General features: G+C 40.6%; 1 protein-coding gene and 1 long non-coding RNA gene across 2 annotated transcripts; one reads left to right on the forward strand and one right to left on the reverse strand.

Annotated features, from left to right (window-relative positions):
* Nucleotides 1-18,248: 18,248 nt before the first annotated feature.
* Nucleotides 18,249-42,628, forward strand: LOC109261219 (uncharacterized). Its single transcript, XR_008424694.1, has 2 exons — nt 18,249-18,350; nt 41,637-42,628. It is a non-coding gene; the product is annotated as an uncharacterized LOC109261219 (long non-coding RNA).
* A 233-nt stretch (nt 42,629-42,861) lies between these two features.
* On the reverse strand, nt 42,862-44,631 carry LOC128778890 (BCL-6 corepressor-like protein 1). Its single transcript, XM_053909496.1, has 3 exons — nt 44,507-44,631; nt 42,980-43,557; nt 42,862-42,883 (listed from the first exon to the last, which is right to left on the reverse strand). Exons 1-3 carry the CDS (start codon nt 44,552-44,554, stop codon nt 42,862-42,864), a joined length of 648 nt encoding a protein of 215 aa, XP_053765471.1. The 5' UTR covers nt 44,555-44,631.
* Between the last annotated feature and the right edge of the window lie 16,599 nt (nt 44,632-61,230).

A 61,230-nucleotide genomic window follows, 5' to 3' on the forward strand; every position in this document is an offset into this window, starting at 1 on the left:
TCCCTTCACAAGTAACTCTTAAGTGCCTGTTAGCTACTAAGTGTTATCTTGTTGTTGTAGAATACAAACGTTCAAAAACCGGTCTCTGCACCCCAGGAGTTGTTGTTAGCACTGTCATTTGTATTATTTACTCTATTTAGTGCTTACTAGGTGCCAGAGTCTCATAGAGCTTATAATTATCATTGTTATTTTGTATTGGCATTTGTTCCAGTTATTGTAAGTTCCTGGTGAGGAATCCGAGTTTTCAAAGACTGGGTAGAATCTACGGTAAGCGTGCAGAGTGAGTAGTTCAGTTTGCCAGGTAGAGAGGCAGAAGGACCAACATTTGTATGTTTGACAATGTTAGTAAACTGTCACTATTACGTGTTTGGGGGAGTACACAGCAGTGCAGAAGCGAAGGTGTATGAGTGAACTTAGCAGGATTTAAGAGCAGCTAGGTTTTGCTGGTAGAAAACGTGTGCTATGGCAATGGTTGGGAATGAGGTGAATACCTAGGTTAAGACAAGCTTATAGAAGTTTGTTACTGCTTTCGAAAGGAGTAGATCTTACCTGATAGGCCTTGGGAAATTTCTTTGGTAGAATGCTTTTAGCAGCAAATAATAGGTGACTTCTAATGGTGACTAAAACAGTAGGAACCAGAAATGTTTTGATGGTTCAGTGATGTCATCAGGATCCCAGTCGTCTCTTGTTCAGTTTTGGAGTTGCTGGTATTTTTATTTCTCCTTTCCAGGGTGGCTAATTAGCAACAGCTCCAGGTATCATATTCTCACATGGCAACATCCAGTGGGTGGGAAGGACTGCTTTTCTTTGGGTGTTTCTTTTCACTAGCAAGAGGCTTGTAATAGACTTCCTCTAACATTTTAAAGACTAGGTTATGTCACATACTCATTCCTAAACTGGTCCCTGGTAAATCAGGTACTGTGATTAGCTTAGAATAATCCTTTCTCTTTTTGAAGCCAGGGTGAGGCCACCTTCTTTGTGTATGGAGACAATAAATATCCCAATAAAGTTGTGATTCTCTAGCAAGAATGAAGAATATGGAATGGCTCTTAGGGAGGGAGCCAGCAGTATGTGATGCAGGGATTTTGGAGAATTTGAAGCAGAAGGCTAATAAGATTAGATCTGAGTTAGGACACTCTGGTTGATGCATAAAATACAGATCACCAAGCCTTTTTCCTAAAGAGCCAGTGAATATTTTAGGTGATATGGTCTCTCAGCTCTGCCCTTGTAGTGTGAAAGCAGCCATAGTAATATGTAAGTGAAGACATGGGACTATGCCCCAATAAAACATTATTTATAGAACCAGATGGCAGGTTGGATTTGGCCTGTGTCCATAGTTTGCTGAACCCTCATATGGAGGATAGGTTATAGGAAACCACATAAAGAGACTGGGAGGCAAAGGAAGCTCTTGTTTTCTTAGCCTAGTATTAGTCCATTGTGAAACTTTCAGCTGTGTAGATTGAAAACGTCAGGGGTTCAATTTATTCCATTATTTTTTTTTCTTGGCCTTGTGTCTTTATCATTTGTTTTGCTTAAAATTTTTTTATTCATTTAAGAAATAACAATAATATTTGGTGGCTTTTTTTCCCTGTGAAAATCATCAGTTAAGAACTCATGTTTGACTAGGGCAGTGGTAGGGGAAAGATAAAGCAGAGACAGAAACAGTATAGTTAATACGAATTTGTGATTCCTGAATATAAAAATTAGGGGGAGAGAGAGAACTCTCAGAAGATTCAGAGGTTTCCAGGTTGTGTATCAGCATTTAAATTGGACATGAAAAATGTGTAGGACTTTATCAGATGAACAGAGGAGAGCAGCAGGAATGAGGACACAGTAATTATGACTTTTGATTATTTTGGCAATAACTGCCTTTAATAGGTGAACTATATTTTCAATTATCTAAGGAATTAGGGAAAAGAAACAAAGAAACAAAACACTATAATCAGTAGTATGTTGTTATACTGGGTCTGATAGTTCTGTTTTTCTAGATCAATCCCTGTTACTTCTTTTGGTTCCTATCTTGCAGAAAAATGAACTAAGTCTTAGTTAGTTGGAGAAAATTAACTCATTTTTCATATTTGAGAGGAACTTGTATATGGTAGAACATAGTGGCAAACACAAGGATTCTCTTTTTTTTCTGAGTAAAATAGGATTGTTGCTTGTTTCACACTTTCTGACATCATGATTTCATCTATTCCTTTTAAACCTTTTTTCAAATGGATATATAGGAATGTAAGAATTTTCAAGGCAAATACCAAGAAAAAGAGTTTCCAGGAAAGGTATTCTCTGACATAACCTTCTGACTGTAACCACGTGTAAGACATCAACCCAAATAATATAAATTTCATACAACGCAGTTGGTAGAGGCACCCCAATGACACCCAGATTTGATTATTGACTAGAAGAGCTCCCAGACCTCAGCATATAGTTGTACTCATGCCTGTGGTTTGGTTTGGGGACAGGCTAGAAAGGCCAATCAGCACAGAGAAAATGTGCATGGGGTGAAGGCCAGAGGAGACTAAGCACACGCTTCGAGGGTTCCTTTTTCTATGGAGTTAGCAGGATGTGCTTAATTCCTTCAACATCAAATTAGGACAGCACAAGTGACATGTTGTCTGCCAGTACGAAGCTTATGAATACTCAGTGCCCGAGGTTTCATCAAATGCTAATCACATAGGCATCTTCTCCTTAGCATGTCCCAAAATTCCAGGTTTTCAAAAGGAAATAAAGTGTACGGCCTTAAGCACATTGATTGTACCAGCACTTAGGCAGAGTGAGCCACTCTTAACCAGCTAGGGAATTGTGGGAACCCTCCTTAAATCCAAGATCCCAGGGAACAACCAAGGGCCAGTCATTCAAGTAGGATGTTCTGAGGGTAGCCATCTTTGGCCTGCTGGATGAAACCTGTTCTGCATAAGAATTATAGTTCTGATGTCATTTTTGTTGATGTCTTAAAATTTTATTTTACTAGCTACTAATATGATGGTTACCATGGTACTGGTTTCAGTTTCATCATCCATATGAAGTAGGTATTTGTACAAAAATTACTATGGCAATAGTAGGTCATTATAATCTTTTTTTAAGTGACTAAACTTTCATTATGATTCTTAGATATGATATGCATAATGATTTTTGATTTCAAATTAGAATAAAATCTCTTCATTATATGGAAACCCAGGTTTGATTCCTATAGTGCTGAATCCATGTTTATAGTTATTAGATATTTAATCATATTCACCAATTGTTTTCTTGCCTACGTATATGAATAACTTTTGTATTTTTGTATTTTGCTTCATGTATTTTCATATACTTGCATATGGGAGACAGTTCCCTTATTTTGTTCCTTTGATTTCTATCTTAATTTTCAAGGTGACTGTATCACACGTTAATATATGGTAAGGGTAGCTTCAGTGGATACCGTGTTTTTTTGTTGTTTTTGTATTTTACATTTAATGAGCCTTATTTTTTACAACAGTTTTAAGTTCACAGCAAAATATAATAGAAAGTACAGAGAGTCTTTATATACCATACCATGCTCCTGTACACAGCTAACCTCCCCTGTTGTCATATCTTGCACGACAGTGGTACAATTTAGTAATATATTTTTTTCAGTTCCTTTGTTTAGTTTTGAGCGAGAGTACATGCATGTGTGTGAGCAGCAAAGGGGCAGGGAGAGAGGGGAGAAAGGATTCTGTGCTGTCAGCACACAGCCTGATGCAGGACTTGATCCCGTGAACTGTGAGATCATGACCTGAGCTCAGATCCAGAGTTGGACGCTGAACCAACTGAGCTACCCACGCACCCTGACAACAGTGGTGCATTTTATTTGGACACTAACTTATTTTCAGGCAAAGTCTCTAATTTTCATTAGTGTTCGGCCTTGGTGTTATACATTCTATGAGTTTTAACAAATGTGTAATGATGCAAATCCGCCTTTGTGGTATCGTGTGAAAGAGTTTCACTGTCTTAAAAGTCCTCTGTGCTGTGCCCTTTTATCCCTATATTCACCCCAACCCTTACCTTCATAGTCTTGCTCTTTCCAGAGTGTCATATAGTAAGAATCATACAGTGGATATCTTTGAATGTTTAGAAAATTAAAATTCCCTCGTAATTGAATGTGCGCATTCAAGATATTCTTTGCCCTTTGTTTTGTTTTGTTGCTCATCAGTAGAGGATCTGATGATATATGCCTTCCATGAAAAAAAGCATGATTTCTCTAGATGTGTGTCACCTAATGGGTAGGGTTGAGAAAAATGACATCATGAACCACTACATAGCACATAGGGATCATCCTCCTCTGTGATATACGGTGGGTCTAGATAGACTCTCTAGCAATGGAAGGAAACAGTCTCAGGAGGTTAGAACTTTATCAAACTGGAATGCCAAATCCTTCTTACTTGCCATTGGAAATAAGGCCAGGGAGAGTCTGTTTGCTATGGTTTGGCCGTGCTGCAAAGTACAATAGGTATAGACCACACTTTTTGAGGGGGTGTTTCATCTTAAACGGAACAGTCTCTTCTGAAGGGCTGGGGAAGTTCTGCTCTGTGACAGCAAAATAAACATACTCTCTTTTAACTCCTCTCATAGTGGAAGTCCAGAAAAATCATGCTAGTTTCAGTTTGACATAGTCAGCTTATGATCATCATTCTCCTAACGATACCATTTTACTCCAGTGTCATAGAGGCCGTCAGTGATGGTCATTGTAAACATCAGTTCACCTGTAGGTGTCAAATTCTGATAAAACCTATTCTTGCTTTTTGTCAATAAAGAGGAGAAAGTAAGATTTCTTAGTGTTTTAAACCTACCAATCATATAATTCCCATTCAGTGTAGTGTGGTTTCCAGGTGTGGTCCCAAAGCAATAATTTTTAACAAATCATAAGCTGTACACTTGTAATTTCCTCTATTTTTCAATTGTTGATTTAACATGTATTTTGCTTTCTTTTTTAGGAGCAGATAAGAATGCTGACGAAGACTCTATAACCAGGTAGGATTTGTATGGATTTGTAAAAATGACATTTGTTGGGGCACCTGGGGGGCTCAGTCGGTTAAGGGCGTGACTCTAGATTTCAACTCAGGTTTGTGAGTTTAAGCCCCACGTTGGGTTTTGCACTGACAGCCTCCTTGAGATATCTTTCCCTCTTTCTGTGTGCACTCACTCTCAAAGTATAAATGAATGAAATGAAGTGAAATGGGAAATGAAAGGAAAGGAAAGGAAATGAATGAACTGAAAATGATGTGTTTCCTAAGGGAACGCAGAGAACAAAAGCAGTTGTTGCGTGTTCTACCCTGGACTAGACACTATATCCTATTTGTAACATCTGTTAAGTTATATAGTCATTGCATAGCTTTGCAAAGTAGCTGTGTTATTGTAGCCTACTTTTTATTACTTTGGCAACTGTGGTTCAGGGAGGTTGAATACCCGCCCCATGATTCCATAGTTAATGAGTAGCTGACCTGGGGGTTTGCCCGTCAGCTTGTGTAGCTTCCACATCCATTCTCTGGTTCCTCAGCAGCACTGAGATCAAGATACAGATCCTAGGGCAGATCAACTCAGAATGTCAAAGGTAATGATGTTAGAACTCTAAAAACCCAGGTTAGTCCAAGCATTTGCCCTTATATATTTGACCAGTAGTGCTAACAAAAGTAATTAGTGCAGTGGTAACTAATCCCTTGTTTTTACCATCCGAGATTTTAGGGTTGATGTCAGCTATGGCCATGGTGTCACGGCTTTTACATAATAAGCAAGATCTAGTCAGGCACTTCCTTAGATGTGGTGATATCCCCTCTTCTTGAGACAAATGAGTTTTCTGTAAGGGAAGGATATCTAGTTGTACACCATGTTACGTTAATTAAATTCAGCTGGTATTTCGAGGATATTGCTATATGATACTCTGTTGCCTAAGTTCCCAGTCTGGTTTCCCTTTGGGCTAGTACGCTTGACTAATTCTAGGAAGATTTTTCTTTTTTTGGAGATTTTTTTCCCATGACTTTTCTGTACTGAGTTTTTGTCTTTTTACTTTCTTCTCTGGTTTTCTTGGTATTTCTTTTTTTTCCATTAATTTTTCCACTTCTGCCAGCTGAGGACTCTCCATTTTTCCAGAAGCCAAATCAAAAGCACTTAGAATCTCATGATTTGGGGAACCTCAGAGATTAATTCATCAAAATACCCTCTCGTACTTCAACCTTTGTTTAACTTCCTTGTCCAATGGTTGTTTCATGGAGAATTTGAATCTCAAGAGATTGAAGTGACCTATTTGGATATGATAAGTGACAGAAATGAGATTAAAATTCGGGTCTTTCTTTCTTTCTTTCTTTCTTTTCTTTCTTTGTTTTTTTGTCTTCATCTTGCGGGAAAATGTTTTAATAATAGAAAGTTGGGGAGTGGGGAGGTTCTGGAAGATGGCGTCGTAGGAGGACGCTGGGCTCACCGCGCATCCTGCTGATCACTTAGATTCCACCTACACCGGCCTAAAGAACCCAGAAAACCGCCAGAGGATTAGCAGAACGAGTCTCCGGAGCCAAGCGCAGACGAGAGGCCCACGGAAGAGGGTAGGAAGGGCGGCGAGGCGGTGCGTGCTCCACGGACTGGCGGGAGGGAGCCGGGGCAGAGGGGCGGCTCGCCGGCCAAGCAGAGCCCCCGAGTCTGGCTGGCAAAAGCGGAGGGGCCGGACGGACTGTGTTCCAACAGCAAGCGCGACTTAGCGTCTGGGAGGTCATAAGTTAATAGCTCTGCTCAGAAAGCGGGAAGGCTGGAGGACAAAGGGAGGGAGAGCTGCTGAGCCCCCGGACGGCAGAGCTCAGCTTGGCGAGGAACAAAGGCACTCACCAGCGCCATCTCCCCCGCCCATCCCCCAGCCAAAATCCCAAAGGGAACCAGTTCCTGTCAGGGAACTTGCTCTCGCAGCACAAACACCCAACTCTGTGCTTCTGCGGAGCCAAACCTCCGGCAGCGGATCTGACTCCCTCCCGCTGCCACAGGGCTCCTCCTGAAGTGGATCACCTAAGGAGAAGCGAGCTAAGCCTGCCCCTCCAGCCCCCGTGCACCTTGCCTACCCACCCCAGCTAATACGCCAGATCCCCAGCAACACAAGCCTGGCAGTGTGCAAGTAGCCCAGATGGGCCACGCCACCCCAAAGTGAATCCCGCCCCTAGGAGAGGGGAAGAGAAGGCACACACCAGTCTGACTGTGGCCCCAGCGGTGGGCTGGGGGCAGACATCAGGTCTGACTTCGGCCCCGCCCACCAACTCCAGTTATACACCACAGCACAGGGGAAGTGCCCTGCAGGTCCTCACCACTCCAGGGACTATCCAAAATGACCAAAAGGAAGAATTCCCCTCAGAAAAATCTCCAGGAAATAACAACAGCTAATGAACTGATCAAAAAGGATTTAAATAATATAACAGAAAGTGAATTTAGAATAATAGTCATAAAATTAATTGCTGGGCTTGAAAACAGTATAGAGGACAGCAGACAATCTCTTGCCACAGAGATCAAGGGACTAAGGACCAGTCACGAGGAGCTGAAAAACGCTTTAAACGAAATGCAAAACAAAATGGAATCCACGATGGCTCGGCTTGAAGAGGCAGAGGAGAGAATAGGTGAACTAGAAGATAAAGTTATGGAGAAAGAGGAAGCTGAAAGAAAGAGAGATAAAAAAATCCAGGAGTATGAGGGGAAAATTAGAGAACTAAGTGATACACTAAAAAGAAATAATATACGCATAATTCGTATCCCAGAGGAGGAAGAGAGAGGGAAGGGTGCTGAAGGGGTACTTGAAGAAATTTTAGCTGAGAACTTCCCTGAACTGGGGAAGGAAAAAGGCATTGAAATCCAAGAGGCACAGGGAACTCCCTCCAGACGTAACTTGAATCGATCTTCTGCACGACATATCATAGTGAAACTGGCAAAATACAAGGATAAAGAGAAAATTCTGAAAGCAGTAAGGGATAAACGTGCCCTCACATATAAAGGGAGACCTATAAGACTCGTGACTGATCTCTCCTTTGAAACTTGGCAGGCCAGAAAGGCTTGGCACGATATCTACAGTGTGCTAAACAGAAAAAATATGCAGCCGAGAATCCTTTATCCAGCAAGTCTGTCATTTAGAATAGAAGGAGAGATAAAGGTCTTCCCAAACAAACAAAAACTGAAGGAATTTGTCACCACGAAACCAGCCCTACAAGAGATCCTAAGGGGGATCCTGTGAGACAAAGTACCAGAGACATCACTACAAGCATAAAACATACAGACATCACAATGACTCTAAACCCGTATCTTTCTATAATAACACTGAATGTAAATGGATTAAATGTGCCAACTAAAAGACATAGGGTATCAGAATGGATAAAAAAGCAAGACCCATCTATTTGCTGTCTACAAGAGACTCATTTTAGATCTGAGGACACCTTTAGATTGAGAGTGAGGGGATGGAGAACTATTTATCATGCTACTGGAAGCCAAAAGAAAGCTGGAGTAGCCATACTTATATCAGACAAACTGGACTTTAAATTAAAGGCTGTAACAAGAGATGAAGAAGGGCATTATATAATAATCACAGGGTCTATCCATCAGGAAGAGCTAACTATTATACATGTCTATGCGCCAAATACCGGAGCCCCCAGATATATAAAACAATTACTCATAAACATAAGCAACCTTATTGACAAGAATGTGGTCATTGCAGGGGACTTTAACACCCCACTTACAGAAATGGATAGATCATCTAGACACACAGTCAAAGAAACAAGGGCCCTGAATGATACATTGGATCAGATGGACTTGACAGATATATTTAGAACTCTGCATCCCAAAGCAACAGAATATACTTTCTTCTCGAGTGCACATGGAACATTCTCCAAGATAGATCATATACTGGGTCACAAAACAGCCCTTCATAAGTTCACAAGAATTGAAATTATACCATGCATACTTTCAGACCACAATGCTATGAAGCTTGAAATCAACCACAGGAAAAAGTCTGGAAAACCTCCAAAAGCATGGAGGTTAAAGAACACCCTACTAACGAATGAGTGGGTCAACCAGGCAATTAGAGAAGAAATTAAAAAATATATGGAAACAAACAAAAATGAAAATACAACAATCCAAACGCTTTGGGACGCAGCGAAGGCAGTCCTGAGAGGAAAATACATTGCAATCCAAGCCTATCTCAAGAAACAAGAAAAATCCTAAATACAAAATCTAACAGCACACCTAAAGGAAATAGAAGCAGAACAGCAAAGGCAGCCTAAACCCAGCAGAAGAAGAGAAATCATAAAGATCAGAGCAGAAATAAACAATATAGAATCTAAAAAAACTGTAGAGCAGATCAACGAAACCAAGAGTTGGTTTTTTGAAAAAATAAACAAAATTGACAAACCTCTAGCCAGGCTTCTCCAAAAGAAAAGGGAGATGACCCAAATAGATAAAATCATGAATGAAAATGGAATGATTACAACCAATCCCTCAGAGATACAAACAATTATCAGGGAATACTATGAAAAATTATATGCCAGCAAATTGGACAACCTGCAAGAAATGGACAAATTCCTAAACACCCACACTCTTCCAAAACTCAATCAGGAGGAAATAGAAAGCTTGAACAGACCCATAACCAGCAAAGAAATTGAATCGGTTATCAAAAATCTCCCAACAAATAAGAGTCCAGGACCAGATGGCTTCCCAGGGGAGTTCTACCAGACGTTTAAAGCAGAGATAATACCTATCCTTCTCAAGCTATTCCAAGAAATAAAAAGGGAAGGAAAACTTCCAGACTCATTCTATGAAGCCAGTATTACTTTGATTCCTAAACCAGACAGAGACCCAGTAAAAAAAGAGAACTACAGGCCAATATCTCTGATGAATATGGATGCAAAAATTCTCAATAAGATACTAGCAAATCGAATTCAACAGCATATAAAAAGAATTATTCACCATGATCAAGTGGGATTCATTCCTGGGATGCAGGGCTGGTTCAACATTCGCAAATCGATCAACGTGATACATCACATTAACAAAAAAAAAGAGAAGAACCATATGATCCTGTCAATCGATGCAGAAAAGGCCTTTGACAAAATCCAGCACCCTTTCTTAATAAAAACCCTTGAGAAAGTCGGGATAGAAGGAACATACTTAAAGATCATAAAGGCCATTTATGAAAAGCCCACAGCTAACATCATCCTCAATGGGGAAAAACTGAGAGCTTTTTCCCTGAGATCAGGAACACGACAGGGATGCCCACTCTCACCGCTGTTGTTTAATATAGTGCTGGAAGTTCTAGCATCAGCAAGCAGACAACAAAAGGAAATCAAAGGCATCAAAATTGGCAAAGATGAAGTCAAGCTTTCGCTTTTTGCAGATGACATGATATTATACATGGAAAATCCGATAGACTCCACCAAAAGTCTGCTAGAACTGATACATGAATTCAGCAAAGTTGCAGGATACAAAATCAATGTGCAGAAGTCAGTTGCATTCTTATACACTAACAATGAAGCAACAGAAAGACAAATGAAGAAACTGATCCCATTCACAATTGCACCAAGAAGCATAAAATACCTAGGAATAAATCTAACCAAAGATGTAAAAGATCTGTATGCTGAAAACTATAGAAAGCTTATGCAGGTAATTGAAGAAGATATAAAGAAATGGAAAGACATTCCCTGCTCATGGATTGGAAGAATAAATATTGTCAAAATGTCAATACTACCCAAAGCTATCTACACATTCAATGCAATCCCAATCAAAATTGCACCAGCATTCTTCTCGAAACTAGAACAAGCAATCCTAAAATTCATATGGAACCACAAAAGGCCCCGAATAGCCAAAGTAATTTTGAAGAAGAAGACCAAAGCAGGAGGCATCACAATCCCAGACTTTAGCCTCTACTACAAAGCTGTCATCATCAAGACAGCATGGTATTGGCATAAAAACAGACACATAGACCAATGGAATAGAATAGAAACCCCAGAACTAGACCCACAAACGTATGGCCAACTCATCTTTGACAAAGCAGGAAAGAACATCCAATGGAAAAAAGACAGTCTCTTTAACAAATGGTGCTGGGAGAACTGGACAGCAACATGCAGAAGGTTGAAACTAGACCACTTTCTCACACCATTCACAAAAATAAACTCAAAATGGATAAAGGACCTGAATGTGAGACAGGAAACCATCAAAACCTTAGAGGAGAAAGCAGGAAAAGACCTCTCTGGCCTCAGCCGTAGCAATCTCTTACTCGGCACATCCCCAAAGGCAAGGGAATTAAAAGCAAAAATGAATTACTGGGACCTTATGAAGATAAAAAGCTTCTGCACAGCAAAGGAAACAACCAACAAAACTAAAAGGCAACCAACGGAATGGGAAAAGATATTTGCAAATAACACATCGGACAAAGGGCTAGTATCCAAAATCTATAAAGAGCTCATCAAACTCCACACCCGAAAAACAAATAACCCAGTGAAGAAATGGGCAGAAAACATGAATAGACACTTCTCTAAAGAAGACATCCGGATGGCCAACAGGCACATGAAAAGATATTCAACGTCGCTCCTTATCAGGGAAATACAAATCAAAACCACACTCAGATACCACTTCACGCCAGTCAGAGTGGCCAAAATGAAGAAATCAGGAGACTATAGATGCTGGAGAGGATGTGGAGAAACAGGAACCCTCTTGCACTGTTGGTGGGAATGCAAATTGGTGCAGCCGCTCTGGAAAGCAGTGTGGAGGTTCCTCAGAAAATTAAAAATAGACCTACCCTATGACCCAGCAATAGCACTGCTAAGAATTTATCCAAGGGATACAGGAGTACTGATGCATAGGGGCACTTGTACCCCAATGTTTATAGCAGCACTCTCAACAATAGCCAAATTATGGAAAGAGCCTAAATGTCCATCAACTGATGAATGGATAAAGAAATTGTGGTTTATATACACAATGGAATACTACGTGGCAATGAGAAAAAATGAAATATGGCCTTTCGTAGCAACAAGGATGGAACTGGAGAGTGTGATGCTAAGTGAAATAAGCCATACAGAGAAAGACAGATACCATATGGTTTCACTCTTATGTGGATCCTGAGAAACGTAACAGAAACCCATGGGGGAGGGGAAGGAAAAAAAAAAAAAAAAGAGGTTAGAGTGGGAGAGAGCCAAAGCATAAGAGACTGTTAAAAACTGAGAACAAACTGAGGGTTGATGGGGGGTGGGAGGGAGGGCAGGGTGGATGATGGGTATTGAGGAGGGCACCTTTTGGGATGAGCACTGGGTGTTGTATGGAAACCAATTTGACAGTAAATTTCATATATTAAAAAATAAAAAAAAATAATAAAATATAATAATAAAAAAAAAGAAAGCTGGGGAGTGGGTCTAATGAATACAATGAAGGAGGGTAAGAATCGAATTAGCAGAGGAGACCAGGTTTCAAGAAGAACACCACTGAGTTGGATAGGAATAAGATTTTTAGAAAAGATGTCAGAATATGGGGGTTTATGCCAAGTGAGATCAAGGTGAATGACAGGAATGAAAGACCCAGGATTAGGGGAATTGTTTAGAAAGGCATATTCAAATAGAGAGTTCAAGAGGGTCCTGACCAGGTTTCTGCTTTTGTGTGTGTTGGTTTCATTGAAGGTGCGAGCATACCTCAGATTTTCTGAAGAGAGATTAAAAATCATTTGAGCTTCTGGGAAGAGTCTGTTACAGCAAATAGAAATATGATATCATCTACTTCCTTCCGAACTTGGGGAGGATGACTTAGATCCTCTCAAGGAATTGGGGGTGGGGGGTGGATTCTGAACAACACAGATGTATGGCCCAAGACAAGCTGTCTCCTCACCCCACCTCTTTTCCTAAATCTGTGATACCCTTCCCATGTACCTGTAGGGCTGGGCAGGGGTAGGACTGACTTGTCAAACCAGCAAGGGAGCTTCATCTGGATAGGTGATAATATGCCTATGTTGAGATGACTGTGTGGATAACTGAGACTCCCAATTAGCTTGTTCTCCAAGAGCAAGACATGGCTTCTACCCTCGCTCATTTGAGCCCATCCTTGTTGTAGGAGTCTGTGCCTTTACAGGCTAAAGATTGAAAGGTTGGGAATGCCACAGAACTGTGCCGAAGAGTGATGTAGGAGTGGGAGCTCATAGGGAAGAAAATATTCAGGCAGGGTATAGAGAAATAGAGGCACAACTACCAGGACCATTGTGATCGCACCCTCTCTCCTTGGGTAGCTGAATGCCCCTGAAGGCTTGGAAAGTCTTCTGGTTATTACGGACCTAAATAAGGCAAGACCAGTGTAGGAACAAAGTTGGCCTTGGGAACTTTTAATCTTTTAATCTCTAGTTAGTACTTCCACTCATAACATAGAAACCTTTGGTATATTTACTTAAACGGAGGTCTATCTGACACACAATGTAATATGTGATGCAATAACTGTGGATGGTCCACCATGATCGCCATAAGTGTAGCTCCCATCTGGTAATGTATAATTCTGTTATGATACCACTGACTAGATTCCCTATGCTGTACCTTTGAGCCTTGTGATTCATTCATTCTATAACTGGAACCCTGAACTTCCCTCTCCCCTTCCCCCATTTTGTCCATCCCCCCACCTCCCCTCCCTTCTGGCAAGAGTCAAATCTCTGCATTTATGGGTCTGTTTCTGCTTTTTCACTGTTTGTTCATTTGTTCCCCTTTTTTATATTCTACATAGAAGTGAAATCATATAGGATTTGTCTTTCTCTGTCTGACTTATTTCACTTAGCCTCATACCGTCTAGGTATATCCATGATGTTGCAGATGGCAAGATCTCATTCTGTTTTATAGCTGCGTAATATTCCATTGTGTGTGTGTGTGTGTGTGTGTGTGTGTGTGTATGTGCATGTGTGTGTGTGGTCCGTTCATGTATTGGTGGACACTTGGGTTGCTTCCATATCTTGTCTATTGTAAATAATGCTATCATAAAGATAAGGGTGCATATATCTTTTCAAATTAGTATTTCCATTTCCCTTGGGTAAATAAATACCCAGTAGTGGAATCACTGGATCCTATGGTATTTTTTTTTAATTTGTTGAAGCCCCTCCATACTGGCTTTCATTGTGGCGATACCAATTTACATCCTATGACCAGTGCACACGGGTTTTTTCCTCTACACCCTGAGCAACCCTTGTTGTTTCCTGTGTGTTGAAACTGAGTCATTCTGACAGATGTGAGGTGAGAAGTCATTGTGGTAACGTTTATAGATATAATTTTCAACCATTTTAGAGAATTTCCTGCCTGTCACACTTGGTTATGGAAACTCAGACTGGGTCTTTCCTGGAGATTTCACAGGTTAGGAGATGTGGAGGCAAAATAGAGAACTGAAAGTTTTTTTTTCAATATATGAAGTTTGTTGTCATATTGGTTTCCATCCAACACCCAGTGCTCATCCCCAAAGGTGCCCTTCTCAATACTCATCACCCACCCTCCCTTCCCTCCCACCCCCCATCTACGCTCAGTTTGTTCTCAGTTTTTAAGAGTCTCTTATGCTTTGGCTATCTTCCACTCTAACCTCTTTTTTTTCCTTCCCCTCCCCCATGGGTTTCTGTTAAGTTTCTCAGGATCCACATAAGAGTGAAACCGTATGGTATCTGTCTTTCTCTGTATGGTTTATTTCAGTTAGCATAACACTCTCCAGTTCCATCCATGTTGCTACAAAGGGCCATATTTCATCTTTCTCATTGCCACATAGTACTCCATTGTGTATATAAACCACAATTTCTTTAACAGGGTCCAAATATTGAAAGACCTATGCTCTGAAAACCGTAAAACACTTATGAAAGAAATTGAAGGTGACGGAAAGAGAAAGACATACGATGCTCGTAGATGGGAAGAATACATATTTTTAAAGTGTCTACACTACCCAAAGCCATCTACAGATGTAATGCAATCCCTGTCAACATACCAACAGCATTTGTCACAGAGCTAGACAAACAACCCTAAAGGTTGTATAAAACCACAAAAGACCTTGAATGGCCAAAGCAATATTGAAAAAGAGGAAACATGGAGGTATCACAATCTCAGATTTCAAGTTGTATTTCAAAGTTGTAGTGTTCCAAACAGTATGGTAGGTACTGGCGTAAAAAATAGGCACATAGCTCAATGGAATAGAACCGAAAACCCAGACATAAATCCACCACTGTATGGTCAGTTCATCTTCCCCAAACAGGAAAGACTATCCAGTGGGGAAAAGGCAGTCTCTTCACCAAATGGTGTTGGGAAAACCGGACAACCCACATGCCAATGAATGAACCTGGACCAATTTATTTACCATACACAGAAATAAACTCAAAATGAATTAAAGACCTAAGTGTGAGACCTGGAACCATAAAAAATCCTTGAAGAGAGCACAGGCCGTCATTTCTCTGACTTTGGCTGTAGCAACATTTTACTAGTTATGTCTCCTGAGCCAAGGGAAATAAAGCAAGAATAAACTATGGGGACTACATGAACCCACAAAGCTTTTGCACAGTGAAGGAAACCGTCAAAACTAAAAGGCAAGCTCTGGGACAGGAGAACAATTTTGCAAATGTTTTGAAAATCCAGTAAAGGTTTAGTATCCACAATGTCTAAAAAATTGATACAAGTCAACATCCCCCCCCGCCAAAAAAGCCCAGTTGAAAAATGAGCAGTGGACATAACCAGACACTTTTCCAAAGACAGCATACAGATGTTCAACAGACACATGAAAAGATGCTCCCCAAAACTACAACGAGATACCACGTCACACATGTCCAAATGGCTAAACTCCAAGACACAAGAAGCAAGTGTTTGCGAGGAGTGGAGATAAAGGAACCCTCTTGCAGTGTTGGTGGAAATGCAAATGGGTGTGGCCCCTGTGGAAAACAGTATGGAGGTTCCTCAAAAAATTAAAAACATAACTCTCCTATGATCCAGTTATTGCGCTACTGGACACTACCCAAAAGAATACAAAAACACGAATTCCATGGGACACACGCACCCCTGTGTTTATTGCAGCATTATTTCCCATACTCAGCACAAGCGTCCACTGACAAATGAGTGAACGAAGAAGTCCTATATGTATGTATGTGTGTGTGTATACGTAATCCACACACACACACACACACACACACACACACTGGAATATTACTCAACCATGAAACAATGAAATCTTGCCATTTGCAATGACCTGGATGGAGCCCGAGAGTAGTATGGTAAGCAAATTCAGGGAAAGAGAAATACCATATTATTTTACTCATGTAGCACTTAAGAAACAACAATTGAGCAAAGGGAAAAAAAAGGGAGAGACAAACCAAAAAATAGGCTCTTAACTGCAGAGAACAAACAGATGGTTCCCAGAGAGGAGGTGAGTGGTGGGAGGGGTGAAAGAGGTAATGGGGATGAAGGAGTGCCCTTGTCATGATGAGCACGGGGTGAGTATGGAGTTGGTGAATCACTATGTTAATAAACTAATATAACCCTGGATGTTACTATTACTGGAATGAAAATAAAACAATGAAAAAACCAGAGGCCAACTTTTAATTATACCAAGAAGCTTCGTTTAATAAACAGCTGAACTTTCACTTAATTTTTTAAATTTTGTTTTTAAATAAATGAACATGTTTTTGTTGTATATTTTTGCTCTAAAGGCTTTCCGACAAACCTGGTCCTGATGATTCATGGTCTACATCAGCTAGCCAAGACTTAGATTTTGGTACCAAGGTAAAGTACCCTCCTGTGAAACTCACTTTACTGCTCTGAATTTAGTTTTTTCCCTTATTTACTCTGAAAATTTAAGAGGAGCCTGTGTATCATCATTTTATGTATGTATTGGAAAGCTAGCAAGAACAAACCACTTTACAGATATATGACGTGTTGAATGTTTTGTTTTGTTTTCTTTTGTTTTACTTTGGTAAATCCTAGAGGTGGAGGCTGAGAAAAGAATGGGCTGGAAAATACATAATGTCCATCAAATTATATTGGGAAAAGCTTTCCCATAATGGAGGAAATATGACATTTCGTTAAGGATAAGGATTCTTACTGTGATCGTAACATGACTGATAATACTCATGCCTAAATGAAATCTTATTGGGTCCAAGTATCTATTGTAGGTTGCCCCCCGCCCCGGGCAAGTTTTATTTTGGTGAGATACAGGATTTTCCTTTGGCTCTATCCTTTGTTCTACATTTAGACTAAAATAATATTAGAAAATGTAGAAACTTAGATGTTTACATTATTTCTCAACATTTACCTCACAAAGGTGTTTCCCTGTAGTTTTGAAATAACTCCAGGAAGAGTAAGTTAAAATTGTGCATCTCCCTGAAGAATACGTATTTTGCTGATTTTGCTGAAAAGAGTAGCTCTATGAGCAGAGTCTCTTCATAGCCAAGTTGTCAAATTTCTAATTTCAGAAATCTTTCCTATTCTAGCTTTGAAAACTATCTCCTCCTAGTCCTTGTGTCAGATTCTAAAATTTAAAGTTTCAGACATCTGATATTTATTTAAATATTCATTTCAAAACCCCTACATCATTATTATAAGCTACTGGATGTTAGGAAGCATACTTGTTTGACTTCTGGAGCTCCTAGAATAAAGTCTTGCTTGGAAGGAGCAATGTCATAGTTTTTGAATGTGAATAAATGAGTAGGGAAATGGAATTCTGTAGAATTGAATTTGAAAAGTAACGAAATACGCATAATATATTACAATTAAATATGTGAATTTAAAAAGTAAGGCTTCAGTTTATATTCCGTTTTAGTGTTTAATACGTATAAACGCAAATGAATTCTATTGAGGAAATCAGGAGTTACATAAGAAAGAAGGTTACAGTATATTTTTAGTATCCTCCCATTGTGAGCTTAGAATTGCAGAGAAAAAGTCCTCACCCTTTGTTTGTTTAACCCCATTGGTGTCCCATTACATACATCCTTTGAAGGTTCCCATTTCTTCCTAGAATTCTCATTCCCAATTCTTTTTCCATAGTGAAAGCTGATGTGTTAGGAACCTCTCTTTTTCTGTTCTTTTGTTAGTCTAGTAATAATTTATAGTTTTTCGGAAGTGATAGATGCCAGTAATTTAACATTTTTTTATAGGGAAAACACTTAAATTCTTTATTACAGTATGTATAAGCAGATAACTGTAGAGTGATAAAAGTCAGTATTATTAGGGATACACTGTGAAACCAGAAGGTGGAACCTTATCTGAGGACAACAATCCTGATTCTGAAAATTAAGATATGGCTGAAACTCCACACCAGTAGCCAGAGTTTATGGCGATCCTCTTCCTGTTTCACCATCGTCTAAATCTCTTCTGAAACCTTCTCTCAAGACGGTAGCTGTCCTTGGTCTTGCAAAGGTAAGTTGTTTTGTTTTATACTGCCCCCACCCCATACCATCCTCTTGCTCCTTATAATGATGAAAAGAATCTTAGGAAGAAACGGAAGTCCTCAAGATCATAATAGAAATCAGTGTAATGACAACAGAGAGGAAGGTATGGGATTGAAATTTATAAAGTTTGGTGGAAGTAGACAATTCTCGGGTATGTCTTTATGGAAGCAAAGAAGGAGAAGGCAGCTGGAAAGAATAGCTTGATGCATATGAAGATGAGGAGGGGGGTGAAGGGGAAGAATTCACTTTAGAGGGGCGAGAGGAACTTAAAGAATGAAGAGTTGAGAGAAAGTATCATAAAATCACAGCAGCAATAGTGGGATTAAGGGAGAGCAGATGTTTTTTAAATTATAAAATGTGGGAGAAAATATTTTAAGTGCAAATTAAGAAAAAAAAAGCCAGGTAACAAAAAAAAATGCTTAGACTGTTCTGAATGACTTACAGCTGATTTCTGTGAAGAACTGGAAGAAATTTTTGCCCTTACGTTTCAGTTTAATAAAGGTGATATCCTAGATTTAGTTTAGCAAAACCTGTGTTTCTAAGGAATGCAAAGTGAAATTTGTTTTAGGCCATACCAGGTTGATTGTGAATTTTCAATTTTTGGCTATTGTCTTTTTGGGGTTTCTAAGGTAACTTACTGTGTGGTATAATCTTGGTATATTTTAGGTGTTTTTGAGTAGAAAGAGAGGAAATAAACATTTATTCTTTTCATTAAGTAAAATTTCTGGTGATGTAAATAAGGTTCTTTCTCTGTGAAATGAAAAACTAAATTTGAAGCTGCAACACTGAATTTGTTTTTTTTTTGTTTTTTAGCTTATTTATTTTTTTCTAAATTTTTTTTAACGTTTATTTATTTTTGAGACAGAGAGAGACAGACCATGAATCGGGGAGGGGCAGAGAGAGAGGGAGGCACAGAATCGGAAGCAGGCTCCAGGCTCTGAGCCATCATCCCAGAGCCCAACGCGGGGCTCGAACTCGCGGACCGCGAGATCGTGATCTGAGCTGAAGTCGGACACTTAACCGACTGAGCCACCCAGGCGCCCCTTTAGCTTATTTATTTATTTCAAGAGAGAGAGCAAGCAGGGTAGGGACAGGGAGAGAGGGGAGAGACAGAGAGAATCCCAAACAGGCTCTTCATTAGTTCAGACTCACAAACTGGTTTGCGAGATGACCTGAGCCCAAATGAAGATGCTTAACTGCCTGAGCCACCCAGGTCCCACTTAAGCTGCCACACTCTGAAAGAAAAAATATATAAAATATGTTTTCTGCATTCTGATTTATCTTTTTTTAATTTTAAGTTTTCAACTGTTTATATATTTTGAGAGAGAGATTTAGACAGAGGCAGAGAGAGAGAGAGAGAGAGAGAGAGTGAGAAGAGGCAGAGAGAGAGAGAGAGAGAGAGAATCCTAAGCAGGCTCTGTGCTGCTAGTGTCAAACCTGACACAGAGCTTGAATAACGTGAGCCAAATCAAGTTGGACGCTTAACCAGCTGAGCCACCCAGGTGCCACTCTTTTTTTTTAATAGTATCTGCATAGAATAGACACATGCACACATACCAAATGAATGAACTCAACATGTATAAATTTTTGTCTAATATGAACTCTTTGTCATGACAGAATCTTAAGGCAGGAAAGGTTTCCAAGAGAGTATGCAAAATTCTTTGTAGGAGATGATTTTTACTTTTTTGAAGATTTCCGACAGTAGATACATTTTTTTTATGTTTGTTTATTTTATTTTATTTATTTTTTTTTTTGGCAACCTAACAATCTCTTTATTTTTAAAGTTTTCCCATGAACTACAAAATCACATTGTTGAGTTGGTCTCTGTTATAATTCATTAAACAAGGCTTGGTGATTTTTGTCAAAGTGTCTCACATCATTTACTTTTTATTGTTTATGTTTAATAACTTATCATAGGTCACATTTCACTGCCATTACTCTAATTTAAGACATGAATCAGTAGATACATTCTTAAAACAATATTTATTTATTTTTGAGAGAGATGGAGCATGAGCGGGGGAAGGGCAGAGAGAGAGGGAGACACAGAATCTGAAGCAGGCTTCAGGCTCTGAACTGTCAGCACAGAGCCTGACACGCGGGGCTCGAGCTCAGGAACCATGAGATCAAGACTTGAGCTGAAGTCGGATGCTTAGCTGACTGAGTCCCCCAGGCACCCCAAGATACATTTTATATTATTCAGGGGAAACTTTAGTATTCATAGTTTTTCAATTTAGCATGCAAATTCTTTCATGTCTAAAACTGAGAAAGACTGCTGAGTTGATTTTGTTTTTTTTTAGTCCCTTTCTTCTTTCCTCCTGGGAATGTTCAGTCCTGATTGATAATCACACATGTACTTGAAGACTTTAAAATCTTTAAATTGGATGATCATAAACATATTAGTTGCTTAATGCTAGATTCCTTCTCGGGTCCTTAACTACCATCCAATATGGTGTAGATAGGAAATTAGAGCTTTTCATATGCTGTTCCCAGTGGAATAATAAAACTATATGAAATTTTAAATCAGTTTTTATATTTTTATTAGACTTCATGGTAGTTCTGGAAAATGGCTCAAAATTCTGTAATCCTGTATTTCTCTTCTGTACTTTAAATCTTGTGCCTTAAGATTAATTTTTTTAATTTGTTTTACTATTTTTTTTAATATTGATTCTTGAGAGAGAGTGAGGGAGCATATGAATCGCAAGCCGACTCCATGCTTCGTGTGGACCTGACGCAGGGGTTGATCCCACGGCCTTGGGATCATGACTCGAGCTGAAACTAAGATTTGGATGCCCAACTGACTGAGACACCCAGGAGTCCCAAGATTAATTTTTAAAAAAGCAGTATTCTTATAAAATCCTGAATTAGTGTTTCACAGTTAAAACATTTTATGACTCTTAATGCCATTCATTACAGAAATGAATATTTGTCTATATTAGTAAAAGCATATTTTACATCCTTAAAACTACTGTTGAAATATAGACTTGAAATCTTGAATCTCATGTTTTTTTTCCCCCTGCTTTTGTGATTGTATTATTTTTACTCTTTAAAAATATTTTTAGTGTCTGTTTATTTTTGAGAGAGAGAACGTGAGGGAGAAGGGGAAGGGTAGAGAGAGGGACACAGAGGATCCAAAGCAGGCTCTGTGCTGACAGCAGACAGCCTGATGCGGGGCTTGAACTCATGAACCAAGAGCTCATAACGTGAGCCAAAGTCGGAGACTTAACTGACTGAGCCACCCAGGCGCCCCCCCCCCCCGTTTTCATTATTATTCTTTATTTATTCTTTATCTTTATTATTTTACACTTTAGTGTCCAGTTAGGTAATATATAGTGTGTACAGTGTAGTCTTGTCTTCGGGAGTAGATTCCTGTGATTCATCACTTCAGGATAACCCCAGGGCTCATTCCAACATGTGCCCTCCTCAATGCCCACCATCCCTTTTTTCCACCCCCTTAACTCCCCACCCCCATCAACCCTCAGCTTGTTCTGTGTCTTTTAAGAGCGTCGTATGGTTTGCTTCCCTCTAGGTATTTGTAACTATTTTTTCTTTCCCTTCCCCTATGGTCTTATGTGAAGTTTTCAAATTCCACATATGAGTGAAAACATACGATATCTTTCTCTTGACCAACTTATTTCACTTAGCATCATACCTTCCAGTTGCTTCCACAGTGTTTCAAAGGCAAGATTCCATTCTTTTTCATGGCCGAGTCGTATTATTCCATTGTAGATAGACCACCACCTCTTCTTTAGCCATTCATCGGTTGATGGATATTTGGGCTCTTTCCATTATTTGGCGATTGTTGATAGAACTGCTATCAACTCTGGGGTACATGTGCCCCTACAAATCAGCACTCCTGTATCCTTTGGATAAATGCCTAATAGTGGTGTTGCTGGGTTGTAGGGTAATTCTATTTTTAATTTTTTGAGGAACCTCCACACTGTTTTCCAGAGCGGCTGCACCAGTTTGCATTGCCACCAACAGTGCAAGAGGGTTCCCGTTTTCCACATGCTAACCAACATCTGTTATTTCCGGAGTTGTGAATGTCACCACCACACTCTGACCGATTGAGGTGGTATCCCAGTGGGGTTTGATTTGTATTTCCTGGATGATGCGTGATGTTGAGCATCTTTGCATGTGTCCGCTGGCCATCTGGATGTCTCCTTTGGAAAAGTGTCTATTCACATCCTCTGCCCCTTTCTTTGCTTACTTGGTTTTCGGGTGTTGAGTTTGGCAAGTTCTTTATAGACTTTTTTATCCTAACCCTTTATGTGATATGCCCTTTGCAAATACATATCTTCTCCCATTCCGTCGGTTGCCTTTAAGGTTTGTTGATTGTTGCTATTGCTGTGTGGCAGCTTTGTATCTTGATGAGGTCCCAAAAGTTCACTTTTGCTTTTATTTCCCTTGCCTTTGGAGACATGTCAAGTAAGTAATTGCTGCAGTCGAGATCAGAGAGGTGGTTGCCTGCTTTCTCCTCTAGGATTTTGATGGTTTCCTGTCTCATGGTTAGCTTTTTCATGCATTGGAGTTTATGTTTGTGTAAGGTATAAGAAAGTGGTCCAGGTTCACTCTTGTGCATGTTCCTGTCCAGTTCTCCCAGCACCATTAGTTAAAGACACTGTCTTTTTTGCATTGGCTACTCTTTCCTGCTTTGTTGGAGCTTAGTTGGCCACACATCTGTGGGCCCATTTCTGGGTTCTCTATTCTATTCCATTGGCCTCTGTGCTTGTTTGGAGCTAATACCGTGCATTTGAGGAGTCCAGCTTTGTAGTTCAGGCTGAAGTCCGGGATTGTGATGCCTCCCCCACTCTGGTTTTCTTTTTCAACCTTACTTTGGTTGTTCTGGGTCTTTTGTGGTTCTCTCCAAAGTTTAAGGATTGTTTGTTCTAGTTCTGTGAAGAATGCTGCTGTTATTTTGATTGGGATTGCATTGAATGTACAGATTGCTTTGGGTAGTATTGACATTTTAACAATGATTGTTCTTGCAACCCATGAGCATGGAATATTTTCCAGGTTCTTTGTGTCTTCTTTAGTTTCTTTCATAAGTTGTCTATAGTTCTCAGCATACATATCTTTTACCTCTTTGGTTAGGTTTAATGCTATGTATTTTATGGTTTGGTGCAGTGGTAAATGGGATCGATTCCTTGATATCTCTTTCTAATGCTTCATGATTGGTGTATAAACATGCAACCTATTTGGGTGCATTGATTTTTTATCCTGAAGCTTTGCTGAATGAATGTGTCAATTCTTGCAGGTTTTTGGTGGAGACTTTCAGGATGTCCACATAGAGTATCGTGTCATCTACAAACTGTGAAAGTTTGTCCTCTTTGCCAAGTTGGATGCCTTTTACTTCATTTTGTTGTGTGATGTCTAATGCTAGGACTTCCAACATCATATTAAACAACAGTGGTGAGAGTAGAAATCCCTTCGTGTTCCTGATCTCAGGGGAAAAGCTCTCAGTGTTTCTCCATGGAGGAGGCTATTAGCTGTGGGCCTCCCGTTCATATGTGGCTTTTATGGTTTGAAGGTCTATTCCTCCTATCCGACTTTCTTGAGGGTTGTATTAAGAAAGGGTGCTGTATTTTGTCAAATGCTTTTTCTGCATCTATTGACAGGATCTTATGGTTCTTATCCTTTCTTCTCTTCATGGGATGTGTCATGTTGATTGATTTGTGAATATTGAACCAGCCCTGCCGCCCAGGAATGAATCGCACTTGATCCTGGCGAATCATTCTCTTAATATACCATTGCATTATGTTTGCTAGTATCTTGTTGAGAAGAAGAAGGATTTACTCTGCTTTATATGTCTGCTAGGATTCCCCTGGGAAGCCATCCTGCCCAGGACTCTTATTTGTTGGGAGATTTTTAATAACTGATTGAATGTCTTTACGGGTTATGGGTCTGTTCACGTTTTCTATTTCTTCCCATTTGGCTTTTGGTAGTGTGTTGGTGTCTAGGAATTTGTCCATGTCTTCCAGGTTGTCCAGGTTGTTAGCATATACTTTTTCATAGTATCCTTGGATTCTTGTTTTATTTCTGTGGTGTTGTTTTTGATCTCTCGTCTTTCATTTGTGATTTTATCTGTTTGGGCCTCTCCTTCTTTTTGAGAAGTGTGGCTAGGGTGTTATCAATTTTGTTTATTATTTAAAAAAAAACCCATCTCTTAGATTCATTGATGTGTGAAACCTTGTTTTTGGATTCTATAGGAATTATTTTTGCTCTACTCTTTATTGTTTCTCTTCTTCTGCTGATGTTGGGCTTTCTTTGCTGCTGTGTTTCTAGTTCGTTTAGGAGTGAAGTTACTTTCTGTATTTGGGACCATCCTTGCTTCTGGAGATAGGCCTGGATTGCAATGTATTTTCCTTTAAGGACTGCCTTTGCTGCATCCCAAAGGGTTTGGATTGCGTGTTTTCATTTTCATTTGCTTCCTTATGTTTTTTAATTTCTTCCTTAATCGCCTGGTGGACCCATTCTTTCTTGAGTAGGAAGTTCTGTAACCTCCATGCATTTGGAGGTTTTCCAATTTTTGTTCTTGTGGTTGATTCCAAGTGTCTGAGCGTTGTGATCTGAAAATATGCATGGTATGATTTCAGTCCTTTTATATTTGTGGAGGGCTGTTTTGTGACCCAGGATGTGATCTATATTGGAGAATGTTCTACGTGCACTTAGGAAGAATGTGCATTCTACTGCTGTTGGATGAAAAGATCTCAATATATCGGTGTTGATATCCATATATATAAATGTATATATTAAGGCCAATATATATCTATGTATATCTGAATACATCTGATCCAATGGCACATTGGATCTGTGTTTCCTTACTGATTTTCTGCCTTGATGATCCACCTATTACCATGAGTGGGGTCTTAAAGTCGTCTACAATCATGGTATTTTATGTATACATTTATTCATATTTGTGATTAATCGATTCATATATGTGGGCCTTTCACTTTGGGGACATAACCATTTGCAATTGTTAGCTCCTCTTGATGGATAGACCCTTTAATTATGATCCAATGCCCTTCTGAATCTGTTACTACAGTCTTTGGTTTAAAATCTAGTCTGTTTGATGGAAGTATGGCGACTCTAGCTTTCTTTTGACTTCCAGTAGCATGATAGGTGGCTTTTCATACCTTCATTTTGAATCTGGAAGTGTCCTGGCATCTAAAATCAGTGTCTTGTTGACAGCATATAGATGGATCTTGTTCTTTGGTTTTGTATTGTGTTTTATCCATTCTGATTCCCGGTGTCTTTTGATTGGGGCATTGAGTCCATTCACATTCAGAGTGATTAAAGATATGGATTTTGTGTCATTGTGTTATCTGAAGGTTTCATGCTTTTGGTGAGGCCTCTGGTCCTTTGTAGTCTCTGCTAATTTCCACTCACAGAGTTGCTCCTTAGGATCTCCTGGAGGGCTGGCTTAGTGGTCATGAACTCCATTAGGTTTTGTTTGTCTTGGAAAGCTTTTCTGTCACTTTCTATTCTAAATGACAGCCTTGCTGGGGAAAGGATTCTTCCTTGCAAATGTTCCCAATTAGCACATTGACCGTTTCCTACCCCTCCCTTCTGCTCTGCCAAGTTTCTTTGGACAGGTGTGCTGCTACCCTTATGTGTCTTCCCTTGTCGATTAAGACCCGTTTGTCCCTAGCTGCTTTCAGAATTCTCTCTTTATCTTTGTATTTTTCCAGTTTCGCTTTGACATGTCATGGTGTTGACCTGCTTTTGTTGATTTGGATGGGAATTCGCTGTGCTGCCAGGACTTGGATGCCTGTTTCCTTCCCCAAATGAGGGAAGTTCTCAGCTATCTTTTTATCTTTTCCTATAACTGGAACCTCACAATAGATGCCTTTGTGTCTTCCCACACATTCTAAGATCGGACAGATTAATTTTTGTATTTTGTGTTTATTTGAAACAGAATTTTTCTCATTTGATATTGAAATCCCCAAAGGATTAAAAGTTGGATGTGAAAAAATTAGACCCCTTTGGTAAAATTGGTCATAACCTTGGGGTAGAGGCCCCTGTTCCTTCTGTGACAAAACAGCCTGATGCCAGAGAAGACATGGTTGTTGCCCCTTTGGTGAAAACATAAAGAAGGAAATGCAGAAAGCTGGACAGTGACACCACATAGGGGAAAAGGGTTACTCACAACCCAACTCCAGAGAAACGTTTCCCAGGCCTCTCTTCCCAAAATACTCCAAAGTCCATGTGTTCCTGGGATGAAGAGCAAACACATGCAGGTCCAAAGGGAGGCGACCTCCATGGGGAGCAGTTGTCAGAGATGTGGGAGGTTCCTGGAAGGAATTCAGGCAAATTTAACCCTATGGGGCAGTGCTGATCACCCTCACATGGAGGTTTATGGTCTGGGAAGCCGCAGGTCCGTTGACAACATAAGGAAACCAAGCCCCAGGAGATCCACACTGAGAAGTCCTGACGTGAAGGGGAGCAGCTGTCCAGTACCAGGAGAGTTCATGGAGCCCAACTCATCTGGTATCAAGAGAGACCACAGAGCCCCGGTGGTCCAGTACTGGGAGAGCCTACAGAGCCCAGGGTCCTCCCTTTCCCAGCCACCATGTCTGGTCCCAGGCTGATGGCTCAGCTCTGCTCCCCTGAGTTCAGAGGGGCCTCATGGCAGGAGAGTGGGGTGCTCCAGGAGGTGCTGAGTTCCAGAATGCTGAGATACAGGCCTGATGTTAGCACAAACGAAAGTCAAGGGTACTGGGATGCTCACCTAGCTTGTTTTACCAGGCTGTGCTATTAGCCTTAGTTTCCACATCTGTGACTGGAGGAGATAACTTGGCCTCCTTGATGGGTTGTCTGTTGGATTCTCTGAGAGATGAGGTGGAATCATTGCCTTGTGCCTACAAGACATAAAGAGCCACTGGCAGGTTGCCACATGATGCTCTAGGGCAGGGCACTCCTGGAAGACCCTGCTCAGGTCTCTGCCTGGTTCCCACCTCTGGGAACATTCAGCATTGTCTGAGGAAATGGAGATGATCCCGGATGTCAGCAGGTGCTACACGAAGGAAGGCCAGCCATGGGAGGAGAGCAGGACACACCCTGTGCCACCTTAGAGGGCCCAGGCTGTTACACCCTCTGACCTCAGCCCAAAAAAATTCCCCTGCTGTGTGGACTTGACCTCCATCATTCACTTCTTCACTCCCTCTCCCAGACACTCCCTCATTCACTCACTTCTTCCTCATTCAGCAGGTGATCTCTGGTCCCTGCCATGTGCCCAGCACACTGACTCCATCCATGAGCATGACCCCAAGGGGTCACCACATGAGGCATCTTCCTTTGCAGAGTCTGTGCCTTCCTGCTCTCTGCCTCCTTTGACGAGGCTCAAGTCTGCTGTGTGACCGTGTCCCCCTGACCAGCTCTGTCCCCAGGGCTTGAGGTCCTCAGGATATCTGTGCTCCCAGGCTGCCAGAAGAGGATGTGCCTGTGACTGTGGTGAATGACCAAATCCTCTGGCAGAGTTCAGGGTCACAGATGCGACTCTTCTGCAGGGGCAGATGGACTCTGGGGGCATAAGGTGTCATCAGCAGGACTGCAGTGCATTGCCAGCTTCAGTTTCCCAAATCCAGGACCAAGACCCTAACAGCACCTGCCACACACCCTTGTGCTGTCCAAGTGACAGTCCTGTGTCCCTGCTTGTAGCCTGCTCTCTTTGCATTTGATCATGTTCTGTCCGACTTAAGGAGGTGGGGTCCTTCTTCTGTGTGATAAGATTATAAACAAAGAATAGGGAGCATCCTGCGCTTGTGCAGACTTGGATTCTCAATGTTTCTCTTGTCTAGAAATAGAGTGGATGCAGAACTGAATAAAAGAGTGGCTACTGTCAGGAAGGAGAAAAGAGCCCTGAGTAAGGGTCCTTGCTCTGTATTTTTAGCATCAAAAGGCTTACCAACATGATGTATGTATGTATAGAAAGAATAAAAGGGTGATTATTAACCTATGTGTGTGAGAGAAAGGAGCTTTTTATGTTATGTGGTGTTAGGGTTTGGGTCAATATAAAAAAAAAAAATCCTGGCATCCAGCAGATGGCTGTTTATGGCAGGCATGAGACACATTGTCTGTTTATCTTAATTTGCCTATGGATAAGACAGAGAATGCTACCTCAGAGTTAAGAAGGCAGGTTTCTGTTGCTAGTTAGCTCTGCTCCAGGTGATTTCACCCTGTTGAGGCTGTCTTTATCCCTCTTTACCTGTTATACCTATTCTGGAGCTTCCATCTTCTGAAAGCAGCTTTCTGCCTTTGTACTATGCTGGGGGTGCTTTCGCCCTGTTTACGTAATCTTGGATGCTTTCACTCTGTGTCTTCCTATTCCTGTGTCTTTGTTCTATGCTGGGGGTGCTTTCACCCTGCTTACCTCTTCTGGATGCTTTCATCCTGCGACTTCCTATTCCTCTGTCTTTTTCCATGCCCAGGGCACTTTTGCCCTGCTTACCTAAACTTGGATGCTTTCATCCTTAGCCTTGTTAACCCATTGGTACAAGCTCAGGGATTCCTATACTCAATTTCCACAGTCCCACCTTTCTGTTTTTATCTTGGTTTTCTCTAGTTTTTTGTTCACAGACCGTCATGACAAGTTCCTGGTCCTTCTTTTGTTTTGGGGTGGCTTGGCGCTTGACTCTGCAAAGATATAAAAAGAGACACGGTATAAGTATTCTGCTTCCCAGAGTTATCCAGAATTTGACATGTGTGCTGGCTGTGAGAAAAGATTTAAGTCATGCCACATTGCCCACGAATCAGGCCATTCATTTCTAATTTGGTCGTCTGTATATTGTAGCTGTTGGCTCAATGTCACAACCAAATTCCCTATAACGTTAGAGGCATAGAAAGGAAAAAAAAAAAAACACTGTAAAGGTGTGTCTGGAAAGCATCCCAGGCTTGGGAGTGACTATAAGGAATGACAGTTATGCAAATATGCTGGTAGTTAGGGTCCCGGGGCAGTTTAGAGTGGAGGAACAAGGCCTTTTTCCAATAAATTCCACTGCAGCTTCAAATCTTCAAGGCAGACCAAAGCTTGTCTATCAATAGAAATTTGGTTTATTAATTTTTTGGTAGTATTGACCACAAATTTAACGAGGACATGGGCTTTTTGATGCAGGCCAATTCCAGTGACAGTGGCAGAGGGGATAATGTTTACTGCTGCTAAGGTGCCCATGATTAAATGGCCAAGAAATCATTTTTGCCTTACAGCTGAATACCATTGTTGTACAAGCTTCGAAAGTGAGACTCGTCCTGATGGATACATATAGGGCTCAGAGCTATTAACAGAAACCCAGACTGAGACACACTAAGAACTAATAAAGAGGAGAAATTTAATTGGTAGAAGTTATATTTATTTACTCAGGACATAAACCCACCCATGGTGGTAGAAATGTTATACTTATTTTCTATTGGTTGGGTTTATAAAGTGGAGGTAATAAAGAGAATGTAGGGAGAAGGAATGCAAATAGTGGCCCATGCAAACTGGTCAGGGAGTCCCATGTTTTGTTAATATGTGTATTTATATAAATTTCATCGTATCTAACATTATGAGTCAAGAATGGAAGACCTAGGTCTCAAAGATTAACAACCATTTTACATTTTCCTTTATGAGTAGAAATATAGGGCCAGACCAACCTCTGTCTTTCCAAAAAAAAAATATTATTCTTACTAGATTGGTCGAAGGATATTGTCTTATTCGAATATTTTGTTTCAAGGTGGCCTCTGGGACCCCAGTCAATTAAAGTCCATGTGGCCTAGCGAATATTATGCTCAGTCTCTCCGTACCTGGTTGTCCAAGGAATATTATTCCAGCAGTGGTATGAATACTTGAGACTAGAGCAAGCTAGAAGATTAGGAGTGTGAGATAAGTTTGTTTTTGAGGTATATCAAAATTTGTGGCTGAGAAAAATTTTAAATTGTCTGGCCTTGTAGAGGTTTTGAGCTGTACATGTAAATGCCAGTTGATTCTTCATTTGAGACAAGCACATAAGTTACTAAGTTTAGTAACACACCTAAGGAGGTTCTGAAGTAAGCCACCATTGTGGTCTGGTCATATAAAGCCAATGCTCTTGTTCAGCTTGGAAGGGTGGGTTAAGATTGGCTCCTCCCATGATCTCCATGTCATTATTGCTAATAGGTATATCCCCATCTAGGAGTGTTAAGCTTGTCACATATAGGTGTGTTATGTAGATGAGCATAATCTAAATATTGAGCTTGGCCTGGACAAATGAAGGCAAGGAGAAGAATCAGGGTTACCTGTATCGAATTCCTGTCCGTGATTGAGATCATGGCTATCAGATGCATTTCAGAAGTATATGCAATACCATTGTGTTGTAAGAGGATGCTTGCCTGGTTAGACAGACATTTGTGGCTTCCCAATGTTATATCAGGGACAAAGACTTGCATTTGCGAAGTGGCTTCAGGGTGAAGAGTCAATGAAGAGGGTTCTTCCAAAAAGGGGGGCATGGTTGCCCATTGAGACTCATTCTCTGGAAGTCCTGGTCATTTGGAAGATATCATGGTGGTCTCCACCATGCCGTGTTACAGCTTTACCAACTGAGAGGGAACCCACAGAAGTCCAAGGAAGAACACAGTCCTAAAAGAACACAAGCATATCCTCAACCCAGGTGGAAGTTTAGTGGGCCCAGTCTGTGTGGGCCCCCCTCCAAGGGTTTTGTATAGCACCATAGGATGAGAAGGTTTCTCTGATTTTGAAGAATGTGGCATAGCTGTGGTTAGTCCTTGAGGATTAAGACGTTAAAAATTAAGAATAATCACAGCACAAAAAGGAGCTGAGGTTGTTATGCAGACAGCCAAGGTATCCCCCCCTATTTTGACATATATTTGAGCTTATTATGTGCTCATTTTACAATTGCTTCACCTTATAGATTAAAAGGAATGCATAATTCTGACCAAGACTTAAGTAAACAACTCAAAAGGGCATGCTATTCTGTTTTTTTTAACCCTATTTGTTAAGATTGTGTTAGTTAATTAATTAATTAATTTATTTATATCTTTAACAAAAATGTTTTTATTTTCATATTTATTTTTACATATCTCTTACTCTTTTATACACAGAATGACTTTCTTTATTTACATTAGCCTAATTACATTTAGCAGAATTTTAAAGCTTAGAGACCTTAGTCTCTAGTGAAAACTTAGTAGTAACATTTGTGAACTCTGCTATATCAGAAATTTTGTAGGTGGCAGATTTATGAAGCACAAATTATATTTTTAATAGATTTTAGTGAGCTTAGGTTTTTTTTTTTCCGTAGAAACCCATAGCACAAATCTATATTTACTAAGCAATGCTTCAGCATTCTATTTGTTGTGGAAGAGACCTCAATATCCAATGGATTTAACTTAATTTATCATTTAAATAAAAACTAAAGTGGAAGGATACCAAAGTCCCGGAAGGGCATTTAAACAATTACCCATGAAAAGTAGAGATAGACAAAGTTAACAGTTCCTTTAAGTTGTCCTTTTGCTAACAAATTGGAACACAGATAACATGAGCTAATTTGACCTTCAGTAAACCTTAGTAGAATGAATGAATATTTATTATTCAATTCTGATCATTTAAAAGGAATGAGCCCTGGGTGTTGTCTGCAAATCAATTTGTCAATCAATTATATTAAAATAAATAAAATGCATGTCTATCCTAATTTTATTTCATTTGTGTCCTCTTAAAAGTTTACCATTGTCACTTTTTTCCTGTGGAAGCAGTGAGGAAATCTGAAGTGAGTGGTGAAAGTCTAAGGGGGATATTTTTTGCTCTTTGACAATGTGGAGGTAGTAGGTAATGCTGCTTGAGACACTGAAGAGCCAGATATGCAGACCTCACCCGAGGTGGTGCAGAAATTGTAGGAGGGGGAAAGGAAGGCAGAAAAACTGAGGTGCCACCAAGTAGCCTGGAGGCAAAGGCACAGAGGGTAGAGAGAGTTCTCATGGTCCCAAAGCCTGTCAGCTCAGATAGATGAGCAGGTACAGATTTTTGTTTTGTTTTGTTTATTTAGTTTTGCACTAGTGGATTAGGCAGTCCATGTCAGGCCAGAGAAGACAGGGACATTCGCCAAAGCAAAAGGAGTTTCAGCGGCTGCTAGTGAATATTCCTTAAAGTCTCCATCCGGAGGTAAACTAATCAGAGACAATTGGCTCTATTCATTATAGTCATTGCCCCAGGAAATGAATGAGAGAGAAGCTCCCACATAAAGTTAGATATTGGGAGAAACGGGGAGAGACAGTTAGAGTCCCCTTCAATAGGGATGGCCTGTGTAGAATATGACACACTATTTTAGTGCATTGTTGTTTGACAATTATTCAAAGCTGGACTAGCTGCCTTAGTTGGGAATAGTGTCCTGGGCCATAAAATTGTTCAAAAGACACCAGGATAGCAGCATCAAAGTTATGCATGACATGAGTCACACAAGCATATAAAACTCTTGGGCATACACAGCATGGACGGCTGGGGTCAAAATGATTTTCATAAGAGAGCCCCCATCACAGGCAGACATGGAATAAGTGCCACAAATAGGTTTTAAACTGATGATTTTAGAAGGGCTGTGGAGACCATTCAACTGAACTGATTTCTGCAATTCTTTTACTATTTGGGAGAGCAGGACTTCATGGACATATTGCCCACTTTGCCTGACAGTGTGAAATGGCTGGAAGTCACCGGCCTTATGGGCATCCTTAATGTACTTTTGCATTGGGGTGAGGACTTTATCAGCACTAGTCGTTGAGGTTTCTGGACGCTCAATATCTTCTAACCCTTTTGAGTCGGGGGAGGAGTATCTTTTGGCTGTAAAGGCACCAAAGGCACAGGCTGACTATAAAAGCTTAGTTTATTTCCCCTCTCTTTTGGGTAATTCTACATCTTCATATACATCGTCTGAACTCAAGGGGAGAAGGGCAGAATGGACAAGGGACTCAGTGAGGATTACCTCGGGGTTGGGGCATTAGCCTCCTCAGAATGTTGAGCTTTTAATGTTTTCTGTACTCATTCCCAGATATCCAGATCATAAGTTCCTTGTTTGGGGAACCAAGTGCATTGTTGCTTGTTAATCATTTATAACTTAAGGAGTGCTCTCTGATTGAGTATATTGGTGAACCTATCCCAATGATTGTAAAATATGAATATTATTTCTGCTCTGGGGATAGGAAGTCTCCCATAAAAATTCTCCCAAAAGTCCCATGGCAGCAAATCCTAATATAGTTTCACTTTTCTCTGACATCATCAGGGATTGAGGTCTGATGCATTTTTTTTTGTAGAGATCTTTAGTCATTCTGCAGAGTTCTGCTGTTCTTGAGTTGTGTCAGCTTCTGGCTATGTTCACTTCTAATCACGTTGACTTCTAGTCACATCAGGGTCACCATCTGTCACAGACTTTGAGTCTGGAGTTCTCTGTTGTCCTAAATTTTGCCTCCTCATTTTTCTTTCTTTCTTTTTTTACTTTATTTATTATGAATAGAGAGAGAGAGAAGGAGTGGGGTGGGGCAGAGAGAGAGGCAGATAGAGGACCCTACGTGGGCTCTGTGCTGACAGCAGAGAGCCCAATGCGAGGCTCAAACCTATAAACCACGAGATCATGATCTGAGTTGAAGTCAAATGCCCAATGCAATGAGCGCCCCAGGCAACCCTAAGTTTTCTCTCAGTAAATAATCAACATTACTTTAGGATACAATTACTTCTTTTTTTCCTCAAGAAAAAGTACATCTTCTTTTCTTTTACTGAAAGCAAAGGTTGTGTCCTGGTGATGAAATGACAATTCAACACTTCAGGATATTTTGTCGGTGTGGCCAAGATTGTTTACATTAATAACTCCTTTTTTCTGGAAAACTCAATGGAAGCCACAGGCACAAAATCAGTGATTTGCAGAGACAACAGTGGGGAAGGAAAGCAGGAACAAAAAATCAAGTTAATTCTGACTCAGCAACAAGCCACTTGCTCCCTCTGCCCACTGTGCCTGCACCATAACCCCAGATGACGTGTTTGCTTTTCAAGGTGTCAGGAGAAAGGGACTGGGTTTTCATTTAGTAGTTAATTCTGGGGACCTCAGTCCAAGGACACCTTGTGCCTTGTGCCAGCAGTGCATGGTTGAGTGTGAGGAAGAGACAGGCTTAAAGCTAAGGTCCTAAATTTGTGATGCTCCTCCATGATCCTTCTCCTCATGCGTGCTTGGCCGTGGTGGGATTACGGTTCTGAAAGCTCAGAACTGTTAGAGCCCTGAGGAAGCCATGGGTTCCCTGGAGCCCTGGTCATGGCCAAATATCTTTCATCCTGAGGATGGAGTCTCCATGATGGTGGACAGGTCGAGAGCTGTCACCACACCCCATCTCCAAATCCTATTTCCTGAGATTTCCTTTGGCCCCTTCACTGACTGCACTGAGGGCAAGGAGTCCAGGTCCTGGTGCTGATGCTGCCTGTGCTGTAAATTCCACAAGGACCGTTCTGGGTGTGTTAGGGGGTGCTGTAGGTGGAGGAGTGATGAGGGGCAAAGGACAAACCTGGTTTTAGGCGTGTGAGCCTCTTATTTTGGCTCAGTGCTGCCACAACCCCTTTCTTCTAGAAGAGGACAGCAGGAGCCAGAGGCTACAGTGCAGATCTTAGTATGTGAGCAGGCTGCCCCGCCCCAGAAACCCCTCACTTACAGCTGCATAGTTGCCTGGTCTCAGCCCCACTGAGGCTGCAGAGCCACAAGGCATCCAAGACGTTTCTTAAATGATCACTTGGTTGAAGAGATGTAGGAGCAGATATGGGGACAGGGAGGGAAAATTCAACTTGTATAAAAAAAGGCAGTGGAGTAGTTAAAATAGGTACCTGTTGATTTCAGAAGTTGAGAAGCCAGTTAACCTACCATTCCACCCACTTTTATCCCGAGCTCTTTATGCTCAGTGGCTTACGTTGGAGGAAGCTGAATGCCTGCGGCATGGGGACATGCCTGCTCCTGGGCTGTCTTGTCTGGAGACAGAGACTTCTCCAACCTCATGTTGTGTCTTCAGTATTCTCACAGCCATCCTGGCTGGAAGAACTTCCCTTACAGCTTCCAAATCCACCTGCAAAGCAAAGAGGTTGTGTCCTGTATGGTCACCATGTGCTCCGCAGAATTTTGGGCAGAAGTAATTCCTGCATCCCCCAAGGCCAGCCACACAGAGGTTCAGGGTGCCCTGGGGGTGACCTATCTGGTAAGCACTTCTGCCCCTGAACCAGTGGCCTAAGTGAGCCATTATGCAGAGAAGTCCATACAGAAGGCTGAAGTCGCTCAGGATGCAGAAGCTGAAGGTTGGGAAACAGAGCCCAAAGTGGGACCCAAGGATACCAGTGACCAGAACACCTCACCTGTTGCCCTAAGGAGCATGGGCTGGTAGGTGCCCATGGGCAGTGCCTACTTGATGTCTGTGTGAGGAACCCAAAGTCTGAAATGTGCCCCATATATGTGGTCCTGGGCCTTTCAGAGCTGTGGCTTTACTCCCCACCCCCTACCATGGTCCTCACCTGAGGCTCCATCTGCCCTGAGTCTCCTATCCATTTGGATTTAATGCATGGTTTACCCAACAACAAATCAATCCCACTCTGGGTTCAGGGTAGTTCTCTATCCTGTTCACAAGGACAATGCGTGAAGGCATTTAATAAAGATTGTGAGGTTAGTGGAGCCCTTGAATGAAGAGCTACTGTTCAGATATTACTCCATATTGCATAGAACTAGATTCTATTAGACTGTATCTTTCAATTATAGCTCAGGGGCTGAATGTAGAGTGCTAAGTGATGGATTAGTTTGTGGAGGGAGACCTACCCTGAGCGGCTTACTAGGGAATGTGAATGTCCCAAGCACATGGATGTGGTGAGGAGCACTCCAGGGGAAATAGATAGTGACAGAGTGGGTGACTGCAGGATTGGGGGACCCTGTTGGGTAGGGTCATACAAGTAACACGTGTCTTGGAATCCACATGGCCACAGTTCAGGGCCAGGGTGGAATACATGGGATTTTCTCAGCTTTCACTCAGGCTACCACAGGGAGAACAGCTGCACAGGCAGAGAGAAAGCCAGGGACATGAGTGTGTGCAGGAAGGTTGTCTATGAAGACACATTGGTTGTGAGCATGAGCAGGCAGAATGGGGCCATTTGATGAATTGGAGTTGGGATGACCATCACCACGAATTTGTATAGCAACTCCCCACAGTGCTTTCTTCATTTTCACAGCAGAAAACAGGGGTCTACAGAGGCTTATACAAGTTGAGGTGGAGCCATGCTCTGCTTCAACTTAACTGTATTGTGATATTCTCACAACCCTGTTTCTGGTGAGTCTACCTGGAGCAGCCCTGCACCTGTGCCTGGATCAGCCCCTCCATCCCTCCACCCTGCAGTACAAACTTCCCACTGCTGCTACACTCAGGAGTACAGCATGAACAACCTGAAGTACTCTTTAGTTTTCCCGTGTGGAATTGAAGTGTCTGACTTTGAAAAGTGGTTAAGGACCTCACTTCAATATTGGTGAGCATATGCCCCGTCATAACAGCTTTTTGGTATCATTTGAATAAATCCCTAGTAGTGTAATTGATGGGCCATAGGGTAGTTCTATTTTTAATTTTCTAAGGAAACTGTATACTGTTTATCAGAGTACTGCATCAGTTTCCCTTCCCACCAACAATGCAAAAATATTCCCCTTTCTCTCCCACCTTGACAACATCTGTTGTTTCCTGAGTTGTTAATTTAAGACATTTGTTCAGGTATGACATGATGTCTCATTGGGGTTTCGATTTGTATTTCCTTGATGATGAATGATGTTGAGCTTCTTTTCATGTGAGCATTAGCTCTCTGGATGTCTTCTTTGGAAAAGTGTTTATCTGTGTCTTCTACCCATTTGTTCAATGGATTATTGTGTTTTTATTGTTTTTTTTTGTTTGTTTTTAGTTTAGGTGGGTGTCTGATAAGTTCTTTGTAGATTTTTGGATACAGACTCTTTATCAGATATGTTATTTGCAAAGATCTTGTCCCATTTCTTCTGTTTACTTTTAGTAGCTGATTGTTTCCTTTGTTGTGCAGAAGCTTTTAATCTTGATGAAGTCCCAATAGTTCATTTTTCCTTTTATTTTCTTTGCTTCACTGACATGTCTAGTAAGAAGTTGCTGTAGCAGAGGTCAAAGACATTGCTGCATGTGTTCTCCTCTAGGATTTTGGTGGTTTCCTGTCTCAAAATTTGTTTTTTCATCCATTTTGAATTTATTTTTGTGCATGGTGTAAGAAAGTGATCCAGTTTCATTTTTCTGCATTTCAATTTACAGTTTTCTCAAAAACATTTGTTGAAGAGATTTTTTTAATCTTTATTTATTTTTGAGAGAGAGAGACAGAGCACAAGTGGGGGAGGGACTCAGAGACATAAAGACAGAATCTGAAGCAGGCTCAGGGCTCTGATCTGTCAGCACAGAGCCCGATATTGGGCTGGAACTCACGAAAGGTGAGTTCATGACCTGAGCCAGTGTCAGATTCATAAATGATTGAGTCACCAAGGCACCCAAGACTGTTTTTTTTCTTCCATTAGATAATCTTTCCTGCTTTCTTGAAGATGAGCTCACTATATAGTTGAGGGTCCATATCTGAGTATTGTATTCAGTTTCAGTAATCAGTCTGTGTGTATTTTTGTTTGAGTACCATACTGTTTTCATGACTTCAGCTTTGAATATAGCTTGAAATCCAGAATTGTGATGCCTCCAGTGTTCTTTTTCTTTTTCAGGATTGCTTTAGCTATTTAGGGTCTTTTGTGGTTCCATAGAAACTAGGATTGTGTGATCTAACTCTGCATATAATGCTGGTGGTATTTTGTTAAGGATAGCATGAATGCGTAGGTTGATTTGCATAGTCGTTTTCATATTGATGTGGGTGGTAGTGTTCAGAGTATATACCTCTTTAGTTAGGTGTATTCCTAAGAATAATGTGTTTTCTGGTGTAATTGTAAATGGGATTGATTCCTAGATTTATTTTTCTGTTGTTTTGTTACATTGTATAGAATTGCAACAAATTTCTGCGCATTGATTTTATATCTTGCAACTTTGCTGAATTTATCGATTTGTTCTAGAATTTTTTTGGTGGAGATCTTTTGTGTTTTGAACATAGAGTAACATGTCATTCACAAATAATGGAATTTTGAATTCTTCCTTGCCAATTTGTATGACCCTTATTTCTTCTTGTCTGATTGCTTAGGTTAAGACTTCTACTACTTATTAATTAGGAATGGTGAGAGTGGGCATCCTTATCTTGTTCCTGACCATAGGGGAAAAGCTCTGGGTTTTTCCTCAATGAAAGTGAAATTAGCTGAGGGTTTAATCAGCTAGACTAGGGATTAGTCTAGCTTTTTGATGTTGAGGGATTTTTCATCTACCCCTACTTTGTTGTTGTTGTTGTTGTTGTTTTTAATCAGGAATGGATGCTGTACTTTGTCAAATGCTTTTTCTGCATCTATTGACAGGATAATATCATTTTATTCTTTATTACTGTGATTCTATCACCTTCATTGATTTGCAAATATTGAACCAGCCCTGCAGTCCAGGAATAAATCCCTGATCATCGTGAATAATTCTTTTAATGTACTCTTGAATTCAATTTTCTAGTACGTTGTTGAGAATAATTCCATACATGTTTATCAGGGATATTGGCCTGTAATTCTTCTTTTTAATGGGCCCTTTGTCTGCCTTTGAAATCAAGATCATATTGGATTTATAGAATGAGTTTGAAAGTTTTCTTTCTTTTTCTATTTTTTAAGAAAACCTTTTTTTAATATGAAATTTATTGTTAAATTGGTTTCCATACAACAGCCAGTGCTCATCCCAAAAGGTGCCCTCCTCAATACCCATCAATTACGCTTCTATTTTTATGGAATAGTTAGAGAAGGATAGGATTCTTTAAATATATGGCAGAGTTCCCCTGGGAATTGATCGGGCCCAGGACTCTTGTTTGTTGAGAAGTTTGTGATACTGATTCAATTTCCTTGCTGGTTGTGGGTTTATTTAAATTTTCGATTCCTTACTGTTTCAGTTTGGAAGTTGGTAAGTGTCTAGGAATTTGTTCATTTCTTCCACATTGCCCAGTTTTTTGGCATAGTCTTTTTCAGAGCATACCCTTACAATTATAACAATTTTTTAAAAAATTAACTTTAAACTTTATCCTCATCATACCTGCATGTATGTTTCTGTATCATACACCATCTGTTACTTCAGTGTTGACTTTTTCCTATAAACAACCAAATAGGCTGCATATGCATGACTTGTACTCTAAGACATTCTGTAAATATCAAAATTGCAGAGAAAACTAAAAGATCAATGATTGCCCCATTTACAAGAAGAAGCAGTGTTGAATATTTGGAATACAGGGGACTTTTAGGATAACAGGGACACTGTGTATGATTCCAAAATGGTGCATAAAAACAACTATCCATTTCTCCAAATCCACACAATGTGCAACACCAGAAGGGAACAATAATGTAAACTCTGGAATTTCGGTGATTATGATGTGCCAAAGTATGTTCATCAATTGTAACAGATTGTACTACTCCAGTAGAGGATGGGTACATGGAGGAGGCAATGCATGTGTGGAAACAGAGTATATCTGTAGCTTTATCTCAAATTTTCTGCAAAAAAATAATTTGGAAATTTGAAATATTTACAAAACATAAAATTTACTACATAATCCAAGTGAAGAAAAGTCTATTTGCACCACTTGCCACCTGATCATAAACAATGCCACCAAAGACAGTCCCAGAATTTTCTGGTTGCAAAATTAAAAAAAAATCCACCATCTAGAAAGATAAACTAAGGAAACAAATATAACTATTAATGAATTCAAGAGCAAGTTCTTTAAAATGGTTTTCAAAAATGATGACTCAATTGGAAAATAGATAAAACTCAGAAATTGTGCGAGACTTCTCAAAAAAAAGAGAAGACAAATAAATGAAACCATAAATGAATGAGGAGAAATAAGACCAACAACATATAACAAATGGGAGAATTATAAGACAATATTATTATAAATTATATGCAAACAAATTGAACAATATGGAATAAACTGATAAATTATGAGAAACATACAATCTTCCAAACTGAATCAGGAAAAAATAGAACATTTGAACAGACCAATAATTTCTAATAAAATTGAATCATGAAACAAAAAAATCTCCCGAAAAGCAAACTCCAGGGATTTCATTAGCTATAACGTCCATCACGTTTGCAAGCCTTCTGATCCTAATAAATACAGAGCGAGGACCCTTACTCGGGTTCTTTTCTCCTCCTGGACATTAGATACTCTTGTGTTCAATTGTGGGTCCTCTCTCTTGGTTGACAAAAAACAATCTCCAGAATCCAAATCTGTGAAAGAGTAAGACCTCCCTATTCCGTGTTTACAACCCTGTCACACAGAAGGTGGCCCCCGACCCCTCAAGTCAAGACAGATGATGATCAAATGCAAACAGATCAGGCTACAAGCAGCACAGTGACACATATGGGGACTGTCACTTTGACCGCACAATGGTGTGCGTCAAGTGCTGTTAGAATCTTTGTCTTGGATGTGCGAAACTGAAGCCAAAAATGTGCTGCATTCTCGCTGATGACACCTCATGGCCCCGCAGTCCAACTACCCAAGCAGAAGAATAGCATCTCTGACCCTGAGGTTGGCCAGATGGCTCAGTCCTTCCCCACAGTTGCAACCTCTCCTGGCAGCTTGGGAGCATGGACACCCCAAGGACCTCGAGCCATGGGAACACAGTTGGTCTGGGGGACATGGTCACCCTGGAGACCTGAGCCTTGTCAGAGGGGAAACAGCAGAGGAATGTACAGACTCTGCAAAGGAAGATGCCACATGTGGGGACCCCGTTGGGTCACTGATGGAATCACCTTGCAGGGCACATGACAGGGACCAGAGGTCACCAGCTGAATTAGGAGAGGGGGGAGTGAATGAGGGAGTGAATGGGAGAGGCAGTGAGGAAGTGAATGAGGGAGGGTCAGGTCCACACAGCAGGAGACTTTATGTGGGGTGAGGTTAGAGTGTGTGATCCCTGGGCCCTGGAAATTGGCACAGGATGTGTCCTGCTCTCCTCCCATGGCTGACCCTCCTTCACATGGGAACTGCTGACATCCTGGATCATCTCCACCTCCTCAGGCAATGCTGAATGTTCCCAGAATCTCGGTACTAGGCAGAGGCCTGAACAGGGTCTTCAGGTGCTTGTTCCCTGGATAATCCAGTGACAGCCTGCTATGTGGCTCTTTTGTCCTCCAGGCACCAGGCAATGATATCACCTCATCTCTCAGAGATTCCAACAAGCAACCCATCAAGAAGGCCAAGTTATGTCCTCTGGTCACAAATGGGTAAACTGAGGCTAATAGCACAGCCTGGGGTCACTAGTAAGACAAGCTAGGTGAGGCTCCCCACTGCCTTGACTTTGGATTGACCTAACCTCAGGCCTGCACCTCATTGTTCTGGAACTCAGGTCCCTCCTCCTTGGGCACCTCATGCTCCTGCCATAGGGTCCCTCTGAACACAGGGGAGCAGAGCTAACCAATCTGCCTGGGACCTGACATGGTGGCTGGGAAGGGAGGGCCCTGGGTTCTGTAGGCTATCCGTGTGCTGGACCACCTGGGCTCTGTGGTCTCTCCCAGCAACAGACCGGCTGGGTTCCATGGACTCTCCTGGTACTGGACAACTGCTCCCCTCAGGTCAGGACTTGTCACTGTGGATCTCCTGGGGCTTGGTTTCCTTATTTTGTCACCTGGACTGCTGTCCCAAGACCATAAAGCTGACCGTCTGAGGGTGACCAGCACTGCCCCCTTAGGGTTTCATTTTCCAGAAGTCCTGCCAGGGACATCCCACATCTTTGACAACTGCTCCCCATGGAGTTCGCCTCTCCTTGGACTTGCATGTATTTGCTCTTCATCCCAGGAACACCATGACTTTGGAGCATTTTGGGAAGAGAGGCCTGTGAAACCTGTCTCTGGACTTGGGCTGTGAGGAATGATTTCCCCTCTGTGGTGTCCCTGCCCAGCTTTCTGCATTCCTCTCTTTCTGTTTTTGCCACAGGAGGAACAGCCATGTTCTGTCTGGCATCAGGCTGTAGTGTCACAGAAGGAACATGGGTCTCTACCCCAAGGTTATGACCATTTATACCAAAGGAGTCACATTTTTTCACATTTTTCCAATTTTTAATCCATTGTGGGTTTCAATATGAAATGAGAAAAAATCTATTTCAAATACACACAAAATACAAAAATTAATCTGTCCCATCTTGGAATGTGTGGGCAGAGACAAAGACATCTATTGTGAGGTTCCAGGTATAGGAAACATCCAGAGTAGGTAAGGAAAAGAGAGAGAATGGAGATTAGTGGTTCCCAGAGGCTGGATGGGTAGGTCAATGGGGAATGAGGGCTCTGGGTACATGGTGTCCCTTGGGGACTGAGATATTCTGCAACAATATTGTGTGCTGTGATTGCAGAGGTTGTGAGTGTACTCAATGCCCAGGAATTGTACAACTTCAATCATGTAAACAACTTTTTAAATTAATAATAAAGACTATACAAAACACAAAATGATAAAATAATAGTTGAAATATAGCAGAAGGAAAGCACAAATGGGGAATGGAAGAAGCATTCTGCTGGGCTGTTGGGCAGGAGCAAGGCAAGAACAGGACCAAGGGCAGGGGCAGGGGTAATGACACAAACAGGGGCAGTATCAAGACCAGGGGCAGGTAATGTGGGAGGGCTGGGGGCAGGAGGATGAACAGGTACAGGGGCAGAACAACAGCAGGGGTAGGAACAGGATGAGGGGCAGAGGCAGTGGCAGGGGCAGGAGCTGGAATAGGAGCAGGAACAGTGGAAGCAGCAGAGGCAGGAGCAGGGAGTGTCAGGAGCAAAAACATTGTCAGGAGTAGGGGCAGGATCAGGAACAGTGTCAGGAGCAGGAGCTGGAATAGGAGCAGGAATAGGGTCAGGAGCAGAGGCAGGAACAGAGGCAAAATACGGAGCAGGAGCTGGTTCACTCTGCACAGTTGCTGGCTGTCCCTGCACAGGTGCCAGGTCATCTTCTGGCTCCTGGACACCTGCAGGAGTCCCTCCAAAGAGCGCCCCTCCCTACAGAGCTGCTGATGCCAGAGATGGCGTTGCCTCAAGCTCTGGAGACACAGTGGCTTCTGCTCCTGCAGCTGACTCTTCAGAATAAAACAGAGTGACATTTGGAGAAAGTCTAAGTCCCCAGCTGAGATATGAGAAAGATCACCCCCATGCCTGCCTCTCCAGGTCCCTTTGCAGGCACAGAACACACCCCTGAGCCTCCCAGAGAAGCTACAGCCAAGAACCCGCACCAGGACCTCTTTCCTCCTGCAATCCACAGCTGGGTACTCTGAGGTCAGTTTTTGCTCCTATCCGCCACCACGACCTGGGGGCTCTTCCCTGGGTGACCAATCTCTGGCCCCATACACCCCCATTACCCACCCTCACCCTTCTCACCCTCTGGCTCTGCCTACATGGGCTCTAGCTCCTGGACCAGCATCTGGTGGACCATTGTCCTCTGCAGTGGTCTAGACTGTGACCACTCCAGGCAATCTCCAGGCCCTGTTTCTGGAGACTTCCCATTGGTCACTTTCTCCCTGTGTCCAGGGTGGCCCTCCTGGGTGGACACATGGGCACCTCAACAGGGTAGACTGAGCATGGGTCTGCCAGCCACTTCCTCATCTCATCTGTAGTCTTCTGTAAAGGCTTTGAATAGCAGCTGGCCCAGAGGTATCACAGACCTGCTCGAACATCTTCAGGGTCCTTCTGTCTTCTCCCACTGCTGCTCCCAGATTGAACACTGACCTCTGCACAGCCCTGCACCCAGGATGCAGTGACATACAACTTCATTGCTCAGGATGAACTTTGGGGACAAGAGAAGGCCCTAGAACACCCTGTCCCTCTCAGCCAGCCTTGACCTGGGTTGTGAGCATGACGGCCCACTGGGCATCTGACCCCTCTTCAGACTGCACTTGCTCAGGTGGGCCCTCCACACATGACCCTTCCTTCCACACATACACATACACATGGGGAGGGGAAATGGGGCCACACAGATCAGTAAGAGAGGTAACAGGTTTGACTGGTCAGGTCTGGGACTCCCTATGTTACCTTTGGGTCTTTCCAAGCTAGAATCCAGAGGCGCCCAGTGTGAGACATGACTCAGTGTCACCAGGATTGGGAAACAGTGTCACTGTTGTCTCTCCTGAGCCAATAGCCTCGTGTCCTGGGCACACAGCAAGAGAGCATGTTGCTTATGTGAAGGTTTCCAAACAAATAAGCCCAGAAGGACGCTGTCTCCAGAATGTGGGTGCATGGTTACCGGGTTCTGAATTCTGTTGTGCTCTGCTCTCAAGGAAGTGAGGTCACTGCCTGGGGTCCCCTTGCTGGGCTTCCTCCTCATACAAGAGCCACTCCCTCAGGCTGAAAAAGGGCTCCACTCCACCCCATGCCCTGTCCATACAGTGACACCAACACACCTCCCTAAAAGCCCCCAGGAGGCCTGGGTGCAGCCAGTACCCCAGCTTTGAGGATACAGTGATAGCTTGAGGCCAGGCTCCTTCCCCCAAGCAGAAGTGTGACCCTTCACAAATTCCGTCCTTCTCAGGGCCTCCCCAGTCTCGCCATATCCACTGTGGGGTCCTTCTGGCATCTACTTCTACGGACACCATCAGGGGATCTGCCTATAGAGATGCCCCATACCTGCTATCACATGAGGCTCATGCATACACTTAGCCATGGAAAGGTGAGAAAGAGGTGGACACAGCATGGAACACACTCAAAAGGGCCTGGGTCTGCTCTGGGGTCCAGATACAGCCATCGTTTCCTGTCTGGTTCCGAGTCCCGGTTGGAAAGTTGAAATGAACTCGTTCAGGTCTTGTCCCCACCTGACACACAGTTACAGGGTCTCTCCCATGATATTTGGGCTCAAGTCCCAGTGCCTCCTCTGGGCCAATGTTATGGGCAGTCCCTATAGTGTCTCCCAGCATTCCTGAATCCTGGTCACACATTCCTGTCATGCCCTCCCCTCCTGGGTGGGTGGCCCATGTGACTTTGTTCTAAGGGATAGAAGAGAACGGTGGGGTGTCATTTCCAAGTTGCTTTATGCGGGTCTGTGGTTTTTCCTGGTTTCCTCTCTCCTGGGTCCATGCTTTGTCTCTGCCTCAGACTGTCTCTGCATCTCCACATGAACAGAGCTTGGGGGATTCAGGTTCCATGTGAGAATTCTCAGAATCCTCCCTGGTGCCCTGTCTCCCACCCCTGTCCTGGTGTTTAGGTTACTCATGAGGTATACTCCTGCATTCAGCACTGCCTTGGAAACACTTCCTAAGGAGGAGCTGAGACTCCAGCAAGGAGGCTCGTGACCTTGGTCCCCACACTGACATCCACTGCTCTGCCACAATATGCAAACCAAGGTCCTCAGTCCTCCAAGATCCGGGTTGTCCTCTGCTCATGACTTTTAGGGAGTAGAAAGCATTTTCATAGGATGGGATATATGCACTATATTCTCTAGATCCATCCTGTTATTGCAAATGGCAAGATTTCCTTCTTCTTTAAACAGTATAATGCTATGAAAAATAACCCAGAAAAGGCAAATTCCATTTTATTTCACTCATAGGCAGAATTTAAGAAACCAAGCAAATTAATAAAAGGAGGAAAGGAGAAACAGTCCAACAAACAGACTTTTAATTCTCGGAAAGAAACTGTTGGAACACCAGAGAAGAGGTGGGTGGGAGATTGGATAAAATGGGTGATGGGGATTAAGAATATATATATTTTGAACACTTTGGAATCTGAAATATTTTGTAATTAATGTTGAAAATGTAGAAATGAAATGTATATTTCCTTCACTTCTAATTGCTTAGAGGAAAAAAAATTCTCTAGAAACAGCAAGTAAAGGATGATGGAAGTTTAATGTCAGAGAGCGGATATTTACAAACACGGCGACTGAAAGTGTATACTTATATTTATTTTCAAATGAGAATACCTTCTTATAATCTACCTAAGACTACTTCTTTCTCAGTGTAACTTAAATCCAAAAATCATTCACCATCATGTGTCTTGAACCTGTGAGGGTGTGAGAAGCCCGATTGAAATGTTTTAAATTGTGTTCAGTGGAAATTTCCTTTTAGATAGTAACATAATATCATTTAAACAAACAAACAAACAAACAACAAAATAATGACAAATGACACAAACATGGGAAGTTATACGATACTCATGAATGGAAGAATTAATATTGATAAAGTATATATATGACCAGAATAACCTAGAGATACAATGGACTCTGTATCAAAATGCTAATAGCGTTTTTTTCACAAAAGTAGAATAAAGAATACTAATATTTGAATGGAACTACAAACAAATCCAAATAGAAAGCAATTTCGAAAAAAAAAAAACAAAGCTGGCGGCATCACAATCTCAGATTTCAAGGTACACTACAATGATAAAAAACACAAAACATCATGGTATTGGCACAGTTATATAGATCAATGTAAATGAATAGAGACCCACACTTGTATGGTCAATATATTTACACCATTAGAAAATTGAACAGATACATGCAAAAGAAAGGACCTTCGTTATTTCTTAATTATATATAAAATAACATCAAAATGTACTTAAGTCCTAAATGTGAGACCTGAAAACCATTTATATATACTTTAATTTTTATTTAAATTCCAGTTAGTTTATATATAGTGAAATATAGTTTCATACAGAGCATATAGTGACTCAAAATTTCCATGCATCACACAGTGATCATTACGAGTTCACTTCTTAATCCCCATCACCTATTTACTCCATTCCCCACTGACCTCCCTCTTGGTAACCATCATTTTGTTGTCAATACTTAAAAGTCTGTGTTTGGATTTGCCTCTTTCTCTTTTTCGTCATTTTCCTAATTGGTTTTCTTTGTTGAATTCCACATATGAGTGAAATCACATGGTGTTTGTCTTTTTTTCTCACTGGCTTCTTTCGCTTAGCCTCATACCTTCTAGCTCAGTCATATGACCTTGCTAATAGCAAGAATGCATTGTTGTTGTTGTTTGGTTTCTTTTTATGGTGTAGTAATATTCCATTGTATATGATACCTATATATGCATTTCTTTGTCCATGCATTGGTCAATGGACACTTAAGTTGTTTGCAAATTTGGCTATTATAGGTAATGCGGCTATAAACATCTGGGTGCCCTTATTCCTCTGAAATACTATTTTTGTGTTCCTTGGGTAAATACCTAGTAATGCAATCGCTGAGTCACAGGGTACTTATATTTTTAAAGTTTTTGAAGAAACTCCATACTGTTTCCCAGAGTGGAGGTACCAGTTTGCATTCCCACCAACAGTGTAAGAGGGTTCCTCCTTCTCTACATCCACACTAACACATGTCATTTCCTGTGTTGTTGATTTTAGCCTTTCTGACAGGGGTGAGGTGATATCTCATTGTAGTTTGAATTTGCATTTCCCTGATGATCATCATACTGAGAATTTTTTTTAATTTTTTTTATATAAAAAAAAACAATTTTTTTAACGTTTATTTATTTTTGAGACAGAGAGACAGAGCATGAACCGGTGAGGGTCAGAGAGAGGGAGACACAGAATCTGAAACAGGCTCCAGGCTCTGAGATGTCAGCACAGAGCCTGACGTGGGGCTTGAACTCACGGACTGCAAAATCATGACCTGAGCCGAAGTCGGCCGCTTAACCGATGGAGCCACCCAGGCGCCCCCATATTGAGAATTTTTTAAAGGGTCTCTTGGCCATCTGTATGTCTTCTTTGAAAAGATATCTTTCTACATCTTCTGCCCATTTTTAATTATATTAATCAATTTTTGAGTATTGAGTTTTATAAGTTCTTTATATATTTTGGATATTAACACTTACCAGATATGTCATTTGAAACTATCTTCTCCCATTCTGTAAGTCGCCTTTTAGTTTGTTTGATAATTTCCTTCACTGTGCAGAAGCTTTTCCTTTTGATGAAGTCCCAAAAATTTATTTTTTACTTTTGATTCCCTTGCTTCAAGACACATATCAACAAAGAAGTTGCTGCAGCTAAACTCAAAGACGTTATTGCCTGTGTTATTTTCTAGGATTTTTATGGTTTCAGGTCTCACATTTACATTTTTAATCAACTTTGATTTTAATTTTGTGTATGGTGTAAGAAAGTGGTAGAGTTTCATTCTATCAGAGGTTGCTAGCCACTTTCCCAGCAGTATTTTTGTGAAGAGACTGTCTTCTGCATAGGATATTCTTTCCTTTTTGTCAAGGATTATTTGACTTATGTGCGGGTTCATTCCTGGGTTTTCTATTCTGTTCTACTTGTCTGTGTGTCTATTTCTTATGCCAGTAGTGTACTGTTTGATTACTTCAGCTTTTATTTATTTATTTATTTATTCATTTTAAATTTACTTTTTTCATTCAAGTTAGTTAACATACAGTGGAGTATTGACATCAGGAGTAGAACTCAGTGATTCATCACTTGGATATAACACCCAGAGATCAACCTATCAAGTGTCTTTCTTAATGCCTACAACTATTTAGCCCATCCCACTATCCCACTATCCACCTCCTGTTGGTTCTCTGTATTTAATAGTCTTTTATGGTTTCCTTGTTCTCTGTTTTTATCGTATTTTTCCCTTCCCTTCCCCATTTCATCTGTTGTGTTTCTTAAATTGCACATATAAGTGAAATCATATGATACCTGTTCATCTCTGGCTGACGTATTTGGCTTAGCTTAATACATTCTATTTCCATACACATTCTTCATATAGCAAGATTTCATTCCTTTTCCTTGCCAAGGAATATATGCCACATTTTCTTTATCCATTCATCAGTTGATGGGCATGTAGGCTCTTTCTCTAATTTGTTTCTAATACTGCTGCTATAAATATTGTGGGTGCATGTGGCCTTCAAATCAGCATGTTTGCATCCTTTGTATAAATACCTAGTAGTGCATTTGCTAGCTCATAGCATAGTTCTATTTTTAATTACTTCCAAAACCTCTGTACTGTTTTCCAGAGTGGCTGCACCAAGAAGACCTAACAATTATAAATATTTATCATCCCAGCATAGGAGCGCCCAAATATATATCAATTAATCACAACCACAAAGAAATTTACTGAAAACAATGTTGTAATAGTAGGTGACTTTAATACCCCACTTACAACATTGGGTCACTCCACCTTTGTAATACAACTTGAAGACTGGTATTGTGGTACTTCCAGCTTTGCTTTGCTTTTTCAAGGTTGCTTTGGCTATTCAGTGTCTTTGGTGTTTTCGTATTAATTTTAGGATTGTATAATCTCTCTGTGAAAAATGGTGTTGGTATTTTGAGAGGGATTGCATTAAATGTATAGACTGTTTTGGATAGTATAGCCTTTTTAACAATATATGCTCTTTCATCCACAAACATGGGATATTTTCCCATTTCTCTGTGTCATCTTCCATTACTTTAATCAGAGTTTTATAGTTTTCAGAGTACAGGTCTTTCACCTCTGTCCTTTTTAAATTTTGGTTTATTTAAAAATATCTGGTGCAACCTCTCTGCCCTTAGCTGTAGCAATCTCTTACTCAACACATCCCCAAAGGCAAGGGAATTAAAAGCAAAAATGAATTACTGGGACCTTATGAAGATAAAAAGCTTCTGCACAGCAAAGGAAACAACCAACAAAACTAAAAGGCAACCAACGGAATGGGAAAAGATATTTGCAAATGACATATCAGACAAAGGGCTAGTCTCCAAAATCTATAAAGAGCTCATCAAACTCCACACCCGAAAAACAAAGAACCCAGTGAAGAAATGGGCAGAAAACATGAATAGACACTTCTCTAAAGAAGACATCCGGATGGCCAACAGGCACATGAAAAGATGTTCAACGTCGCTCCTCATCAGGGAAATACAAACCAAACCACACTCAGATATCACCTCACGCCAGTCAGAGTGGCCAAAATGAAGAAATCAGGAGACTATAGATGCTGGAGAGGATGTGGAGAAACAGGAACCCTCTTGCACTGTTGGTGGGAATGCAAATTGGTGCAGCCGCTCTGGAAAGCAGTGTGGAGGTTCCTCAGAAAATTAAAAATAGACCTACCCTATGACCCAGCAATAGCACTGCTAGGAATTTCTCCAAGGGATACAGGAGTACTGATGCATAGGGGCACTTGTACCCCAATGTTTATAGCAGCACTCTCAACAATAGCCAAATTATGGAAAGAGCCTAAATGTCCATCAACTGATGAATGGATAAAGAAATTGGGGTTTATATACACAATGGAATCGTACGTGGCAATGAGAAAGAATGAAATATGGCCTTGTGTAGCAATGCGGACGGAACTGGAGAGTGTGATGCTAAGTGAAATAAGCCATACAGAGAAAGACAGATACCATATGGTTTCACTCTTATGTGGATCCTGAGAAACTTAACAGAAACCCATGGGGGAGGGGAAGGAAAAAAAAAGAGGTTAGAGTGGGAGAGAGCCAAAGTATAGGAGAATTTTAAAAACTGAGAACAAATTGAGGGTTGATGGGGGGTGGGAGGGAGGGCAGGGTGGGTGATGGGTATTGAGGAGGGCACCTTTTGGGATGAGCACTGGGTGTTGTATGGAAACCTATTTGACAATAAATTTCATATATTGAAAAAAAAAAAAAAAACACAAGGGAGGTCTGAGAAACTATCACAGCCAAAAGGAGTTTAAAGAGACATGACAACAAAGTGCAACATGTCCTGCATGGGATCCTGGAACAGGTGAAAACTCTTTGGAAAAACTAGTGAAATTTTAATAAAGCATTACTTAATTATAATGTATCAATATTGGTCATTCATTGTAACAAATATCATAGCAATCTAAGATGTTAACAGGGGAAACTGGGTGTGGGGTACGTGCCAACTTTCTGTACAATTTTTGTATCTGTTCTAAAAATCTAAAGCTATTCTAACATGAAAAAAAGTTTGTTTTTAAGAAAACAGAATTTAGAAATAAAGCATTTGCTTTTTTCTTTAAAAAAATGAAAATAAATAAAAATAAAATATCTGGTGCAATTGCAAATGGAATTGATTGCTTATTTCCTCTTCCGGCTGTTTCATTACCATTGTATAGAAATGTAATGATTTTCTGTACATTGATTTTGTGTTCTGCAAGGTTAATGAATTTGTGTGTTAGTTCTAGCAGTGTTTTGGAGAGTCTTTTAGGTTTAGTACAGATATTATCCTGTTATTTGCAAAAAGAGTACCTGGTATTTTTCCGTGAAATTTGGATTTTTTTAATTTTTATTCAATTTTAGTTTTTATTTTTTCTGATTGCTATGGGTATGACTTCCCGTACTACGTTAGGTAACAGTGGTGAGAACTCACATCCCTACTTCTTTGTGAACATAGAGGAAAAGCTCTCAGGTTTTTTTTTTTTCCATTGAGGTTTATATTAGCTGTGGGTTTTTCATAGATGGCTCTTATTATGTTGAGGTATGATCCCTCTACATATGTTTAATGAGGGCATTTAAACTAAATGGATGCTTGTCAACTATTTTGTGTCTATTGAATTGATTAGATTGTTTTTATCATTTTTCTTATTGATATGATGTATCATGTTGATTGATTTGTAATATTGAACCACCCTTTCAGCCCAGGAGTAAATCTCACTTGATCATGGTGAATCAGGTTTTAAATGTATTGTTGGATTACTACTATTTCCTTGAGAATTTTGCATCTCTGCTCATCAAGGATATTGGTCTGTAGTTCTCTTTCTTAGTGGAGTACTGATTTGGTTTTGATATCTGTGTAATGCTGGACTCATAGAGTGAATTTGCAAATGTTCCTTCCTTTTCTATATTTTAGGAAAATTTTAGAAGCATGGGTATTAATTCTTGCCAAAATGTGTGATAGAATGTTTCTGTGAAGACATCTGGCCCTAGATTTGTGTTTTTGGGAGATTTTTCATTACTTACTTTCTCTGCTGGGCATCGGTCTGTTAACGTTTTCTACTACTTCCTCTTTCAGTTTTTGTAGTTCATGTTTCTAGGAATTTATCCATTTCTCCAGTTGTCCAATTTGTTGGCATATCATTTTTCTTTATATTACCCTAAAATTGGTGGCAGTTTTGTGGTGTTGGCTGTTATTCATCCTCTCTCATTGGTGGTTTTGTTTATTTTGGTCATTTCTATTTTCTTTGTGATGTTATGACTAGAAGTTTATCAGTATTATTATTTTTTTCCACAAAACTAGCTCCAGGTTTCATCGATCTGTTCTCCTTTTTGTTTGATTGTTTGTTTTTTAGTGTCTATATTGTTTATTTCTGCTCTCCTCTATATAATGTCCTTCCTTTGGCTGGTTTCATTTGTTGTTTGCTTTCTAGCTCTTTTAGGTGTAAAGTGGGGTTGTTTATTTGAGCTGTTTCTAGCTTCTTGAGGCAGATCTGTATTGTTATGTGCTTCTCTCTTATGCCCACTCTTCTTGGATACCAAAGGTTTGTACCATTGTATTTTCCTTTTAATTTGCTTCCATGCATTTCTAAAATCCCTACTTTGATTTCCTGGTTCACTCATTATTGTTTAGTGGCATGTTTTTTGACCTCCATGTACTTGTGCACTTTAGAATTATTTTCTAGTGATTGACTTCTAGTTTCTTAGTGTTGTCAGAAAATATGCATAGTACGATTTCCATCTTTTGTATATGTTGAGGCATGTTTTGTAACTAGTATGTAATGTATTCTGAAGAATGTTCCCTGTGTGCACTTTATAAGAATGTGTAGCACGCTTACATGAGCATGCTCATTTAAGATGAAATGTTCTGAATGTATCTGTTATCCAGTGTATCATTCAAATCCATTGTTTCTTTGTTTATTTTCTGTTCAGATGATCTTTCCATTGAAGTAAGTGGGGTTTTAAAATTCCTAAACTTATTTTAGTACAATGCATTAGTTACTTTATGTTTGCTATTAATAATTTTATATATTTGTGTGTTACCATGTTGGCTGCATAACCATTTACAATTACTATGTCTTCTTCTTGCATTGACACTTGTATTATTTTGTACTGCCATTCTTCATGTCTTGTTTTAATGTCTTTGTTTTAATGTTTAGTTTCTCTATGTAAACTTTTATACTCTAGCTTTCTTCTGACATTCATTTACATGATTCACCCTTCTCTATCCCCTCACTTTCAATATGCAGGTGACTTTAGGTCGAAAATGCATCTCTTCTAGGCCTCTTTCAGGTGGATCTGGTATCCGTATCCACTCTGAAACCCTTTACCTTTTGACTGGAGCATTAAACCCATTTTCATTCAAGCAAATTATTGATAGTTATTTGTTGATAGTTTATATTTGTTGATAGATATTTATTGATAGTTACTGTTTCTGGAATTTTTCTCTGATACTTTCTTGTCATTGTCACTTCGATCTCTTTTGTTGTCTCAAACAGTCCCTTCTATTATGTCTTTCAGGACTGGTGTAGTGGTCAGAAACTCATTCAGTTTTCATTTGTCTGGGAAACTCTTTATCTCTCCTTCTACTCTGAATGATACCCATTCTGTATAGTGTATACTTGGCAGCCGATTTTTCCCAATGAGCACTTTGAATATATCATACCACTCAGTTCTGACTTGTCAGGATTTTGTTGAGAAATCTACAGCTAGCCTATAGGCTTTACCTTGTAAGTCAATGACTTCTTTTGTTTTCCTGCTTTTAAGATGTTGTTTTTCTCAGTGTAATTTGTAAATCTATTGACCACATATCTTGATTTGGGACTGCTGTTGTTGATTAAGTTTGGGGCTATCTGTGCCTCCTGCGTCTGGTATCTGTTTACCTTTCCAAATTAGAAATTTTTTCAGCTATCATTTCTTAAGGTAAATTTTCCACTTCTTTCCACTTCTCTTCAGTCACTCCTATAATACATGTTATTATGTTGGATGGAGTCACTGAGGTCCCAAGTCTATTGTCATTTTGCATAATTCTTTTCCCTTTTTGTTCAGTTGATTACCTTCCAGTACTGTCTTCTAGGTCATTAATTCATTCGTATGTTTCTTCCATCCTACTTTTACGCCTTTAAGCATGTTTCTCATTAAGTTAAGTTTCAAAACTTAAATTTTAGGGAATCTCTCAGAAGGGACTTCTGCTGCTTCTTGGGGGAGGGTCTGGCCATGCTTTTTCTGGCCTTTGCAAAACAAACAAATGAATGAACAAAGCAAACAAAACAATTGCATGACTAAACTGCTGTTCAGTTTCATGCATAACAGAGCAGAAAGCAGGCACGCCTGCTTGTAGCCCTCAGCTGGAGCAAGTCCCTTCTCTTATGCCTTGAAGTAGCAGAGCACTTTGGCATGATCTATGTTTCTTGTGACCCAAGGTATCCTCAGACCACACTGCCACTCCTGGGATTCCATCGTGCTTCACCACTTGAGCCCCTTAGCCATGCACTTCCCACACTGTGACAAACTGCTGAAAGATTAAGATTTTGCACTATGTTACTTACACTACTTTGCTGTAGCTTCTGTAAGCAGGCTCCCTCCTGGTGGCTGGACTCAGAGGAATATGTCCCCAGGGGAACTCTCTGCATCTCTTACCTTCCAAATGGTGGTCCCTTTTCTACATGAAGTCTTGAGTGTTCATTTCAGACTCTGATTGATTTCTTTGTCATTCACAATTATTTGATAACTATCTAGCTGTGTTCAAAGCATGAGACAAGCTTAGGGTCTCCCTACTTTTAAACCATTGTAACTCCTGCCCCCATCGCCATACATAGTTATATTTTCTGTGTGTGTGATGAGAATTGTTAAAAGGTAACTCTAGCAACGTTAAAGTATGCAATACAATATTATTAACTGTATCATATATCTTTATGACATTATTTTATAACTGGGCATTAGTACCTTTTTCCCCCATTACCCCTTTTGATCATTTTCATACCCCCACCTCTGGCAACCACCAGTATATTCTCTGTATTTATGAGCTCTTTTTTTTTAAGATTCCATATATAAATATTTCATGTGGTATTTGTATTTCTCTGTCTGATTTATTTCACATAGAATATTGCCCATAAGACCCATCTATCCATGCTGTTCTAAAAGGCAAGATTGCTTTTTGGCTGAATAATAGTCCCTTCATATTTGCACTACATTTTCTTTGTCCATGTATCTACTTGATGGACACAAGTTGTTTTCATATTTTGGCTACAGTAAATAATGCTGCAATGCACATGAAAATGTGTGTATATTTATTAGTGTTTATACTATTTCTCAGTATATACTCAGAAGTGAAATTGCTGGATCATGTCTTAGTTCTATTTTTAATTTTTTAAAGAAGCCTTTATAATGTTTCCCATAGTGGCTGTATGAATTTACATTCCCACCAATAGTACTCAAGTGTTCCCTTTTCTTTTTTTCTATAAACACACCATCTCTTTTTTATTTCTTCGTTTTTGATAATAGCCATTCTAATTGGTATAAGGTAATGGCTCCTCATTTTCATTTTAATTTCTTGGATAATTCCTGGTCAAAGCCGCAGTCCTTTGTTAGTAAGGGGCTGGAGAAAACAGTCGCATCTGAGACAAAACTTGGGGGAAAGGTACTGCCTGGGGCCTGGTCACGGAGAGTGAAAACATGGGGAGTGGAGGAAAGCTGAAGACAGAGGACAGGTGCATGTTTGCTGATCCAGGAGAACAGGCTGGATAGCTGGATGGAGCCATTTTCACTGCTCCCGCACATGCATATAAGCACCCATGAGCTCTGCAAAAATCCACCCCAGTAGGCTAGCAGCGCCATCTAGTGGAGAATGGAGCCCTTACACTGATCCCCAACCAACTGGGCCAACTTCATTCCCAAGAACTCAAGTCTTACTGCCAGCTTAGTGTATGGACTCTAAAGCGCTACATAGACTGACTTCTAGAGGAGGACCAAGTAATTTCAATCATACTTCAATCTGTTAGCACGTCCATCAATTCAATTTTATTTTTTTCTTTTTTTACTCTCTTTTACACTTCTTTTCTTTTTCTTGAATACTGAAAGAGAAAAAAAATCATTTTTATTTTCAATTTTTATTAAAAATAGTTTTCTTTAATTTTTATTACTATATATTTATTTTTACTTTTGAGTAAATTTTTTTCAAATTATTTTTTACTTCCATCATCTAATTTTAGTCTACTTCAGTGTATTCACCTTTTCAAATTTTCAAACAATTTCCTTTTTACTTCTTTCTTTTTCTATTTTTTAATTTTTCGTTTATCTTTTTCTTGAATTCAGAAAGAGAAAAATTTCATTTTTACTTTCAATTTGTATTAAATTTTTTCTTTAATTTTTTACTATTTTTTTTGCATTTATGTATTTTTTTTCAAATTCTATTGACTTCCATCATTTTATTTTGGTCTACTACAGTGTATCCACGTTTTATAATTTTCAAACTATTTCCTTTTTCTTTGTTTCTTCTTTCAATCTTTTTAAAATCGTTTTTCTCTTTTTCTTTTCTTTTCTTTTCCTTGAATACAGGAAAGGAAAAGATTCAAATTTATGTTTCATTTTTATTAATTTTCTTTATTTTTTTTTACTTTATTCTTTACATTTGTGTAGATTTTTTCAAATTCTATTTTACTACCATCATCTCATTTTAGTCTACTTCAGTGTATTCATTTTTTCCAATTCTCAAATGATTTGCCTTGTTTGTCTCCCCCTCTCTTTTTGCTGTAATCTGTCAAACCTCTTTCAACACCCATACCAAACACACAGAATTTAGTATCATTTATTCAATTTTTGTGTGTGTGTGTGTGTTTAATTTTTTAAATTTTAATATTTTTAAATTTTATTTTTTTTCAATCTTAACTTTCTACCTCATTCATTCCTTTTCTTCCTTCAAAATGATAAAACGAAGGAATTCACCCCAAAGGGAAGAGCATGAAGAAATGATAGCCAGGGATTTAACCAACACAGATACAAGCAAGATTTCTGAACCAGAATTTAGAATCATGACAATAAGAATACTATCTGGAGTCGAAAATAGATGAGAATCCCTTTCTGCAGAGATAAAAGAAGTAAAAAATAGAATGAAATTAAAAATTCTATAAATGAGCTGCCCTCATGAAGGATGCAGAGGCAGCAAGGATTTATGAGACAGAACAGAGAATCAGTGATATATAGGACAAACTTATAGAGAATAACAAAGCAGAAAAAAAAGAGAGAGAGATTAAGGCAAAAGAGCAGGATATAAGAATTACAGAAATCAGTGACTCATTAAAAAGGAACATGTCAGAATCATAGGGGTCCCAGAAGAGCAAGAGAGAGACGTAGGGGTAGAAGGGTTATGTGAGCAAATCCTAGCAGAAAACTTTCCTAATCTGTGGAAAGACACAGGCATAAAAATTCAGGAAGCACAGAGGACCTCCATTAAGTTCAACAAAAACCGACCATCAACAAGGCATATCACAGTCAAATTCGCAAAATACTCAGGCAAGGAGAGAATCGTGAAAGCAGCAAGGGAAAAAAAAGTCCCTAATCTACAAAGGAAGAAATATCAGGTTTTCAGCAGACCTATCAACAGAAACTTGGCAGGCCAGAAAAGAGTGGTAAGATATATTCAGTGTGCTGAATCAGAAAAAAAAAATGCAGCCAAGAATTCTTTATCCAGCTAGATAGAATAGATAGGCGGGGCTCACCGCGCATCCTGCCGATCACTTAGATTCCACCTACACCTGCCTAAAGAACCCAGAAAACCGCCAGAGGATTAGCAGAAGGGAGTCTCCGGAGTCAAGCGCAGACTAGAGGCCCACGGAAGAGGGTAGGAAGGGCGGCGAGGCGGTGCCCGCTCCACGGACTGGCGGGAGGGAGCCGGGGCGGAGGGGCGGCTCGCCGGCCAAGCAGAGCCCCCGAGTCTGGCTGGCAAAAGCGGAGGGGCCGGACAGACTGTGTTCCGACAGCAAGCGCGACTTAGCGTCTGGGAGGTCATAAGTTAACAGCTCTGCTCGGAAAGCGGGAAGGCTGGAGGACAAAGGGAGGGAGAGCTGCTGAGCCCCCGGACAGCAGAGCTCAGCTTGGCGGGGAACAAAGGCGCCAGCGCCATCTCCCCCGCCCATCCCCCAGCCAAAATCCCAAAGGGAACCAGTTCCTGCCAGGGAACTTGCTTGCTCCACGCAAACACCCAACTCTGTGCTTCTGCGGAGCCAAACCTTCGGCAGCGGATCTGACTCCCTCCCACTGCCACAGGGCTCCTCCTGAAGTGGATCACCTAAGGAGAAGCGAGCTAAGCCTGCCCCTCCACCCCCCGTGCACCTTGCCTACCCAACCCAGCTAATACACCAGATCCCCAGCAACACAAGCCTGGCAGTGTGCAAGTAGCCCAGACGGGACACGCCACCCCACAGTGAATCCTGCCCCTAGGAGAGGGGAAGAGAAGGCACACACCAGTCTGACTGTGGCCCCAGCAGTGGGCTGGGGGCAGACATCGGGTCGGACTGCGGCCCCGCCCACTAACTCCAGTTATACACCACAGCACAGGGGAAGTGCACTGCAGGTCCTCACCACGCCAGGGACTCTCCAAAATGACCAAACGGAAGAATTCCCCTCAGAAGAATCTCCAGGAAATAACAACAGCTAATGAACTGATCAAAAAGGATTTAAATAATATAACAGAAAGTGAATTTAGAATAATAGTCATAAAATTAATCGCTGGGCTTGAAAACAGTATACAGGACAGCAGAGAATCTCTTGCCACAAAGATCGAGGGACTAAGGAACAGTCACGAGGAGTTGAAAAACGCTTTAAACGAATTGCAAAACAAAATGGAATCCACGATGGCTCGGCTTGAAGAGGCAGAGGAGAGAATAGGTGAACTAGAAGATAAAGTTATGGAGAAAGAGGAAGCTGAAAGAAAGAGAGTTAAAAAAATCCAGGAGTATGAGGGGAAAATTAGAGAACTAAGTGATACACTAAAAAAAAATAATATACGCATAATTGGTATCCCAGAGGAGGAAGAGAGAGGGAAAGGTGCTGAAGGGGTACTTGAAGAAATAATAGCTGAGAACTTCCCTGAACTGGGGAAGGAAAAAGGCATTGAAATCCAAGAGGCACAGAGAACTCCCTTCAGACGTAACTTGAATCGATCTTCTGCACGACATATCATAGTGAAACTGGCAAAATACAAGGATAAAGAGAAAATTCTGAAAGCAGCAAGGGATAAACGTGCCCTCACATATAAAGGGAGACCTATAAGACTCGTGACTGATCTCTCCTTTGAAACTTGGCAGGCCAGAAAGGCTTGGCACGATATCTACAGTGTGCTAAACAGAAAAAATATGCAGCCGAGAATCCTTTATCCAGCAAGTCTGTCATTTAGAATAGAAGGAGAGATAAAGGTCTTCCCAAACAAACAAAAACTGAAGGAATTTGTCACCACGAAACCAGCCCTACAAGAGATCCTAAGGGGGATCCTGTGAGACAAAGTACCAGAGACATCACTACAAGCATAAAACATACAGACATCACAATGACTCTAAACCCATATCTTTCTATAATAACACTGAATGTAAATGGATTAAATGCGCCAACTAAAAGACATAGGGTATCAGAATGGATAAAAAAGCAAGACCCATCTATTTGCTGTCTACAAGAGACTCATTTTAGATCTGAGGACACCTTTAGATTGAGAGTGAGGGGATGGAGAACTATTTATCATGCTCCTGGAAGCCAAAAGAAAGCTGGAGTAGCCATACTTATATCAGACAAACTAGACTTTAAATTAAAGGCTGTAACAAGAGATGAAGAAGGGCATTATATAATAATCACAGGGTCTATCCACCAGGAAGAGCTAACTATTATAAATGTCTATGCGCCAAATACCCGAGCCCCCAGATATATAAAACAATTACTCATAAACATAAGCAACCTTATTGATAAGAATGTGGTCATTGCAGGGGACTTTAACACCCCACTTACAGAAATGGATAGATCATCTAGACACACAGTCAATAAAGAAACAAGGGCCCTGAATGATACATTGGATCAGATGGACTTGACAGATATATTTAGAACTCTGCATCCCAAAGCAACAGAATATACTTTCTTCTCGAGTGCACATGGAACATTCTCCAAGATAGATCATATACTGGGTCACAAAACAGCCCTTCATAAGTTTACAAGAATTGAAATTATACCATGCATACTTTCAGACCACAATGCTATGAAGCTTGAAATCAACCACAGGAAAAAGTCTGGAAAACCTCCAAAAGCATGGAGGTTAAAGAACACCCTACTAACGAATGAGTGGGTCAACCAGGCAATTAGAGAAGAAATTAAAACATATATGGAAACAAACGAAAATGAAAATACAACAATCCAAACGCTTTGGGATGCAGCGAAGGCAGTCCTGAGAGGAAAATACATTGCAATCCAGGCCTATCTCAAGAAACAAGAAAAATCCCAAATACAAAATCTAACAGCACACCTAAAGGAAATAGAAGCAGAACAGCAAAGGCAGCCTAAACCCAGCAGAAGAAGAGAAATCATAAAGATCAGAGCAGAAATAAACAATATAGAATCTAAAAAAACTGTAGAGCAGATCAACGAAACCAAGAGTTGGTTTTTTGAAAAAATAAACAAAATTGACAAACCTCTAGCCAGGCTTCTCCAAAAGAAAAGGGAGATGACCCAAATAGATAAAATCATGAATGAAAATGGAATGATTACAACCAATCCCTCAGAGATATAAACAATTATCAGGGAATACTATGAAAAATTATATGCCAGCAAATTGGACAACCTGGAAGAAATGGACAAATTTCTAAACACCCACACTCTTCCAAAACTCAATCAGGAGGAAATAGAAAGCTTGAACAGACCCATAACCAGCAAAGAAATTGAATCGG

The sequence above is a fragment of the Panthera pardus genome, unplaced genomic scaffold (genome assembly GCF_024362965.1).
Source record: "Panthera pardus isolate Hobbes unplaced genomic scaffold, ASM2436296v1 HiC_scaffold_21, whole genome shotgun sequence".
Classification (NCBI taxonomy): domain Eukaryota; kingdom Metazoa; phylum Chordata; class Mammalia; order Carnivora; family Felidae; genus Panthera; species Panthera pardus.

Coding starts and splice junctions, on each gene's coding strand:
- LOC128778890 (XM_053909496.1), bottom strand. CDS start 44,554: ATGTCTCACACTGGGCGCCTCTGGATTCTAGCTTGGAAAGACCCAAAG. Junction 43,558..44,506: donor TAGCTTGGAAAGACCCAAAG/GTAACATAGGGA, acceptor TTTATTCTGAAG/AGTCAGCTGCAGGAGCAGAA. Junction 42,884..42,979: donor GCTTCTTCCATTCCCCATTT/GTGCTTTCCTTC, acceptor ACATGATTGAAG/TTGTACAATTCCTGGGCATT.